The sequence below is a fragment of the Anolis carolinensis genome, chromosome 2 (genome assembly GCF_035594765.1).
Source record: "Anolis carolinensis isolate JA03-04 chromosome 2, rAnoCar3.1.pri, whole genome shotgun sequence".
NCBI lineage: Eukaryota > Metazoa > Chordata > Lepidosauria > Squamata > Dactyloidae > Anolis > Anolis carolinensis.
The window spans coordinates 133,137,511-133,192,843 of NC_085842.1; the positions used below are offsets into that span (position 1 = coordinate 133,137,511).

Sequence of the window (55,333 nt, forward strand, 5' to 3'; positions counted from 1 at the left end):
GCACCCCACCCATCTCGCCCATCTGCCAGAGGCGGGGTGGGGCCAAAGACTTCTGCCAGAGGCAGGGTGGGGCCAAGCGGCCGCATGGTGCAAGTGGCCACCCATCTCGGCACCGGCTCACCGCTTGGTTCTGCCGCCTGTATCGGGACGGGTCGCCAGAGGCCCCGGCAGGTAAGAGGCCTTCCTGCCTCCACAGCTTGGCCTGGCCTCCAACCAGGCCACCCTACTGCTGCTTTAAGGACAGGGAAGTGATCCTGGCCTGCTCCTGAGAGCTGTCTCCTCCCCGTCAAAGACACCTTCCCAAGCCTCCTTAAAGGGGCAGCATAGCAGCCTGGTTGGAGGTCAGGCCAGGCCATGGAGGCAGGAAGGCCACGCCTGGGCAGAATTTGAGGCACCTCTGCACAGGAATGGCCTTCTGGCGGCAGCGGCCTGGTTGCGGCCAGGCCACGGCCACGGCTGCGGAGGCAGGAAGGCCACGCCTGGGCAGAGTTGCCTCAATGGCGCCCCCTATAGGATGGTGCCTCAGGCAGCATCCTAGCTCACCTAATGGTTGAACCACCCAGGGCCAGAGTTAGAGTTCTGGGTGGAGGGGGAGTCTTCTGAAGGTTTGGGATGGCTACTCTATAGCAATGCTTCACAGAGAGTCCCAAAGTTTGGGTGGCTGTGAAGAACTTGACACAAAGACTTTGGGAAATTTGTTCATCATTTCAGCTAAGCAGTGAATCACACAGCAGGAAAACTAAAAAGGCATGTATTGATCACTGACAGGAAAGAAAGAGGGTGGGTGGGCGGGATCCATAGAGGAAACATACCCTTATTTAGCAGCTAAATCATTTGTCAGAGTTAAAAAAATGCAATTGAAGACCTATCTCTTCTGGTAGGCAAACAAAGTCAATTTAAATTTGTGGATTTTAACCTATATTTCTATAGTGTCATTTTGTGTTATATGTATTTTCACAGGCTTTATCACACTAGAGAGAAAAAATCTACTTAAAAAACAGTATCTGCCTCCTGCAGAATTCTGGGGTTTATAGTTTAGGGAGGAGCCTTTAACAGCCTCATTAAACTACAAACCCCAGAATTCTGCAGGAGGCAGAAATGGATTTTAAGTGGTTTTTTTCTCTAGTGTGATGAAGTTGATAGTGCTGCATTTTATCATTCTGTTTTAACCCTGTTGTACCCCTCTTTGAGCTGCAAGGAGAGCCAGGTAATACATTTATCTTGTTATTATTAGGAAAAAGTTTTTGGAAGAATGCCAGCTCGTGAAAATAAAAGAATTCATATAAGCCAATGCATCCTTTGTCTGCTAGGACTTGTAGGTCTTGCGTGGATCAGTCCCACTTCATGTCCTCCTTTGTATACAATTTTCTTATAAATCCTTGTTTTCTAACTTTCCCAACCTATGTCTGTTTTTTGGCTAGTGAAATGGCCAAAGTTGGGCAACACAAAAAGATTTAAACAATGTTGAGCTGAAACAATTTTCGTAGTTTTCCTCTCTCCCAAGGGTATGTCTTTTCCTTACAAGTTATAGGCCAGTAGTCCCAACCTTTGGGCCTCCAGGTGTCTTGGACTTCAACTCCCAGAAATGCCAGCCAATTTACCAGCTGTTAGGAACTGTGGGAGCTGAAGTCCAAAACACCTGGAGGCCCAAAGGTTGGGAATCACTGGTATAGGCCAATTCACAAAGCAAGCCATACAAAAACATTTTTTTCTGGAGTGCTGCTGCCGCCGTTGTAGTTGTGGAATGTCTTCAGTTTGTTTCTTACCCTACAGATTTATTGGCAGGATTTAGTCAGAGGAGGCTTGTCATAGCCTTCCTCTGAAGCCGAGGAACCCTATGGGTTCCCCTGGCTGAGTGAATGTTTGAATTCTGGTTTCCCAGAGTCCTAGTCTAGCACTTAACCACTCCAATGGCTGTTAGCTCGGGTATAGCTTAAATCAATACATTGTTGCTGGGCTTTTAATTCCAGTAGGAATTGCAGCCAGACAACTCAAAATTCCAAGAATGTTGGCAGGTGACCTCATAGTCCTTGCTCATCAAAAAGTCCTGTGAAATTTGGCTTCACACTACACAGTTTGGGAACTTATAGTTGGACCAAACTATATCTGTCTGCAAGCGCGGGTTCAGATAATCAAACATCGTCATGCCCAAAGAAAGCTAGAAGACTAAGCTAAAAATATTTTCTCTGTGATATCCAGGGTGTTTTCACACTAACTCCTTGTTCTGCAAAAAAAAAAAAAAAAAAAAAAAGAAAGAAAGAAAAAAAAAAGAAAAGAAAAGAAAAGAAAAAAGGGAGCTTTATACCTTCACTATGCTGTGTGTGTGTTTCTGTATATCTGTGTGCCTTCAAATCTCCTGTCAATTTATGACAACCAAAATAATTTTCTTATGCAAGGAATATTCAGAGGTGGTTTGCAATTGCCCTCCTCTGAGATATAATCTACAACACCTGTGATTCTTTGGTGGCCTCATTCCAAATGCTGACGAGGGCTGACCTGGCTACAGAGACTGTTTGAAACTGTGAGTGCTGTGATCATCTATGATATAGTTTTCTCACACTGTTGTGGATGGTTGCCTTGTAATTCTCCCACAGTTCTCCATGCTTTTCATTCTCATTTGACAGTTTCCAGGAAGCTTTTGTCACTTTTTCCCATTCTGCATTTTCCACTTTTTCACAGTTGTGAAAAATTGCACTAGTGTCACATTCTTTCAATGGACCCCAGAATACAGTATAATGAACAAGAAGAGGAACCTGCATTATATGGATAGTGTAAACTCGTATAATACAGTTTAACTATGAGTCTCTACACTGTCCATATAATGAAGTTTCAGACTGCATTATATGTCAGTGGAGATGGGGCCTGGTCAGTGACCTACAGGAACAGCAGGACAAAGTGTAGTAACTCTCCTCTTCTTATGTGTCCAGCAGGTGATATCTTGAAGCATTCTGACCTCTGGTGTTGGAGGTTTCATACTCTCTAACTATCCTGATTTGGTGAGGACAGTTCTGATTAATCCTCTGTCATCTTTTTTTCTGTTGCTTTTAAACTGCTCCAGTTTCTCTACACTCCTCTCACTTTCCCCACCTTTGTCCCCTGCTTGTTAAATTGCTGCAAAATGAGGTCAATGTGCAAAAGGTATTTTGTACCCAGTGGAAGAGGAGAAGATGGAAACCTATCCTTCCCAGTAGACTTGGGCAAAAGCAAACAATCGCATCCTCTTTTTGTTCGAATTTCTTTTTTCTTTAATAATTTTGTCATACCAGATACACTCTGATGTAGCATGATTATACATGTCACAATTATCATCTGTGAAATATTGGAACCATCCTGTCTAGTGCCAGTGAAGGACTGGACAGGAGACTTATCTCAAAATAGTGCCTTATCTGGGACTATACCTGTTAAAGCAAACAATAGATACTGGGAAGGTTCTATCAATATTCAAGTTGGGGAGCCGATTACAAATGACACATTTGTGAATTGAGAAGTCAAAAATTAATGAATTACACATTACGAATTAATGAACTGTGAATTATGAATTAAGTAAATTATTCAAAGTCAGTCACAGTTCACTGAGGTTTTCAGAGGACATGATGTGGAGTCTTCCAAGCAGCTCTCCAAGGAAATGAAGGCCCAGATCTGATGGACAGATTTGAAATGCTCTAGTAGTTTCAATGTTTTTATGGTAACTCAGGCTATCAGGGATTGGCTATTGTTTTGGTTCTCTTTGCTGAAATTGTTATTCCTTGACCACGCTTTAGAAAGCACAAGTTAACACATAATAATAATAATATAACTTATACCCCGCCCCATCTCCCCGAAGGGACTCGGGGCAGCTTACATGGGGCCTTGCCCAACACAACAATATAACAACAACAACAAGAAGACAATAGAACAAATATCCCAACAATAAAACATCAGCAACAATAAAACAATCATAAAAATCAACATACAGAATAAAATATTAAAAACAGGAGACTAATACACGGATCTGGGTCAAAGTGCAGAATATTTCAAAATGGGGAGAGGTAGATCCACAGCTAAAATAGTCAATAAAGTGCATTATAATACTGGCAAAGCATCATTGATGGAGCTATTGTTGAATGGGCAGATAAATCAAACTTACAACGATTAATCATCGAAGGCCTTTTGGAAGAGCCAGGTTTTTAGGCTCTTCCAGAAGGAGAGGAGAGTAGGGGCCTGCCTGATCTCCCTGGGGAGTGAGTTCCAAAGCCGGGGGGCCACGACAGAGAAGGCCCTCTCTCTCGTCCCCACCAACCGCGACTGCGAAGGTGGTGGAAGCGAGAGGAGGCCCTCCCCCGACGAGCGAACGTGCGGGTTCATAGGGGGAGATGCGGTCTTTAAGGTAGGTGGGTCCCAAACCATTTAGGGCTTTGTAGGTGATAACCTGCACCTTGAATTGGGCCCGGAAAATAAACGGCAGCCAATGGAGCTCCTTAAACAGAGGCGTTGAACGCGCCCTGTAATTTGCTCCAGTTAGAAGTCTGGCTGCCGAGCGTTGTACTAATTGTAATTTCCGGGCCGTCTTCAAAGGCAGCCCCACGTAGAGCGCATTGCAATAATACAGTCTAGAGGTAACTAAGGCATGGACCACCATGGCCAGATCTGACTTCTCGAGTTATGGTCGCAGTTGGCGCACAAGTTTTAATTGTGCAAAGGCCCTCCCGGCCACGGCCAACACCTAGGCCTCAAGAGTCAGCCCCGAATCCAGGAGGACCCCCATAAGAGTAATGGAATTTAGGAATTGTTTATAAAGTTGAGATAGTTATACCACCTAAGGTTACTAGCACAGGATTCCAGGTCCTGAAATTTTGTGGCCATAATCTGAGACCCAGATCTAACTGACAGAGCCAGCATGTTGTAATGGATTGAATACTGGACTAAGATTTCTGGAGACTAAGATTCAAATCCCTGCTCAGCCATGGGAACCTGTCAGATGACCTTCAGTGAGGCAATGGCAACTCCCCTCTTAATAAAACTTGCCAAGAAAACCCCAGGATAGGATTGCCATAAATTGTAGTCAACTTGAAGAGATATAATAACAAGGTATACCTGAGGGGATGGCAAGATTGCAAGGGCAGTGACTATGTTGGTTAGGGATTATGAAAGTTTCAGCCCAAAACTCCAGGAGAGGATGACATAAAGACTGAATGAAGCAGAGTGGCTAGCAGCACAATGAAAAGAAGATTTCCTCCCAAGGAATTTGTTATTTGCGTTAGAGATTTGACTTGGGTTCAGATTTCTCTGTCATACACTCATGACTCATAAGTATCCAGTTAATTTCTGTCTGATAAACTACAGGTTGCAACTACCTAAATTTCCTTAGCTAACAATACCTCAGCCTCCCACCTAGAAAATGAGAATAAAATTGCTGATTTACAAAGTTATTATAACCTAAGTAATCTTTGCGGTGCACTGTGAATAGTCAAAAGCACAATATAAATACATATCATTTTAGAGACAGGTTTGTGCAGAGCAGCAAAGGGGAAAGGGACTGAACTCTTCCCTGCCATTGTATGAACTAATGGTAGATCATTGTCTGCTACTTTCAGATTCCAAATTTTCTCTAAATCACTTAGGCTCCTTCTACACAGCTGTATAAAATCCACATTATCTGCTTTGAACTGGATTATATGGCAGTCTAGACTAATGTGAATTTTCTGCTTTGATAACCTGGATTATTTGGTTGAGCAGAAGGGGCCTCAATCTTTATCAAAACAGAATTCTGAAAATAACTAATGGTCAGATCAAGGGTCTGGAGAACAAACCCTATGAGGAGTGGCTTAAAGAGCTGGGTATGTTTAGCCTGCAGAAGAAAAGGCTGAGAGGAGACATGATAGCCATATACAAATATGTGAAGGGAAATCATAGGGAGGAGGGAGCAAGCTTGTTTTCTGCTGCCCTGGAGACTAGGACGCGGAACAATGGCTTCAAACTACAGGAAAGGAGATTCCACCTGAACATCAGGAAGAACTTTCTCACTGTGAGAGCTGTTCAGCAGTGGAACTCTGCCCCGGACTGTGGTGGAGGCTCCTTCTTTGGAGGCTTTTAAGCAGAGGCTGGATGGCCATCTGTCAGGGGTTCTTTGAATGTGGTTTTCCTGCTTCTTGCAGGGGGTTGGACTAGATGGCCCGTGAGGTCTCTTCCAACTCTACGATTCTATGATTCTATGATTCTTTGTTGTATGGCAACCTTGTTTCCTTTCCCAGAGATAAGTTTTCTGTTATCAGTTATGATGGGCTCACCCTGTACTGTATCCAAACAAGTGGGTTTATAGCCACCAGTGCTTTTTTCATACAATTTCCAGCTCTCTTAAAACACGTATTTCTGTTTCCACCTTGTGCTTTATATAAGGATGACTCAGTAGTTGCAAATGGTTGTGTGCGTACATTGCATGCCTCTAGCTTCACAGTTCAATAGCCTCCCTGCAACCCTCATTTTGTCACACAGCAACTTCCTCTTTATTTTCCTTTTTAAAGAAAATCACACACACATCACTTGAAGTCAGATACCAACAGGCACTGGCTCATGGGCAAACGACAAGTCTGAATACCAAACACATTGTCACAAAGTCACTCTAACCCTCTGATTCTCATGTGCCCAATGTTATTGCTCAGAGCTTGGACTTCATGCCAAGAGCACTAGCCAGGGGATTCTGGAAGTTAAGGTTTAAAAGAGGTCTTTACTGGGCACTTTAAGCCAGGTATCAATAGGCACTGGCTCATGGGCAAATAATTACTATGGATACTTTACAGGTTGCCACAAGGATCTGCAGCCTTCCACCAATCTTGGTTATAGCCCACTGAGTTCTCAAATATCCTCTCTAGCAGGTCAAGCTGAAGATCTTTCTGCTTGCCCTCCCTAGTATATCTAGTATACATCCCCCCCCCACTTCCAACTTTAACCCTAGATTATGATCAGATCATCTGGAAATATTCTCCCTGCAACTATCAACATCAGTCTCAGCTTTATTAGTAGCTGCTACTTCTGCTTATCCATCCACTTCCACCAGTATGATGTTTCAGGTTTGACAAAGTGGACTATGCATATATCTACTTTGTAGAATTAATGCAGTTTGATATCACTTTAATGGCCATGGGTCAATGCTACAGAATCCTAGGCATTTGAGTTTTGCAGGATCTTTTAGCCTTCTCTGCCAAAGAGGATTGGTACCTCATCAAACTACAACTCCTCGAATTCCATAGCATTGAGTCATAGCAACTAAAGTGGTGTAAAACTGCATAAATTCTACAGTGTAGATGTACCTTATCTCATTAAACACCCATCTCTTTGACTGAACCTTCCTAAATTGAATGTGCCATTTTGGTTAAGAATTGTATTTCAGACTTTGATTTAAAATATTATTTGTCTTTTTTCTTAAATGTGTTTTTATGTGTCCTTAAAAATCTTTTGAGATATAGGAAGTGATTAAATATGAACAGCAACAGTGACTACACACGTACACTCAGTCTTTGCCTTAGCTACGCAGGATCAACGCTACCATTATGCAGAATAAGTTGGTTGTCTTATGCAAAAGACGCTGGGCACGATACAGCTTTCATGTGCTATGGGTGGAAGATCTGGCCCAAATTCCTGTCCTGAAATGAGATTCAGATGCTAGTCAGGCCTACTACATTGAGAATGGAAGTGTCTGTGGGCTATTGTTTTGTCCTTTGAAATAGTATGCCTTGGGCCAGCTCTGTTATCTATGAGTAGTAGATATTTTTTCATGTCAGGGTCAACTTGAGAAAGTGCAAGTTTCTTCTGGTGTGAGAGAATTGGCTGCCTGCGAGGACGTTGACCAGAACATGCCTGCATGTTTGATGTTTTACCATCTCTGTGGGAGGCTTTTCTCATGTCCCCACATGGAGCTAGAGCTGACAGAGGGAGCTCATCCATGTTCTCCCCAAGTTGGATTCGAACCAGCAACCTTCAGGTCAGCAACCCAACCTTCAAGTCAGCAGTCTGTCGGCACAAGGGTTTAACCCATTGCGCCACTGGGGGCTCCATTGTAGCAAAGATGAAAGATTTCTTTACGTGTACGTTAACTCAAGGACAGGCAGCCCTCAAGTTATGTACAAGTTAGGTTCTGTAGGTTGGTTCTTAATTGAATTTGTAAGTAATTTGGAACAGGTCATTTTTAAAGTGTAACTCTAGCTAAATATATATCTTTTAGCTTTGAATAGAATAGGGAAGGGTTAACATCTCTGTGCCCCTGTTCAGAAGATTTCACCTCACTCTCTGTCCCTATGATCATTGGATTTTTATAAATCTGGCTTATTGTGGAAACAAGGATTGGTGATAAAGCTTCAGTGGAGACACATTTTCCCCATGATAACTCTTCTAAGAGTGAATTTCCCTTCCGAAGGGTAGGTTTCTCTCAGTTCCTGTTGCCTCACTCCCATTCTTAGCTATGATTCATTTGCAAGTCAGATGTTTGTAACTCTACAGGCTTCTGTGGACTAGGCCACTAAGTGAAAATGCTCAGAATGCTACAAGTTCAAAGATCTTTTCAGTGTGTTTACTGTTTACACTGTATTTCTATGCTGTTATAATCAGGATTACATAAAGCAACAAATCCTTAGGCATTGTAGCAATTTCACAATTTAATGGTCTGTAAGCAGTAGTGTATTCAAATGCAAAAAAAAAACCTTTTGTTTTGCTTTCAGAACTCTCTTGTCTGGATTAATAGGAACCAATTTCTTCTTCGAGCTGACCATAAAAAAACCCCTTGTTAACAAAAGGCATGGAGATGAGTGTGTGCTTATATGCACACTGCTTTCATATATCATAGAATTTCTTCATGAAGATAAAAAAGAAAAGTATTTCATGTGGGCAGTGTTCTTAAGAGGAAAGGGTTCCCCATAGTACCATTTTGGTATATAACAAAAGAGAATGATCAAAATCGTAAGAAGTCTGGAAACCATGTCATATGAAGAGCAGCTTCTAATATACAGTAGAGTCTCACTTATCCAACACTCGCTTATCCAACATTCTGGATTATCCAAAGCATTTTTGTAGTCAATGTTTTCAATACATTGTGATATTTTGGTACTAAATTTGTAAATACAGTAATTACTACATAGCATTATTGCGTATTGAACTACTTTTTCTGTCAAATTTGTTAAACATGATGTTTTGGTGCTTATTTTGTAAAATCATAATGTAATTTGATGTTTAATAGAGTTTTCCTTAATCTCTCCTTATCCAACATATTAGCTTATCCAACGTTCTGCCGGCCTCTTTATGTTGGATAAGTGAGACTCTACTGTAAATGTAAATATTCTACAAACTCTTTATCCACTAATTTTCCAGCCCATCCAGATATCTTTAGCTCCTTTGCATTTTTATATGCAGTTGTTCAAGCCAGAATCAATTAGGTGTGATTCAGCATGCCTAAGTTCTACTAGTTTGTTATGCTGTCTCTTAGTCAGATTTGATAACCCTCCTGTCCTCTGATAACTAACTATCTGGATAACCCTATTTTTGAGTGGATGAATAGAATTCTCCTCTCCAGGGGCCTTTGCCTTATCCTCTTTATTTCCAGGCACTATAGGTGGAAAGAACTGAGTGATTGAGGTCTGTTTCAAACCACAATTTCTATTTGCTGGTGTAATTCTCATCTGCGGCCCTACCTTTTCAGCCCTCCTATAAGGCCTTTGTCAAGGTCAGACGCCAGCCGATGGATGAAAATACAGTTTATTGTATAAACAACTCAAAAAAGCTCTTAAAACACAGGAGCTTGCGAAACTTAAACTTCAGTGTGAAACAGACATTTATACTGAAAAAACTCCAAAAAATCAAACTGGAAAATAATCCAGATTATCCAGAGATATAATCCGGATTAAAACAAAACTGCTTAGATTCAGCTCAAAGTTTCAGGGCAAAATGGAGAACGCAAAACAAACTACGGGCCGAATTCCCAAGGAATCAAAATAAACAGAATCCCAACTGAGTTACAAAACAGAGTTCAAAGATTCAAAACAAACAGCGTCCCAAACCGGACTGAACTTTGCCACCGGAAGCAGCACAAACAACCTGGTGCCAAAATCAAGTAACGAAGAGCAAAGAGTTACTGCAGGGTCAGAAGCCAAGCCAAGGACCCATGACAGAGCGTAACTGCAGAACCAGGAATCAAGCCGGAATTGGGAGCGGAGCGTTACTTCAGGGTCAGGAACGAAGCCAGCGGTCAGTAACGGAGAGTAGTTACAGGATTGAGAACGAAGCCAAGCCAGAATAGGGAGCGAAGAATGCCAAAATGATGTCCAGTCCAAGGTCCAAGATGAGGTCGTCACAGCAAAGTCCTTGTCAATGGGTTGACACAAGTAGCCAAAACGACGGAGGCAAACTAATGCAGACAGTAATCACAATGCAGTCTAAAGAAAACCCACACAGTTCCAACCCCCGTCGTAGAAGTAACCCAGAATAAACTTACGTCGGTTGCACAGTCTCAAGCCAGTCTTCAGGAACATGAACACGAAACCCAATGGCTGTGATGTCTCAGAGACCCTCGAGTCATGACCCCGCAGCCATTATAGATCAGACTGAAGAGGATATGGGGTTTTCTCTAACTCAGCAAGAATCTGCTCCCTTCCAGATGTTCCCTGTTGACAGCTTGGGTCCAAAGCTAATTACAAAAGCCCTTGAAACAGAGCCTGGTTCCCCGGAAAGTGTTCCTTTCGATAGGAAATTGTTTCTCAAAACACACTGCTCTGAGAAGGAGATTCGGAGACGAAGCGCGAGATTAGCGGAGAGAGAGGACGCTAATTAAACCGTTTCCCTTGGGAGTTTTCAGGGAGGGTTGCATCTGGCAAAGTTGTTGTCTTCAGTCCGTTTCCCTTGGGAAAATGTGAACTCAGGCACCTGGTTTGGGGAAGATTTGAAGTTCCATAAAAGTTCTGGGCACAGGCTAGCCATCATGGTGTCAACGTGTCAGTTGGAAGGTTAACATCGACTCTAGTTCCTACGGCGCTCTACTCTTGAGTAGACTGGGCGCTGCGTCTCCCTGCCAAGACTGGACTGCATTTCAGTTCCACCACGACCAACTTGCCTTGCCTTGCTTCCTTGCCTTGCCTTGTTTCCCTGCCTTGGACATTGAACTGGAACTCTCTTGAGAGACCTTGCTTTATTCCCCACTCAAACTGCCTAGAAGTTTGAGTGTGTTTCGGTTATTGGATTTAAAGACTTGATCTCTAATACTGGACATATTACTGGACTATATTTGACCTTTCCTAAAAGGACTATTGCTGAACTATATACTCTGCTTGTTTTTGTTTGATTCTTTTATTGCCTTAATAAAGATATTAGATTGTTTATTGGCCTCCGTGTTGGCTTCCAGTGCTCACGCAGCTTAGAGACGTCACAATGGCGCCCAACAACCACCTTGCCACACGCAAGGGCCCAATGGCCAAATGCCCACAATTTATTTACAATTCGTTTTCAGAACTTGATCTGGGCACTGCCCTTCCCACAGGTTGTTCCCATTCCTCATCTGAACTGAAACCACCCTGCCGACGCCCAGACCTATCCTCAGCTGTGGAACTATCCCCACTCCTCCAATTAGACTACCTTGGGTCCGATCCTGAAGGACCCCATGTTTCCTCAGTGTCCCCATCACCAGTGAGCCCAGTCTCCCCATCACAATCCTCTGCAGCGCGTGTCCACTCCATGCCATCCTCTTCAGCCCGTGCCACATCCCCAACATCCATTTCAGCCCGTGCCACATCGCCAACATCGATTTCAAGCCCCTCATCCCCTTCAAACCCTCAAATGAATCCTCATCTGTTGATTCCTCAAATATCTCTTTAAGCCTCTTTCTCAGTAACTCCTCAAATGAGTCTTGCTCCCGAGGAGTCTTTCTTCTCTTCCTGCTACTATCAGTAGTATCATTGACCCCAGAAGGCTCATTCACAACAGCACCATGGCTTTGCTTTGAAGGACCTTTTTTGCTTCCCCTTTTTTTTGTTACCAAAGTTCTTGAGGGTGGGATTAATGTTAAAAGTTTCTTTAATCCATGTTTACAATTCCTGGCACGTCCTGTTTGTTTGCAGATAGTTTTTTGTTTCAATTTCCCTTTAATGGTCATGGTTTTTTTTCTGGCTCTTACAGTTGACTTGGAGGTGTTTGGTTTTATCTACTTTTGTCTGTTTAGTTCTTTTATCTTTGGGGCAGGGAGAAGCTGTGTCCTGCTTGGTTGTAACTGGAATGATAACAGCCAGCATTGTTTTAGTAGAATCACAGGTGCACCGGCTTCCCAAAACAGCTTTAAGTATTTTTGCAAGTGTGCTCAGGAGCCCCGTGCTTTCTTGTTGATACTTAATTTCTTAATTATCAGCAAATAATTAGAAAAGGCATTACACTTGGCTTCCAGGTGCTAGTAGCCCTCATTCAATTCTTCTCTTTGTTGTAAATCGAGATGGGGATATTGCTGTAAGAAATTCTTGGGTGTGAAGGGATTAAAGTGTCCCTTCTCCGAAAATGAGGTTGGGAGCTTTTCTGGTGTTGGGTTCTAGCCCCAGTGTTGTTTTACCGTAACATCAGGACTTTCAAACTCGGCTTGTGCCAGCTCCTTCACCAAGCTTCTCCTTCTTCCTGAATCCACAATATGACTCTCCTTCAGTAATAGTCCTTTGGTGTTAATCGGCCAGTCCTTCAGTTCATCAGCAGGCATAATAGCATTACTCACCCTCGTGATCCCTGCAACCTCCTCATCAACATCTACCAGCAGCCCCTGGTGAGTCTTTTCCAGGGGAAAGAATCGAGTCTTCTTAGATTGTCTATGTTTCCTCCTCACTATAAGGGAGTGTAAAGGCAAGGCTTTCTCCTTATAATTATTTCTTGTGTAAAGCATACTAAAAAAGTTCAACTTATCAGACAATCCTGACACTTCTCCACAGCGTGTTCTTTTTCTCATTCTTCCGATGGCAGTCACTGTTCCCCTCGCTTAGCCTATATAATTTTGGCCTCTTTCTACTTACATGTTGTGCAGATCTGATGTAAACATACAATATGTGAGAAACTTTGTGGGATGATATAGGCTCAAAGCTATGGGGCCAAGCAGCAGTATTCAAAGATTATACTATTAAAAAGGTCTAGATCTGGCATGGGCAAACTTTGGCCCTCCAGGTGTTTTGGACTTACACTCTCACAATTCCTAATAGCTAGTAAACTGGCTGGGATTTCTGGAAGTTGAAGTCCAAAATACCTAGAGGGCCAAAGTTTGCCCATGCTTGGGTTAGACTGTCATCATAAGATAATATCCTCTGTGCCCTATCCCAACCTGGTGGCCCAGAAATATATTGCTAATCAATGGTACTGAAAATGGCCCAGCGGTCCAGTAGAACCAATAGGAGTATATTCCTTCTGTAAAGGTCCTAAAGTAAATCTGACAAAACTGATCATGGCTTTCTGTCTCCAGAAGGAATTCGGATTCAAATAATTAGTACCACCCACAAACACCTGGGATTGAGCTATCATCACTCTGGGTTTATGTTTGGTCATGCATGCAAAATAAAGGCTTAATCATAGAAATGGTTTATGACATCACTACTCACACTCAGTTCAGGGAATAAATACTCAAGCAATTCCAAATGTCTGACAACCTGGTCACCAGCTATTGGAGTAACTCTGTAGATCAAGCCCCAAACCTGCAGTGAAAGCTCTCAAAGATGGGTGGGTCAAAGATGCTCCCAGAGATGACTTCTCGTACCAAAATGCCTAGAGTATCATCATGGGGTGACATGATTGAGACACCAGAAGACAAAGGTGAGTCTCATGAGACGGCATCGAGCTGATGATTTCTTTGGTTATCATATAAGCAGGATTACCCTGTGACATATATATACAATACTTAATGAAGAAGGACAAAGTAATTTTCTAATTATATTCAGCGAAAGGCTGATGGTGTGAGAGAACTCTTTGGGATGTTTAAAAATCATACTTTATTTTTGTAACAAATGATGTGTGGAGTGTTGTAGGTCTGCAGAAGCCTAGAGATTTTGCTCCGACTTTTCTCACTCAGCCCTTCATGATGTTTCATACATTTTCATTACAGTGTATGTTGTATTTGCTTTAAATAAAGTAGTGTCTCCATAGACTTTTCTTGTAAATGACATTTTTCATTTCATTTCATATTTTTTTGCTGGCTGTTACTTTTTGTTGGATGATGGAACACTACAATCTAGAAAAGCAATCTTTGTTAGTGTAGAAAAGCGCAGCAACAAAAACGACTTGTATCACTTTAAATCTTGTGTTGCAGTGAATCTCTTAGGCTGCAATCCCATATGTATTTTTAATATGAACCTTTCTTAGCTAAACTGAAAAGCATGTGTTTAAAATGGGTTGGAAAATCATTGATTCTACAGATATTTCAGTTGACAACTCTCAGTATACATTTTCAGGGATAAGAATCTATGAGAGTTGTAGCCTCAAACGTCCAAATAATGAAATACTCTCCTTACCTTTATTTAAGAACCCAAGGAAAAGTTCTCTGGGAAAGCCATATTTATTTATTTATTTACAGTATTTATATTCTGCCCTTCTCACCCCGAAGGGGACTCAGGGCGGATCACATTATACACACATAGGGCAAACATTCAATGCCCATAAACACATCAAACAGAGACCGAGACAGACAGACGCAGAGGCAAGTTAACCTTCTCCTGGGAGGGATGTTCGATTCTGGCCACAGGGGGGAGCAGCTGCTTCATCATCCACTCTGACGGCACTTCCTCATTCCAGGTCGTAAATTAGTTAACCTTGCCTCCCCACTTTTTTTTTATAAGTGGTACCTTATTTCCTACTTGATAGATGCAACTATCTTTCAGGTTGCTAGGTCAGCAACGAGCAGGGGCTATTTTTAATTTTTAATTGACGGGAGCTCACCCCGCCACGGGCTGGCCTAGAACTCATGACCTCATGGTCAGAGTGATTTATTGCAGCTGCTCAACAGCCTGCGCCACAGCCTGGCCCCTACACAGCCTGCGCCACAGCCCGGCCCCGGATACAAGGACAATAGCACCTATCTACGCATGTAAACTTGCAACTGGAATGTTGTTCTGGTTTGACCTTACTATTGGGAATGCTATTTTACTCTACTGAATAGCACTTTTAGGTAGAATGTTGATTACTAAAAGAAGTAACCATTTTGAATAGTGGTGGATGTTTTCCTTTTTCTTTTCCTTCAGCGGCCAGGTTGACTGTCCAGTGGAAGATGCCAAAAAACTCCATTCACCAGGTACTCCTTTCTGAAGCTCACATAACTATTTCAGGATTACTCAAAGGTAGCAGGGTCCCACTATTTTATTTGGTGTTCCAGTGTCTTCCGCTTTTTGCTGTAACGAAGGGCCTGGTCACCCAATCCTGTTTATGGAGGGGCAGGTCTTCATCTGCCTTTCAACTTTCAGTGATGGAACTTGGTTCTGGTTTGGGCCTTACTATTGGGAATGCTATTTTACTCCAGCACAATATTCATGCTAGTTAAGGCTGTTGGGACATGTATTCAATCACATCTTAAAAGTGCCAGGTTAGGGGAGGCTGCCATGTTGCAGGAATTCGAGGATCTGTGGTTTTCGAGAATTCCTGTCACACAGACATCTGTTAAGTGAGGCTATGACTATTGGTAGTTGCTTCTTTTATGTAAGTGTTGGCAGAGATGTAGACTTCATAGGAGATCAAGTTAACAAACTGAGTTGATTGGAGTACTTAGTGGTGTACCCTGCATATCACCTCATATACTTCAGTTCTGATAGGATAATAATAATAATAATAATAATAATAATAATAATAATAATAATAATAAGTAGTAGTAGTAGTAGTAGTAGAAGTAGTAAGGAAAGTGTGTCCCTCTAGTCCAGTGGTTCTCAACCTTTGGGTCCCCAGATGTTTTGGCCTTCAACGCCCAGAAATCCTAACAGCTGATAAACTGAGTTGGAGGCCAAAACACCTGGGGACCCACAGGTGGAAAACCACTAGTCCCTGGACCTCTGGAAACTCTACAGAGTTCCCAGACCCCAACTGTTGTGCTGCTCCTAATAGTTGGACAAACCCTAAGAACAGAAAATTAAGCTGGTTTGTTTTCTTCTGGTCCAGATATTAGAACACAAATCAATAGATTCAACTTACAAGAAAAGTGATTCCCCTAACCATAAAGAAGACCTCCTTTACTATAAGAAATATTTGACAGTGGAGTTCCTTAGAGCATGATAAAACCTCCAGTGTAAATGGTCTTTAAACAGAATTTGAATGGGCATCTTTCAGGAGCTCTAGTTATTTATTTTGTAGTACAGACAGGTTGGGTTGATAACCCTTGTGCTCCCTTCCGGCTCTTTGTATCTGTAATTCTAACTGCACAATAAAAATATGACAGTTTGACTTCTTTCCCCCAAACTCCAGGAATTGACCATGTTTCAGGTAATCTCAGAACCTTTCGCAAAAGGAACCTTTTTCCATGTATGGCGGACCTGCAGTACAGTTCAAGAATTCCAGATAAAAGTAGTGAAACAAACAAACAATATGATTACCAAAAAGGTCAAGAAAAACCCAGAAATGTGCTTATTAGGTTTAGAAGGTGCATTAGCGCAGGAGATGAAGAAATTTGCTAATATTGTTTTGTAGCAGCAAGACTTATAATAGCTAAAACATGGAAGGGGGAAGAAGAGTTAGGTATTAAAGATTGGAGAGCTAAACTGGGGGAATCTATCAAAATGGCCAAGCTGACAAATAGTAACAGAAGAGGAAATAATGAAGATTTTTAAACAAATGGAAGCTGGCACTTGGTGTTGTGACTGCGCCTTCGGGGATTATGGTTGATGGGGATGGAATTCGAAGAGGAAGAAAAAACCCTCGTGATGAGGGTTCACTGGAGCAGTTGCACAGGAAGCGACTTAGAGAGCTATATGGGGGATCTTCTGAGGAAGATTCAGATGGGGAGATGGATGCTGAGGAACAGGTGGTGGCTGGGGAAGCCGGCACTGAATGGGCACAGCCACCGGAGATGTCTGGGGATTTGGGGTCTATGGATACTTCTGAACCTGGGGTTTCTGCAGGAGCTGATCCCAATTGGGATGCTTGGAGAAGGGAGGATGGTTCTTTAAGTGTTCATGGGGCTAAGTGTGGGCAGGATGATTGGGACTCCGACGAATTGCTAGGTACTCCAGATCCACGAGCTCTAGCTGTGTGGAGCTCAGACTCTGAGTAGATTTGGGACACCTGGTGTTTGGGTGTGAGTGTTTGGTCACCCAGGAGGAAGGGGAATAAAATGGGAATGTTTGGCCACTGCACCTTGCGTGTGGCAAGGTGTTGCTGAGGCGCCATTGGGATCTCTGTGTTTCCATGAAGACTGGACTTGGACTATGATTTGAATCTGCTGTTATCACCTAGCTTGGCTCTCGCTGTGTCTTATCGTGGACCTGTTTTGGATGACTGCACCCTCTTCAGACCTTGGATCGGAATTTGACCTTGGATCGGAATTTGACCTTGCTACTGCCTTCGCCCTGTGATTGATGACTACTATCAGCTTTTGACTACTGGCTTGCTCTTTGGACACCGCTGTTATCTCCTGACCTGACCTTGGAATCCCGGACGATGTCTTTTCACCATCCTTTTGGAGCCTTCGGCTTTATCCACATTGTGGAAGCAGTCTACTGCATTCTTAGTTTGTTTGTTTGTTTCCTGACCAATTTGGTGTTTTCTTTTGGGAACTGTTCCTTTGAAAACTACAGAGCCGGCTGGCAGGGCTTGGACTCAGAAAGTGCAGTGTGCACTAAGTTTGTTTAGCTTTGTTTTTACCTGCTTGTGTTGCTGAATTATATTTTTGTTTGAATTCTCTTGAAGCACTGATAGTGAAGTGTTTCAAGGTTTTTTCTGTGTTAATATTACTTTTTGGCTTATCTGCTGAATAAACTCTATTTTTGTTCGCTAATTGGCGTCTGACTTTTGACACTTGGGTATCTGGAAAAGAAGACAAAGGTAGATTTGATGATTGCCATAAAGGGGATTTAGCGAAAGAAGATACATAGGTAGTTAGTTGTTGGTTAGTTACATGATCCTTACTGAGGGGTATCGGAAGTCTAGGGGATTGGGCTCACGGGTGAGAGGTTAGGGGACAAGGATAAGTTAAGGTATAATGGTACTGTCACGACCCAGGCTACAGAGCACCAATAACCATACGCAGAAGCCAGAATCTATCTAATATCTTTATTAAGGAAATATATAAAGTTAGTAAAAGCAAATGTAAAAGATAGTCCAGAAGCAGACCTTTCAGGAAAGGTCAAAATTAGTCCAAGGAATTAATGTCCAATATGAAATATTAAGGTCCAAAGTTGTAATCCAATAACCGAAACACTCACTTTGCCAAGCAAAGTGAGGGGAGATGACAAAGTCCTTTAGTCCATAAAACTTGAACGTGGCTAGGAAATAACTTGATACTTGAAACAAGGCTTGAACGTGGAACAAGGTAACTAAGAACAAGAACAAGGTCCGTGGAATAACTTGGTAAAATCCGTGAAACAAGGCAAGGATTGGTCCTGGGAAACAAGGCAAGGTCCGCAGGTAAACAAGGCTGGGAAGCAAGGCGAAGGCTGGATAGCAAGGCAAGGCTTGAGCAAGAGCGAGGCTTGAATCGGAGCGCGCTGTCCAGACACAACTCGCTCCGTAGGCTGACGAATTGACTCCGCGAAGTTGCTACGCGGGCAAAACACCTATATAGAGTCCAACTTTCTCACCAAAGCGGTTCCCTGGGAATCAGAAACGAAAGCTAAACTCTGAGACCAGATGTTAAACTCCTTAAAGATTCTCACGAGAACCAGTGTTAATTGGCAACATTCTTAGCTGCTATCCTCGCACTCCTGCGCGAAGCTGAATCCAAACTTCTCTGTTGTTTACAAAACTCCCGGCGCAAGAACACGGGAGAAGTAGGCTCTGGGGTTGTTTGACATACTTCTGGGGCACAACTTTCTTGCAGGTGCAAGGTTTCCAGATCTGCCTGGGAAGGATCTGGCTGAGAGGAATCCAGTTCAGACTGGGAAGGTAAAAAACCCAAGTTTTCATCTTCATCAGGGATTACAATGTCCTGAGCAGGACTACAAGGCCCATGGTTCATCACACTATCCCCCTCCTCAGGGCCCCTCCCAAACTGGGGTCCTCTCCCCGAGGCGCGAGGTCGCGGTTTGGTGGGATAGGTCAGATGGAAGCGACGGGTTAGATCAGGAGCATGGACTGTGGAGGCGTCTTCCCAAGAGCGTTCCTCAGGGCCAAAACCCACCCAGTCAATGAGATATTGTAGGCGGCGGCGATGAAAGCGAGAATCCAAAATGTCCTCAACCTCGAACTCCTCCTCCCCATTCATCAAAACAGGAGGGGGGGCCGGTTGGTCTGTATCAGGACGCACACCATCCGCCGGAAGGAGCAGGGAACGGTGAAACACTGGGTGAATGCGCATTGAACGCGGAAGTTGGAGTTTGAAAGTCACGGGGTTTAATTGCGCCACCACTGGATAGGGGCCAATGAAGCGGGCATCTAACTTCCGGCATGGGCGGTGGGAGGGCAGAAAGCGAGTGGACAGAAAAACCCGATCTCCTACCTTGATTTCGGGGCCCGGCTGGCGGTGTTTGTCAGCGTGGCGTTTATAGTCCTCCTTGGCTTGGTCCAGTTGCTGGAGCAAAAGTTGTTGCACCGCTGTGAGTTCCTGCAGCCAATCCTCTGCTGCGGGAACTTCTGAAGTTTCAATGACAGGGGGAAAGAAACGTGGATGAAAGCCGTAGTTTGCAAAGAACGGCGTTTCTTTTGTAGAAGCTTGAACTCCATTATTGTAGGCAAACTCAGACAGTGGTAACAGAGAAGCCCAATTGTCCTGTTGGTAGTTTACATAACAGCGAAGATACTGCTCCAAAGTGGCATTGGTGCGCTCCGTTTGCCCATCTGTTTGGGGATGATGAGCTGAAGATAAGCGAGAGTCTATGCCCAGTAGTTTTTGTAGTGCCTTCCAAAAACGAGAGGTGAATTGAGATCCACGGTCTGTGACTAAACTCTTGGGCAATCCATGTAGTCTGAAAACATGCTGAAGAAATAGATCCGCAGTTTCTTTGGCCGTGGGGAGGCCTTCGCAGGGAATGAAATGGGCTAACTTGGTGAAAAGGTCCACCACCACTAAGATCGTGGTGAATCCACAGGAAGGTGGTAGGTCAGTGATGAAATCCGCGGAAATTATTTCCCATGGGCGAGATGGGGTAGGAAGGGGGTGTAAAAGCCCTGAGGGCTTTTCCCTTCGTATCTTGGAGCGCTGGCATACTGGGCAGGTGTTGACATATTTTTCTACATCCTTGCGGATCTTGGGCCACCAAAAATCCCTTAGGATCAAATGCATAGTTTTAAATAGTCCGAAGTGTCCTGCTGGTTTGCAGTCATGACACAGACGAAGCGCTTTTTCCCTGCCCGGTCCGGGTGGAATATAAACATGATTTCTATAGCAGAGCAGCCCATCCTTAAGCGAAAAGGGAAAATGCAGACCTTGGCGAAGTTGGTCCTGCGCCCAGGCATCTGCTTGCTGACTAGCCCTGATTTCTTGAGCACAGATGGGTCCTGGAGTAGGGGAAGTTGAACCAATGGGAATGGATTTGGTGTTCCCCACCGTGAGCGTGGCAAAGTTCTCGGGTTGTAGCAGTTGGGATTCAAAGGTCTCCTTGCGTCCTGCAGCGTATTCCGGTTTACGTGACAGGGCGTCTGCTTGCTTGGTTTGGGCTGGGGTCACATAATGGATCTGGAAGTTGAAACGTTCAAAGAATAAAGCCCAACGTTGCTGCCTTTGATTTAGTTTGCGGGCAGTTCTTAGGTGTTCTAGATTACGATGATCAGTGTGGACTTCAATGGGAAATTTGGCCCCTTCTAGCCAATGTCTCCAAGTTTCAAAAGCTGCCTTTATGGCCAGTAATTCTTTTTCCCAAATGGTATAATTTTTCTCTGGTGTGGTTAGTTGACGGGAGTAAAAGGCACAGGGATGAAGGTGGTCTCCCACCGGTTGTAAGAGTACAGCCCCAATTGCCACATCCGAGGCGTCCGCTTGCACAACAAAAGGGGTTCCAGGATCTGGGTGCTGTAGAATTGGCTGGGACGTGAATAATTTCTTTAGTTGCTGGAACCCTTTCTCTGCTTGATCAGTCCAGCGGAAGGGCTGTTTTCCACGGATGCAGCTAGTGATTGGGTCAGACCAGTGGGCAAAATCTGGAATGAACTTGCGGTAATAGTTCGCGAACCCCAAGAAACGCTGCACCTCTTTCTTGTTAGTTGGCGCCCGCCATTCCAATACTGCTGAAACCTTGGCTGGATCCATGGAGAGCCCTAAAGGCGAGATGCGGTAACCAAGGAAATCTACCTCTTGTAGATCAAAGGCGCATTTTTCCAGTTTGGCATAAAGTCCATGTTCCCGCAATCGTTGTAACACCATTTTGACGTGGTTCTCATGTTCTGATTGTGATCTAGAAAACACCAAAAAATCGTCCAGGTAGATTATCAAGAACCTGTCCAGATAGTCCTGAAAAATGTCATTGACAAAATGCTGGAACGTTGCGGGGGCTCCGCATAAACCGAAATTCATAACTCGGGACTCGAATAATCCGAATTTGGTCTGGAAGGCGGTCTTCCACTCGTCCCCTTCCCTGATGCGAACTAAGTTGTAAGCCCCCCGAAGATCCAGCTTGGTGTAAACCTTGGCTCCTCGAAGCCGATCCAGTAGATCCGAGATTAAGGGCAGGGGATAGCTGTTCCGCTTGGTGATATTGTTCAATGCTCTGTAGTCCACCACCAAGCGTAGTTCCCCTGACTTCTTCTTCACAAACATCACTGGAGAGGCGGCTGGGGATTGAGAGGGTCTGATGAATCCCTTGCGAAGGTTTGTCTCTAGGAATTCCCTGAGAGCTTCTTGCTCTGGTTCAGTCAGGGAGTAGAGATGCCCTCGCGGGATCGGGGCCCCCTCCACCAAGTCAATGGCACAGTCATAAGGTCTATGTGGGGGTAATTTCTCGGCTTCTTTCTCATTGAATACATCCCAATACTCGGAGTACTTCTTTGGCAAGGTGATGATGGGCTCGGTGTCTGTGGCATGGCATACCTTGGCTACGAGGCAATGGTTTTGGCAGTACGGTGAAGCAAACTGCAGTTCTCTGTTGGACCAGGAGATGTTAGGGTCGTGGAGAGTCAGCCATGGAATTCCCAAAATCACAGGGAAATGGGGAACCTCGGTAACAAAGAAGGAAATCTCTTCCATATGTTCTCTTATCCACATCCTGGTGGGTTCCGACCATTGACTTACGGGGCCCGTCTTGAGGGGGCGGCCGTCTATGGCTTGCACCACACGGGCATTCTTGAAATCATGATATTGTAATCCCAGAGAGTCGGCATACTCTCTATCAATGAAATTGTTGGTAGCTCCAGAGTCTATCATGGCGTGGATCATGACGGGTCCCCTTTTTGCTGACCATAATGTGACCACGAGAAGGAACAGGACCCCGGTTGGCGGCTCTTGAATGGATTTTTTGACCGGGTTGGCGAGCCTCTCTACACCCGGTCGTTGGCTTCCCCCGCCGGCTGTGTGCCAGTCGGCTCAGACGCCTTCGTCTCCGTGGAGGACGCCGCTGCAAGACGGGCGGCAGGCTTCCCTTTGGCTGGGCACTCTCTGGCGAAGTGGCCCCCGTTCCCGCAGTACCAACAGAGGTTTAAGCGTTGACGACGGGCCTTCTCGGCGGCATCTAGTCTGGGACGCACATTGCCCAACTGCATCGGCACCTCCTCGCCTCCTCTGGGGTATGGGGTTGGCGGTGGGGGTCTCCACACTGGACGTGGCTGAACGCTGGCGGGAGCGGGGGGTTTTGCCCCGGCTCTACCGCCCTGGCCTCGAACCCACTGTTTCCTGTTGGCAATCATGACTTCAGCCCGTAAACATTGATCAATGAGTGCCTCGAGGGTCTGGGGAGGATCCACCTTGGAGATTTCTTCCAGCATTTCAATGTTGAGACCCTCCCGGAATTGTCCTCTGAGGGCTACATCGTTCCAGCCGGTGTTGTGGGCCAGCACTCGGAACTCGGCTATATACTGAGACATAGGTCTGTCTCCTTGGAAAAGGCGACGGAGTTTGTGGCCGGCTGCCTCCAAATTGTCCTCGATTCCCCAAGTCTCCTTGAGGTGGTCCAAGAAATGTTGCGCTGATCTTAGGTGTGGAGAGGCTTGGTCGAACAGTGCCGTCGCCCAGTTGGCCGCTGGCCCGTCTAGAAGACTGTAAACCCATGCCACTTTGATGTCTTCTTGGGGAAACTCGGCATCACGGGCCTCTAGATAAGCTTGACATTGGCGACGGAAAACATGAACCTTGGAAGCTTCTCCAGTAAACTTGGTAGGCAACGCCATGGCCGGGAGGCGGATTCCGCGCTCCCGCAAGCCCTTTATTTCTCCATCCTGGGCGTTGAGTCTGTCGCGGATGCGATCCACTTCGTCCTTGCTGATGGTGTAGCTCAGTGGCTGCCCACCGGGTACGGTTCCGGTAGACATTCTGGCCGAGGTTAATTGGTGCTTAGGGCGGCGGAGTCAAACTGTCACGACCCAGGCTACAGAGCACCAATAACCATACGCAGAAGCCAGAATCTATCTAATATCTTTATTAAGGAAATATATAAAGTTAGTAAAAGCAAATGTAAAAGATAGTCCAGAAGCAGACCTTTCAGGAAAGGTCAAAATTAGTCCAAGGAATTAATGTCCAATATGAAATATTAAGGTCCAAAGTTGTAATCCAATAACCGAAACACTCACTTTGCCAAGCAAAGTGAGGGGAGATGACAAAGTCCTTTAGTCCATAAAACTTGAACGTGGCTAGGAAATAACTTGATACTTGAAACAAGGCTTGAACGTGGAACAAGGTAACTAAGAACAAGAACAAGGTCCGTGGAATAACTTGGTAAAATCCGTGAAACAAGGCAAGGATTGGTCCTGGGAAACAAGGCAAGGTCCGCAGGTAAACAAGGCTGGGAAGCAAGGCGAAGGCTGGATAGCAAGGCAAGGCTTGAGCAAGAGCGAGGCTTGAATCGGAGCGCGCTGTCCAGACACAACTCGCTCCGTAGGCTGACGAATTGACTCCGCGAAGTTGCTACGCGGGCAAAACACCTATATAGAGTCCAACTTTCTCACCAAAGCGGTTCCCTGGGAATCAGAAACGAAAGCTAAACTCTGAGACCAGATGTTAAACTCCTTAAAGATTCTCACGAGAACCAGTGTTAATTGGCAACATTCTTAGCTGCTATCCTCGCACTCCTGCGCGAAGCTGAATCCAAACTTCTCTGTTGTTTACAAAACTCCCGGCGCAAGAACACGGGAGAAGTAGGCTCTGGGGTTGTTTGACATACTTCTGGGGCACAACTTTCTTGCAGGTGCAAGGTTTCCAGATCTGCCTGGGAAGGATCTGGCTGAGAGGAATCCAGTTCAGACTGGGAAGGTAAAAAACCCAAGTTTTCATCTTCATCAGGGATTACAATGTCCTGAGCAGGACTACAAGGCCCATGGTTCATCACAGGTACAGCCATTCTGTGAATATCCATTAGTTTAACAAGCACTGGCTGTACACTACAGTGTAAACCTGTATACCTTTTTGTATTTTTTTGTGTGTCTATTTTATTTTACTTTTTTTGCTTTTATGATTGTTTGTTATATTTCATAATAATAATAATAATAATAATAATAATAATAATAATAATAATAATAATATGGTAATCTCAGAACCAAAAGGGTTATTGCATCACAGGTGTGTTGGGTTTCAGGTTGTTGATGGCGCTTCCTCATTATGTCTTCACCCCTCAGAGTAGAAAGCTTACTGTGTGCATTTTTTTAAAAAACAACCAAGAGGGCCAAAGACCAATCATTAGAGCCAAATAGAGAAATTCAGACATACACTTTGAATGGACAGGGTGCCTCTGAGCATAAACCTAAAATTGGAATTAGAGTTCTTTTTCAGGAAAAACGCTTTTTCACCCAAGCTTTTGTAATTAGATTCTCTTATTACAGTTGTTAAAAAATTGGCAGCCAGAAACCTGTAGGTCTGTTGCACAACACTCAGGGCCCTTACACACAGCCATATAACCCAGAATATTAAGGCAGAATAACTCACTGTATCTACTGAGTCGCCATATATTCCAGTTCAAAGAAGAAAACATGAGATTTTATTCAGTTGTGTGGAAGGGGCCTCAGAGATGTAACAGTAGATCCTCAACTTACTTTCTATTCAACCTCACCTAACACTGTCAATTTTTACTCAAACTGTAACCCTGATTTCAGTTTGCATGAACTTTATTCTGTCCCCTTTTCACCCTAGCATATATATATATGGCTTCCCTATGCACATACCTTCTTTGTCTTAATGATAGATATCTCACGAATTTCCTGCTAGAATATAGAAACTGCTCCAGTTTAAAACCTGCGTGTCTCTGTAGAATAGGTTGGGAATTGTGAAGCTTACAAACTACATAGCCTCTCTTAGAGGTATAGAACCTTATAGGTTTTGCACAACCTCTTCTCTAATCTTCAGACCCTCCAAATTAAAATGAATGGATTTTTTTGCCTCACAATTAATTCCTAGTCGCTCCTAGAATGCTCCAGGAGTTGTGCAACAGTGAGTAGTAATGTTCAAACACCAGCCAGTCTCTTCAAGACCCTGGAAATCTCTGGATAGAGCAGGAAGTTGCAACTAGTTCTGAAATCCATTTGCGACTTTCAGGCACAAAAATGGCTCAGTGTGACTTCTTTGGAGTTGCAGGAGCCAAAATGGTATCTTGGACCCATCATATGTACCTACTCCTAATTGACAGGAGTTCTTTGCTTCTGATGAAGTACTTGTCTTTTATCTGAATTCTGCAAGAATGCTCAGTTGGAGTTCATGAAGCTTGTGGAGGAGGATAGTACAGAAAGGCACAAGGCTGTAGCTATGTGTGAGGAGAATGTGACATTGCCCACTCAATAAGAATGAGATTTTCTTTCAATCCCCAGATATCTAGAATTACAGAATTCATCACTGAAGATACCTACATCCTGAACCCTTCTATATGCAGTGTTTTCATTCCCTTGGTATCTTTGCCACCCACTTTTCTTTGGATTGCTCAAACAATACCTCTTACGTGTTTGCCAGATTTTTAAAGTTACTGCAGTACTGGAAATTTGAGGTCTTGCATGGTGAGGGGAATTTCTATTTGAGAGACAAAAGCCACATTTTTCTCCCCTTGTTCATATTTGGATGGGGGGCCAACACAATGATAGGAAGTGCTGCAGACTGTATTTCAGAGGAGGTCATGACAAACCACCACTGAACATTGCTAGCCTCAGAAAACCCTATTAAATGTATAGGGATACCATAAATCAACACAGGACATAAAGACATAGATCCATAGCTGAACACTTATGGGATAACAACGCTTCTAGGATAGCATTTCAAGAATTTGGAGGGGAGTTCTAAATTATTATTAGTGAAAATGCCTAAGGTTTACGCTTTGGAATAAACATTCAGAGGAATATTGCCAGACAACCTGTTGGAATTGTGCTAGGTTTCTAACAATTAAATGTATTTTGCTTTGCGACTATTGCAGTGCTGATAGTTTGTTTCGTCTTCCTAGACTCCACACATTACTTACCCACGTAGCCCATCACTGTGGAGAACATATGTACCTGAGCCACGCTTTATCCAGCCTAGAATTGTTGATCAGCCAGATCCAGAAACTTTGAAGAAGCAATGTATGTACCGAAAGAAGCTGGAAAAGGAAAAAAAGAAGGCCATGAAGAAAAGGTAAGCAGTAAAATGCGATTTCTATTTCTACAGTGAGAGCTGATCACAACAAACATATTAAATGATTATTAATTATTATTAAATATGAAATCCCCTTTAAAAGGGGATGCTGATGACCCTGACCCTAATATACTCATATTACACTTCTGTAAAGTATGTAGGATCCCAGAACTGCCTATCTCCCAAAGAACAAAATAGTTCTTCTAATGGGACAAATAATAAAGATATGGAAATAAAGTGAAATGAATAATTCAAAACATGGTTACATCCTGAATAGAGTACTGCAACATGCTCTGTGTGGGGTTGCTTTTAAAGACTGTTCAGAAGCTCCAAATGGTCCAACGGGCGGCAGCCAGATTGCTCACCAGAACGGCATACAGGGAGCATACAACCTCCCTGCTACAGGCCTGTAGACGGGGGGTGGGGTGGGGGGGTGGGGGGGGGGTGGGGTGGGGGGGGGTGGGGGGGTGGGGTGGGGGTGTTAGGGGTTCAAACCACCCCCAAAATTTTTCATGTTAAAAAAACTCTGGTTTACTCATGAATTTTAACTGGTTATTTATTTATTTATTTCTCACATTTATATCCCCATGCTAAGTCTATGAGACGCATCCCTCCAGGCATTATCTCAAGCAGATATTGACAGGTCTGTAGCCTTGGGGGGGGGGTGTTCAACCCGTCCCCTGAAATTTTCAAAACTCCCTCTGAAATTTTTTCTGGCTACGGCCCTGCCCTGCTATGGCAGCTCCACTGGCTGCCAGTCTGCTACTGAGAACAATTCAAAGTGCTGGCTTTAGCCTATAAAGCCCTAAATGGTTCTGACCCAGCTCACCTATCTGAATGTATCTCCTCTATGAACCATGTCAGAGTTTAAGATAATCTGGGGAGGCCCTGCTTTCGGTCCTGCCTTCTTCACCGGCGCGATTGGTGGGGACGAGAGACGGCTTCTCAGTGGTGTCCCCTCAGCTATGGAACTCCTTCCCCAGGGAGATTAGATCAGCTCCCTCCCTCCTGATCTTCCATAAGAGAGTAAAAATGTGGCTCTATGGCCAAGCCTTTGGAGAACCTGTACAATAAACAGATATGGAATGACATGTTATGACTATAGGAACGGCCCGGTTTATGCTTGTGGATTATGTGATCAGTTTTTTAATGGTTTTTAAATGCCTCTAAATGTTTTAACTGTGTTTTATTATTCTATTTTAAATGTCCATTTTAATTTTGTATTGTTTTAATTCTGTATTGTGTTGTTAAGGCCTCGAATAGCTGCTTATAAGTAAAGCTGCCTTGAGTCCCCTTCAGAGTAGAGAAAGGCGAGATAGAAGTATCGTAAATAAATAAATAAATAAATAATCATAACAAAACAATAATACAGAAATCCCATACAGTGACTGAAGTTGAACCAAAGTAGTATCAACTATACATTTTAAGGTTTAAATCCAATTATTAGTCCTAGCTGGAACACATCCATTGAATCAACAGAAGTCTTGGTATGTGTTACTTTACCAGGTTCCCATTAAGCTCTCCTAGCCGGGAGTATTACCTGGATTTAGGCCTGGGCTTCCCTGAGAGATTTATCCTCTTTTCTTTAAAATTAAGGTTGGATTACTATCTTACATTCATTTTTGCCACTCTCTAAAACCTCTTAAACTTTGAGCACACACCCTTCCCTCTCTCTCGGGATATAAGGGTGAAACATGTACAGTACTGAATGCTGATCTTAACCAGGAGGACAGATGATCCTGTTTATACATTTGTTTCTTTATCCTCACTTTGAGGCATTTGAAGACACCCACCCATTCTTTTTCATTTATCCATGGGCCTTTTTCACACTTAAAAATCTCTATATCTATATCTATATATTTTTGTATCCTGCCACCATCTCCACGAAGGGACTGGTGGCGGCTTATAATAGGACAAAGCCCAACAAAACAGAGTCAACCAAATAAAACACATTTTAAAAAGTCAAAAAACATATAACAAGCCAATCAAGCAACCAAAAACAGTAAAATATTAAAAACATCATTAAAATCAAAACCGGTCTCCACAACCAGAACCAGGGCTATAGTGATAGCGCCATGATTCTCCTACAATTGCTATTATTCCATTCTATGGACCTCTGGAATTTACATTTGAGAGAGGGACCTTTAGGATTCCCAGTTATCAGGGCAATTAAAGTAAATTCATACTGCTACCACAAAAAAATTAAAATCTTGGTGTCTTGGTTTATAGGCCTGTTCCTGGGATTATTTAGGGTGCTGATCCAGAAAATTGCATTAGATAGACTGCATCAGCCCTAGTTTTTAACATATGGCTATCATGATTTTCTATGAGAAAGCAGGTAAAGTGTTGGTAGTGTTGACTCATATAATCCAGATCAAAGCAGATAAACTGGAATTAGATACTGGATTATATGGCAGTATAGATCCAGATGAAGGCTGGCATATCTTATATGTTTGTATCTATCTCAAAAACTAGAGATGATGGGGAAAACTGATGCCATTTTTGGAATTAGAATGTCAAATATAGCCGGAAACAAGTCTAATGTTTAAGGCACCAAAATGTGTGTTGGCCGGTGTGAACACACATTATAAAATTGAGACCCTGATATCAAAAACGTACCTTTTTGCTTTTCTCATAATATCCAGCAGGTGGTGATAGTATACCACAGATCCCACATTTTGTTTAAAGAGCAGCTTTGAATTTTTGTCTTATTTTGTGATATAATTAATCTGTATCCAAGATTACCCTCTGTACCCTCTGTATCCAAGTTTTTTGCACCCACAGATCTCACTATCCATGGCTTGAAGATTTTTTTAAATCCAAAAAGCAACCTTTGATTTGGCCATTTTATATAAAGAAAGTTATATACCATTTACCTTTTTAGTGTACATTCTCCTAGATTGAAAAGATTCTTTGAAGCTCTTCACAATCCTGTTAGTGAGGTTTTTTTTACAATGTGGGTATCCTGTCTTCTCTGCAATCAATCTCAAATCTGCAACATAGCTTAGCATTTTGGACCAGCTGTTATTTCTAAACAACTGACAAAGACAGCCTTATGTCTAGTGCATTGTAGTTATCCAAATGAGATAGAATCAAGGTACCTGTCACTATAGCCATGACATTGTTTTTCCTTTCCCTCAGGTCTGATTTCTCTCTCTCCAAGTTTGTCAAGGTAGCAAAGATTAAACAGAAAGAGATTGGTATTTGGGAGGAAGAGATGAAAGGAGAAAGGCTCAAGGTCAGATGTTACACAAAAGCTATGATTTGTAACAAGGCATCAATAATTGGGAATCTTAATTCCACTGCTGCAGATCAGAGATGGGGAATGTTGTCAGACTGCAATGCCTATTAGCAGTCACCATTGATTATTTCAGGGAAGGCTGATAGAAATCCAGAAACATTTGGAGAGCCAGATGCTGCCCATCTCTGCTGCAGATTAATGTGACAAAACATATATATTCCAATTGAGCTCAACTGTTAATGGTTCTTAGTGTGTCTCCTGTGTTTACTATCTGTTTAGATCACTTGTTTTTTCTTCATCGTGCATCCAAAACATAAGCTCTCTTCCACAATAGGCTACATGATTAGAGCCATTAGAAACGTGGAAAAAACCATTAAATAATTTATTGATTTGCTGAATAAAACATTGTTTTCAGAAATGGTGTGCAGAATATTATTGAACAAAGCAAGAGACAATTTCAATGAATTTATATTTTAGAGGCAAGTAAGATTTTACTCACTTAGTCATTGGTCATCCAAATAACAACAACTGGAAGCAAGGAAAATAGCAAAAAATGCAAATGGGAGATGACTATGTTAGCAGAAACAGAACTCCAGACTGCCAATGTAGAAGGGACAGAGCCAAACGTTTGCTGAATCAGGTTATTTCATTATACAAGGTTGGAATGGTATGGCCTTCCACATGTTGTTGAACTGCAACTCCAATAGCTAGTGGTTGAGAGTTGCTAGGAGTTGCAGACCAACAGCACCTGGAGAGTTGCATCCCTGCTTTCTATAGACGGCATATGTTTGTCTACACGAATGCAAGTAATTTTGAATGAAATGGGGCTTACTCACAGAGATGAAGATATAGGACTACAGCTTGACTTTATGAAATCTTATCAGGAATTTATTCCGGTAAGACCTAAGCAGAGAGGGAGATTAGGAGGTCACTCATTTATGAGATTACCGTAAGTCAAAATCAATTTTATAATAGTTGTCTGTATCAATAACAACCATAGTTATATCTGTGCTATTATCACTATCTTATAACCCAGGGATCGGAATCAGCATCCTTTCAGATGATGTTGGACTTCAACTCCCTACAATCTTTACCTTTGGCTAGGCTGACTATGATTTGCTGGGACCTGCAGTCCAATTTTTTGGAGGGCCACACAATTCCCATGGCAGAAGGGGACCTGTTATCTACCCAAAAGATAATAGTTATATTGTTTAAGGCCATAGTTTTATGGCTTTGCTAGACAATTGTTGCAGCTTTTCCCTGTATTCTTTTGAGATGTTACTCAACACCGTGTATAGGAAATATGTAATCCATCACATACTTTCATTCTTTCCCTTATTAATACTTCACTGTTTTCCAATTCTATGTCCCCACAGGGTCTCATAAAGTACTTGGCTTCCCCTGTGGAACTTGAACAAATCTATGCAGCTCAGGTAACATTAAGTCTGGTGGCGTAGTGGACTAAAGCCTCATGACTTGAAGGTTGGGTTGCTGACCTGAAAGCTGCCAGGTTCGAATCCCACCCAGGGAGAGCATCGATGAGCTCCCTCTATCAGCTCCAGCTCCATGCGGGGACATGAGAGAAGCCTCCCACAAGGATGGTAAAAACATCAAAACATCTGGGCATCCCCTGGGCAACGTCCTTGCAGTCGGCCAATTCTCTCACTCCAGAAGCGACTCAAGTTGCTCCTGACACGGAAAAAAAAAATGGCCTAGAGCCTTATTTATTTACCCCAGTTCAGCACTTAAACAAGAATAGTAAACAGGCTCCCAAAGTAAAAGTTGAGGTTCTTATGATCATAAAAATTAAAATTTTGGGTCAGAAATCATAGTGTAAATTAAGCCTTTTCCTGGAAACAAGGAATTATAAAATGTGTAACCTCAGAGTGTGGTGTAGTTTTTTTTCTGGAGGCTTTTAAACATAGTATCTGCATGTCTTCCTCTGTTTCTTATATGGAGGGAGGGGTAGCTTGGGGGAAGAGATTCCACCCCAATATTAGGAGAAGCTTTCTGACTGTAAGAGCCTTTTGACAGTGGAATATGCAGCCCTTGGGGGGTTTTAAAAAGAGGCTGAATTGTCATCTCCTCTGAGTGCTTTGTGTGTTTCTGCATGACAGAATGAATTGGACTCTATAAACTATAACTGTAGAGACATTGTTGTAAAGTAGATGCAGGAAACCTGTGACTTTCCAAATATGATTGGAGAAGATTAATCATAAATCATATCTGCCTTCCAGTTCATTTGCTGCTCATGCTCCTCTGCCTAATTGAAGCAGAAGGATGGAGAGAAAGATCTTCATATGTAAGAAATGAAGATATAATCAGGAAAGATCTAATTCTAAATAAATATTGGAGAGTAATTTCTGTTAAATGCAGTGGGACTTACTTGTATATGAACATGTCTTAACTGAAATCATCCTTATTTGAAGAGGGTAATCTTTGTGTTTCAGATTTCACGTACTGTGTTTACAAATGACTTATTTCCTCAGTTTTAAAAAACTGTGTTCTTTTGGCAGTGTCTTCTGTAGTTTTTCATCTGCTGTAGATTTGGATCGATCAATTTAGAGACGGTTGATGAATTGATCAATTATGCTTAATAGAGGTAAAAGAATACCTGGTAAAATCACTTCAAACCTTTATTCTCGCTTTGTTCAGTTGGGTGTTTTGTTAAGTTACAGAAGTGAGAACAACAGACTTGAACCTCTACATTTAGTATATCTGCTTTGTTTTGTTTCAGTGGGAGCAAGTGCCTGCAGTAATGGTGTCTTGTCTTGTGGAAAATTACGGGAAATGTTTGTGGCATGCTAGGAATTTTAGTTCAAAATGATAACAGGATTTGGCTTTATCCTGTGCCAAATAAATGGAAACAGCTGGCTTTCAGTATATTTTCCCATTCTTCCCTGGAGTCTATCCTCTAGAACTGGAATTGTGAGAGGAGTCCCTAGTGATAATTCTTTGTTTCTCTGGCTGATCTTTGCAGGCCCTTGGGCACCTTGGTGTTGCTGAAGAAATGGTTATATCTGCACTTTATACTACTGTAAGTACTTGCCCTCCAGGTTATCAATAAACCTACAAGGCTACAATTCTATGCCAATTTACTTTTAGAACCTTCTAATGCAGGGATGTCCAAAATTTTTAGGCCAAAAGCCAGTTCACGGTCCCTCAGCCTGTTGAGAGGCCAGTCTATAGTTTGAAAAAAAGCCATGAACACATTCCTATGCACACTACATATATCTTATTTGTAGTGCAAAAAAAAGAAAGAAAAAAAACAATACATTATATAAAACAACTATTTTAACCAATGTAAATGTGCCAGTCTTACAATGGCAAGTGTGGGCCTGCTTTTGGCTGATGAGTCAAGTTAATTAAGATTGTTGTTATGTTCCTTCAAGTCATTTCAGACAGTGGCATATACTGCCTCTGAGTCTGGTGGAGTCCCCTTCTCTGGGGGCTTTTCAGTATGGCCATCTATCGGGAGGGCTTTGATTGTGATAGAGTTATAGTTGCCACCTGGCTCTCCCATTTTCTTCCCAAGGGAGGAGCCACAGTGAAGGGCAGTCTTTTTCGAAAGTGCAGGATGAAGGCAGGGCAGAGAAGGAAGGGAGGGAGGATGAAAAGCAGGCAGGTGCCATGAAGCAGCAGGAGCAGTGACAGCCCTGACGGCCTGGGGCAAGTAGGGCACTTGAGGAGCCTTCCTTTGCAAAGGAATAAAGAAAAAGTTGTGCGGGAAGAGAAAGAACGAAACAAGGGGCCACTGGGACAGAGCCACCCAAAAAGAAGGCAACACTTAATTGGGATGAAGGGACGTAAGAGGCGGCCGCCATCTCTCTTTCTCTCCTCTCGAGGAGCCCACGGTTTCCAGGGCCCTGATCCCCAAGAAGGAATAAACAAATGAACAAAAAGAGGAAGGAAGTCAAGAATGGGAGGGAGGGAGGAAGTAAGGAAAAGAGGAAGGAAAGAAGTAAGGGAGGGAAGCTTGAGTACTTGCCCTTTTCATAAGGTACACAGCGTTCTCACTGTAAGGGGGTGATGAGCAGACAAACTACACTTTGATGTTAGATCTCATTGTTCTGGAGGGGGGCATCCTTCCACTTTGTATTAAATATAAAGGGAGATGTTCATGCATCTATCTGCTCATTATTACTATTTATATTTTTCAGTTTCAGGAAAGCAACAGTCGGACATTGCAGTATGAAGCAGCTCGGTCCCTGGCTTTGCTGGGTGAGTGAATTTCTTTATCAGATCACTCAAGATCCCTAATGCTGGCATGGGGGAAAGGTGTTAGACACATTGATGGATCACCAAGCAAACTCGTTTTCCTGTTTGTTCTTGCATTCATGTACAACTTTTGTTGTAATATTTCTTAAAGTGTGAAACTGACTTAAGCCAAGCAACCAAAATTTTAGTACCATATCTATATATAGAAAAATGTAATGTATGTTTATAGGACTGAGTAAACAACAAAACCACTGAACCGAATCACACGAAATTTGGCCACAAAAGACATTGTCATCCAATCTATGTCTTTCAAACAAAAAAACCTAGAAAAATAAAGTCCAAATTAGGGGACGAGGAAAAGCTGTTTCAACCCTGGCTGTTGGTCAGAAGGGTAGGCCCTGCCTCCTTTAGGCCCAGCCCACTTCGTCTCCTAGCAACCCCCTCAGCCACAATGGCGCTGAGGGATAGCCAGGGTTCAGTTAGGCCTCTACCACATTGCCTATAAAATACAGATTATTTTATTTGAACTTGATTATATGGCAATGTAGACTCAAGGCCATTCCACACAGCTATATAACCCAGAATGCCAAGGCACATAATCACAGTATCTGCTTTGAACTGGATTATTTTGAGTCCACACTGCCATAAAATCCAGTTCAGTGTGGATTTTATACAGCTGTGTAGAAGGGTCCTCATATAATCCAGTTTTAAGCAGATGATAAAATATTATAAATATATCTAATAAGATGATAATATATATAGTATATAATAATTACTGTGGTATAATAATTCAGAACAATATAATCTTTAAAATCAGGACAGTAAATAAAGAACAACACTCTGAAAACAGGGAAATTCCAGACAGGAAACAACCAGGACCAGCTAACACCTCCCACTAAAGGATTCTCCCAGGGAGGAAGCAGCCAGGCTTTGAATCTGCAAGGCCATTAAATGCTAATCAAGATGGCTAATTGCAACATTCATACCTGCAGCACCGAGACTATTAATTGCTATTCAACCTGGCCAACCAAGGATTCTGTAAGGTAAAAAGTGGCCAGGCTTGCAAGCAGCAAGGCTATTCAGTGCTCTTCATCCTGGCCAACCAAGATTTGCCCTAGGTGGAAAACCCCTAGGCTTTGAAGCCATGAGGCTACTCCATCCCATCCAACCTGACCAATGAAGGATGCCCCCATGTAGAAAGCAGCCAGGCTTTTAAGCAGCAATACTACTCTGTACTATTAATACTGGCCAACCAAAGATTCCCCTAGGTGGCAAGCAGGCAGGCTTTGAAGCAGCCAGGCTATTCATTGCAATTCTAGCAGCCCAAAAACCCATTCCTCTAGAATGCAAGTACCCAGGCTTCCAAACAGCAAGCCTATTCCATTGTATTCCAGCTCACCAAACAAGGATTCCCATAAGAAGAAATGGCCAGGCTTTGAGGCTGCAAGGCTATTCACTGCTATTCCACCTGGCCAACAAATGATTTCCATACACCACAGCAGTGCATAGCCAGGCACAGCTAATGTTATGATATGTGTATTTATTAAATATTAGAATTTATGATTCTGGGTTGTTAGAATGTTGTATATTTTATCCATGCAGATATCTGGTGTATGTTTAAGTGGGTCACCTGGGTAGTATTGGTCCTGGCTCATATGGGTGTAGAAAGACTCTTTAATTGTATTGTGGATGAACAGAGGGATATTGGCATGATGGTGCTTGTAATCTAAAACATCTGGAAGGTCCTAGCTTTGGTAAGGTGTTCCTCATTTTGTTGCACAGCCATTCACCCTCAGTAAAAGCTGCTAATTACTAGAGATGAAAATAAGTATTGGCTTAATTAGTCCTTGCTAATTCTTATGCTCCTGATTGTGTTAGGGGACATTCCTTCCATTTCATTCATCCTAAATAAGTCATTTATCTCTTCTTTTATCTTCTGCACATTTTCAAATTTTTAAAATAGGTATTCATTTAATTTCCAGACCATATGTTTCTTTTGGTATTTTAATATCCATAGAAAGTAGAGCATGATCTGACATTATTTTTGGATGTGTTTCTATAATTTCCACTAATCCCATTAAGATATCTGAAACCCAGATCATATTGATTTTTGAGTAAGCTTTGTGCTTATCAAAGGTTTGAAGTATTGTATAGTCTTGTGACATTTATTGGGTGAATTCAGCCCATTTATGTTCATTGAGATTAATTAACAAATGTTCTAAAACTTGATGGGCTAACAGTGGTAAATGTATTCTACCATGGCAACAAGTTTTACCCCAATAGCTGTAAAATGAAGGAGAAAGGAGCCCCTTAATTTTCCCCAATTATAGTATTTATGCATAATTACAATAATGAAAAAGTAACAAAACTTTGTTACTTCCATTATAGTAAAACCCCCCACTAACTATATCTTAGAAACACTTTAGAAACACAATCCCAGCAACCCCCTATTTTTGTAATGACTTTTGAAACTCTTTTTATTTATCACACATGCTTTGTGTGTGTGTGCCTGTGGGAAAACTGGTGCGACCCGTTTTTCCACCATATTTTGGGGGAGGAGGGGGGAAAGGCTGCTGGTGCTGGCATACACACACATAAAATGCAAGGAAGGCAGGTAGTTACTGATAGGGAGAGCTGGCATTTCAAGTTTCAAAAGCAAAAAAGTTTAAAAATAAAATCTTAGTACTGTTAGCAGAGTAAAATAAAATAAAAACACTCAAAATGCCCTTTAAACTCACAGCCCCCACCCCAAATGCGCATTCAGCCACACCTCCCTTGCAGAATTTAGAAAGGAAAAGTTAGAATAAGGAGATGAGATAAAAATGATGTTGAAAGACAAAGATTTTATTTAATTTTCAAAAATCTAGCACTAGCACTTTGCATCCTGAGTCACAGACAGCAGCACTGCACAGGAAAAGAAAAAAGATGTAAGATCTCATGGAAAAGGAACAAATCCTTCCCGAATTTAGCTGAAAGACCCGTTGGCTAGTGTTTTGTTCTGGTAAGGCTTCAGCAAGGTCCTTTCCCTGTTCATATTCTGCAGCTCAGCTGTCAAATTGCCAAAATTATCTGAAATCTGTATCGATCTCCGGAATTTTGCATACTATATATATATATATATATATATATATATATATATATATAAACAAACCCCCAAGTCCGCAACCAAAATGCACAAAACATATAATGCAATCTTGCAAAGCTCCATTGGTTTCACCATCAGATAAATGATGAGGGGAAAGTACACAGAAGGAAGAAAAAGAAGTAAAATGATGTTGGAGACACTGAGCTTCATTTTGTATCAGATGTTGTCCCTGCTGTAGTTGTGTTGGTCTAGGCTTGTGGGATCACAATGTAGGCAGATGCTATTCCCCCTTTTTGGCTGTGTGGAGACCAAGACAAAAGACAGTAAAATTTAAATTCCATCAGCAGCCGTGAAATCACTCCCCTTAGGATAAGGATGACTCCCTGCCTTTGGAAGCCCTAGGCTCCTCCCTTACTTAGAGAACAGTGAACAAGAATGGCTGTACTGTAGACCATGAGCATGATATTATTATTATTATTATTATTATTATTATTATTATTATTATTATTATTATTATTATTATTATTTACTACTACTACTACTACTACTACTACTATTTTATTTATATCCCGCCACCATCTCCCAAAAAGGACTCGGGTGGCTTAGAAAAGCACGTAGTAGTGCCGCAGAATATACAAAGTACAGTAAAAAAACATAAACATTTATAAAACAATAACAATGTCAATTAACATGATTTCTAGGCAGAAACTGGAAGTACAAGTATGTTTAGCAAGCAATATATTTGCATATCAATTAATTTTTGATATTGTGTTGCAACAGATCAGTACAACTATCCTTCTGGAGACTAAACATTTTAGTTACTTTTGTTTTGCTAGAAAGTCCTTAGCCTCCTAGTGAAACACAAGTAGATCATTTGTGGCATTTCCAGATGTCCATGAACTTCCTGAATTTTTTATTTTACCTTTGATCTATGCCACTTCTCTGTCTGGAGCAGGTTGCCTAGAGTCTTCTGTAATGAAAGTACTCATCAAACATTTGAAAGTAGTGACCCTGAATCGGAGAGAAGATATATTGGCTGCATTGAAGGTTTCTCTGCAAGCCTGGGCATTCACACCAACTTTTGAGGTAAGACATGAGGGTTTACTGTTGATGGTTATGGCAGCCCTTCTCCTTTCCCCCTTGACCTATTAAAACAACATTCAGATCAATGCTTCTTCCCCCAGCAACATTGTATAGGGTTCCACAATAGCTTAACACGAAATCTACAGCGGCTGGTGGACTTGCAGGATCCATTGGATGATATAAGCTTTGATGCAGCCCTTTGCTTGGGTTACCTGGACAAGTCCAATCTACTTGCCCAACAGACCATGTTGATGAGCTTGACCCAGAAAGACTGGAAGAAAAAAATTCAGGTGGGTGTGAAATGAAAATGCAGACAGAAAACCAAATTGCATCTTCATGTTCCAAGATTGTCTTTGAGATCCCTCTGAAGAAGAGAGGAAAAAAGAACTACTTTTTGTATTGTAATGAGGCAAGGATGGATTTGTTGTCAACACCAGTTTTTTTTACTTGGCGCATTTAAAAAATGTACATTTGTTTATTATTTCCCACAGTATAACTCACTTTGCCATAGGGTTTCCTCCTCACATATTTAATAGTGCTTCTAATAAAAGGGGACAGATGTGCCACACACAAATAATACTGGGATTATTTTTGTTTTTCAAAGTAGACAAAAATAAGCAACTTTAATTTCTTACTCTTAATTCTGCAAACTGCTAAACTGTGCCAGAAGACATACTCCCTTTGCATTTATCTCATTGCCAATGCAACAGCCAAATGGAAAATTCAGCTTCAGCCAGCATTTGGTCTGTGTGTGATGGTCCTCCTCCGGCACTGAGTGAGACCTAAACCCTTTAACTATAAATCTAATAGTGTTACAGTTATGCTGTGAAAGCATTGAATGTACCCCTCATTAAGTTAACATAATAATGCAGTTTATTTATACTTTCACTATTAGAAACGGTAGACCATGATTACTTATTGTAACAATTTACCTCTAAGATGTGTTTATGTCATTGATCTACCATTTACACCCTCCCACTTGGGGATTTTGAGCTCCCTTTATCCACATCTTCCTTTTGCAGGCCTTGGTTATGCTCATAAAGCGCATGGAAATCATGAATGCTGAAATTATCCATTGCGTTCTACACCATCTCCAACATTGTCCTGTTTACAAGGTAAGTTTTTATAGAATCTTTTCCAAGGCTCTTTTCCATGGAATCTCTTTTGCATTTTTGGCAATATTAGATGCTATCTTTGCTTGCCCACAGAACTACATTTAGAAATTAGTTTCTATTTTTTCAGTGGATGTGATGTTTAAGTTTTTTGATTAAATGCCAGAGCCTATTTGTTGTTGGTCTGTTGCCTTAGTTATTTTGCTAAGTGACTCTGTTCACATTTACTTTAAAAAAAAACAACAGTTCAGTGCAATTGACTTTTTTTTTTACTGTTTTCTAATTTAAACGGGTAACAGGATGCTGAGGAGGAGTCTTTGTTAGGATCACAATATAGGAGAGGAGGGTGTAGACTATGTTTTGAACTTTCTCTCCTTGCCCAATATGAAAACATCACATAACATAATATAATAATAATGATCATGATCATAATGATGATGATGATGATGATGATGATTTTATTTCTTACCTGCCTCTCCTTGTGACTCGAGGCGGGTTACAGAATAATTAAAATACATAAACATTGTAAAAATATGACAAATACACGTATTGCAATGTATTTCTATAAAAGCTACATATTACAATGTATTTCTATAAAATGCATATGAAAATACACAAAATGGAGATTAAACAAAGGGCACACATTTAAAATTCATCCTTAAATGTATTTATTTATTGTATTTCTATACCACCTTTCTCACCCATAGGGGGACTCAAAGCAGTGTACAACATAATAAATGGAAAAAATTCAATGCTGCACATACTATAAAAACAATCCATAACATATATAAATCAGTAACATATAAATATGAATTAAAACCATTTAAAAACTATATAAAAAGCATCAAATATGGACATAAACATATAGACATTTTAACCATTGCACTAGTTCTGTGGTTGTCACTTAGCTTCTCCAATACTATCACTCTCCGAGCGCCTGCTTGCATAGCTAGGTTTTGAGTTGTTTCCTGAACACCAGGAGGGAGGGGGCCAATCTTATCTCACTTGGGAGGGAGTTCCAGTGTCAAGGGGCCACCACCAAGAAGTCCCTGTCTATCGTCTCAACCAGTTGCACTTGCGAAGGCAACAGGACCTCTCTGGCTGATCTTAGTGCTCAAACTGGTTCGTAAAGGTAGATACATTTGGACAGGTAATCTGGATCAGAATCGTAAAGACTGGCTGGGTAGGCCAATATAACATAACAACTTTACTTAATGGAAAATCCCACATGAGGTAGAAGTTAATGAGATCATGTAGTCAGGCTCTCACTAGCATACAGGCTTTGCCGCTTATTACCTTTCTGAGTTCTGGTAAGTCGAAGATATTAAAAAAGAATCCCCCACCCAAAAAAAGGTGTGGAGTCTATACATCTACTACTAATAATAATCTACAGAAAGAATGGGCAGAATGCTGACCAGGATCTCTGAGTGATCTATATCAGATTGGTATGTATTTGGGCTTCTCCACTTAACAGTACCGAGAACATAATAACTTCGCCTCTCTCCAAAATGTGCTGTTGAAATATTCAAAGTTTGAGGAAACAGGCATGGATGTTTGTGTGAAAAAAAGATTTCAATCCAATAAATATGTTGGGTATTCTGACTGGATTATTCTAACCATTCTTATCTCCCAAAAAGTAGCATTTCCAGAACTTGAGAAGTAGACATAGCCCCTTTGACATATCCTCCAAAATTTCACACATGAAAACCAGGTCATGCAACATTAGAGTGTGGTCAAGATGGAAAACATTATAAATGAAGAAGACTACACAAGCTGGGAACACCTGGAACAGCTGTACTTTCAATTGAGCCTTCTGAGAGCAGGAAAATGTCATCATCTCTCTCTTGCTGAATTAATTAAGTAAAAACTATTTTTACACTTTGAACGCAGTTTGCTGTATTTGAAGGATAAAGAGAGAAAGTTGGAGGAGGAGAGAGAAATTAGGACACTTTAAAAGCATCTGAAAAAGTGGGATGGCAGAGGATTGCGACAGTTGGAGGATACAGAAAGTTAGACTTGGTTTAAACAGTTTTGTGTTCTCTCCCTCCTGTTTGCATCCAGCAACGTGCAGACTCTGCACAGCTGTTGACCACTATAGGACTCGAGATCATCCAGCAGGAAGGCATGGAGGAAATGGTGTTTAATGTGCTTCTGACGAAGCTATCTGAGGAACCCTTTCTGGTGAGGCTGTTTGGTTTGTTGGTCTTATTCCCTAGGACATCTTTAATTGTAAAGGGATGATATTTGTGGATTTTTCCTTCTCTCTAAAACGTCTTTGCTAGATTTTTCTGCACAAATGAAAAAGTAATGTTTTAAATAATAGAAGAATAGGTCTCTTCCTCAGTCTGAGATCTTTTCTAATTTTTGCTGGTAATACAGCTGCATGAGTGGGGCTCCATCAGTTTCTTTGAATGGCTATTGACATTGATTTTAAGAGCACTCTGAACAAGAATAACCTGTTTTAGCGGTTAAAACATAACACCACAATAATGGTAATATAACAATCATCCATTTGGGTTGCTTGCTTTAGGTATGAATTGGACTTTAATGCTAAAATATATTGATTAGTTCCCAACTAAATTAGAATCAGGCAAAATTATAAATTAGCTTAAATTCATCTCATTGATTCTTTATTCTGTGGATCTACTTCAATTGGAGCTAGCAATTGGATGAGGTCTGGGTTCCATCTTCTTGAGGTTGTTGCTCCATGTTAAATGGAGGCCAAGATCAAATGTTGAGGGGAACGAATCATGGTGAGGAAAAGGCTAAAATGGGCAAACCAATATGAATGTGTGCTTTATTGAAGACATGAAATCTTGCAAGGAAAGCTATTAGGATTACTGGCCAGGAAAGCTAATAAATATGGCTTTAATAGGAATTTCTGATATGTATTTTTCCCCAAAACATTTTTTCTACATTTTTTGCCTTCTCTTCTGTCAATGTACATAGTTTCTAGAGCCATCCAATATATTTTGACATCCTCATGTGAAGAGGTCCCTTGCTGGGTGTTGTTCCACCAACCCCTGGCCACATATATGATCATATGGAGTTTTTCTTGAGCAAAACAGGAGATTATGGAGAAGACATAAAATCAGCCATCAGAGAGAGATTAGAATGAAAATGAAAGGAAAAAGGCTCAGAGGTCTGGGAAGACCTGTTCTGGAAATGAGAAAGCCAAACCGAAGAGTACGTGTAGACAGAGAGATAAGAGATACTTTGGAAAAATGAGAGTGCAGGAAACAGGATGTGTGTGATCACAATTACTATTCTTGAAGTGCTTTTAGGATGTTTGAGGCCATCATTCAGTGCCAAATGGGAAAGTTTGAGCTAGCTGTTTTTATGCTAAAAACTTCTTGTTGAGATAGAAAAGGTTGTTTCATCTTGCAATTGCTTATCTAGACACGCTGTATCCTAACTCTATTTTCACTTATTTATTTGGCCATCTAACACCTGTTGAATCACTAATTTGGAGAAGGATGCCCACCAATCTTAGGTCGGGCTGTGGCGCAGGCTGGAGAGCAGGTGCAATCAATCACTGTAATGAATCACTCTGACCAGGAGGTCATGAGTTCGAGGCCCGCTCGGAGCCTCTGTTTGTTTGTCTTTGTTCTATGTTAAAAGGCATTGAATGTTTGCCTATATGTGTAATGTGATCCGCCCTGAGTCCCTTTAATACAAATGCTGTAAATAAATAAATAAAATAAATTAGCAAGTTTCTAATTTTCTCTGAAAGTAAAGGTAAAGGTTTCTCCTTGACATTAAGCCTAGTTGGGGAGTGGTGCTTATCTCCATTTCTAAGCTGAAAAGCCAATGTTGTCCGTAGATGCCTCCTAGGCCATGTGGCTGGCATGGAGTGCCATTACCTTCCTGCCAAATTGGTACCTATTGATCTACTCATATTTGCATGTTTTCAAATTGCTAAGTTGGCAGGAGTTCGGCTAACAACAAGAGCTCACCTGTCCTGCAGATTCAAACTGCTGACCTTCCGGTCGGCAAATTCTGCAACTTAGCAGTTTAACCTGCTACACCATTGCGGCCTCTTTTGAAAAGAAGAGTATGTGTCATGATTTTTTGATTAGCTTGATCTACCCACCTTAAGTTTTTGCTTACATTTGCTTTGTATCCAGCTATTGCAGTATATATGCATGTGTTTTGTAAACTCCGTAGGGTTCATCCATGGCCACTCAGGTGAGTTAAAACCTGAGGCAAGTGGTCTCATGCTGCCAGGCAGTTCCATCCCATCTTATGCAGTTATTATTTCTGCAGGTCCTGAACACATGGTCACTTTAAGTCAATCTAGAAGTGAAGGAAGAATGTCCCCTGGGGGCAGGGAGTGGTGGGGAAGGGGAGATATGGTATCCTACTTCATGCTCTGCTATAGATCAAAGTCCTGTCCAGACTGAATTACTGAGCACCAGATGGTTGGTATTTAACGACTGTCTGTCCCGTTTTCCATTTCTACCCAGGTGGTGAGGCAATTTGTGGCCTTGGCTATTGAAGAACTGGAAATGAAGAAACAGGTCTGGGAGATAGTAGAGAAGTAAGTGGCAGAAAAAGGCAAAGACTTTTTGTGTCTCATTCGTTCTTCTAGCATGTGTAAGAAAACTTTTCAGATGATAACATTTGATTGTAAGGTAGTTTTGAAACCCAGATAGTTTAGTATCTGACCTATTAGGAGAGAAAGTGATGACTGGATAGCAAAAAACCCCATAGGATCATAGGAAACTGTCTTATGCTGGCACAGACCACTAATTCATTTGCTTGGTCAGCTCTTTACTGCTCTAGATTAAAGAAATATATTTTGTTTTTTTGAAGAAATTCAAACAATACTTATGTTGGCCTTGACTATTTTTTAGCAGTGCCTGGACCAGTTGCAGAATTTTATTCATACACTTGAGTGGATTTCTTTTTTATTCTAAGAGAAATAGAGACAAAAAAACCCCTCTCTTGTAATTCCCCATTTTAAAGCAAATCTTATCATCATAATCTGCTAATGACATGGCATAGCTGCACTACAAAACTGTTATTTGGGGAGGGGGGGTTAAAAATTACAAGAGGAAAATGGATGAGTAAAGCAGGCATAGTTTCCCACCTCTATTTAAGGGGTTGAGAATTCTTTGCCATTTATCATCTAAACTGTTTGTCTGGAGGACATCTGTTTCACCTTCCTGACATTTGGGTCTCCAACTCATGACCAATATATGACCAATCCATACAGATAAAGTTAGCATCAACAGCCTACTTAAGCATTCTTAAGAACTGGAATCACAGGATATTTATATAAGATTAACGAGCAGTCCTCTCCAGGTCTTTTATGTTATTTATTATATGCAGTCCTTAAGGAAAGAGAAGCCAGCTAAAGATACCTAGGCAGGCAGAAGATGCTCAAAGAGACCTCCACACAGATTCTAATTAGCTAACCTCCAACCTCTACTCCACTGGTCCCCAACCTTTGGTCCTCCAGGCATTTTGAACTACAGCTCACACAATTCCTAACAGCTGGTAAACTGGCTGGGATTTCTGGGAGTTGCAGTCCAAAACAGAGGACCAAAGGTTGGGAACCACTGCTCTACTTGAATGACACCCAGGAACTCATCATGACTGCCAATTTTTGAAAATGGTACTAGCACTAGCCAGCTCAGCTGGGAGAAAAATTAGCTGTTAACATTTGTCACACATAATCTCACCACTGTATGTAAACTACATATGAATGGGGTGGCTCCCCATTCATGTGATTATAAACTATAGAAGGAAATAGAAAATTTAGGCATCCAAGTGAAATAGCTGCTGCAAGGAGCTTCTTGTTCCCATTATGGTAGGCAGCAATTAGGAAGCAGAACAAGAGCAGGACTCTGTCATTTCCCAGGAAGGCTCTGTGTCCTCCTCTATTACGTTTGTATGTTTACTAAGTGACTTGTTTTGGTTCAGGGTTAGTATGTGCTGTAGAAATTGTGATCATCAAACTGTTCCTGTAGTTCCAAAGAAATAGCTACCTGTTCATGACCTGTGGTCCTTTCACAATACACAATTATAGTAATGGAACCAAACAATTACCTATAGAGAAGGGTTTTTTTTTATGGTATCATTATTGGGATGTCTTCAAAAAGATGCTGTACATGTACCTGCAGAAGATCCTGCATTAGGCAAGGGTTTGAACCCAATGGACCAACTTTCCAACTCTGTAATTCTGTGAAGGTTTCCCTTTGGTTGAACTTTGTACAGATCAGCTGAATTCAATTCTGCTGTCCTTTTAAAAATCTCAGAGACAATCTGACCTCTTATCAAAGGTTTCAGTTAATGTTTCCATTATCTCCATAGGCAACTGAAGGATGAACAAGCTCAGATTCGAAAGCAGGCTGTGATTGCATTGGTAAGTGATTGCACTGAATAGTTTTCATGTCCAGCCAGAATTCCTCATACCTTTTGCTAGTAGTAATTCTCAAATAAGTGTTATGGGTCTCAGATGGATCCTAGGTAGATTTTGACCTATTTTTTTAAAAAACAAATATACATACATTAGTTTAAAAGAAGATTTCCTGCTTTTCTTTTTTTGGTTTCTTTATAGTTTAACATATTTTCTTCTACGTTATATCCAGCAAATTATTTTCTATTGCTTGCTTTTACATTAACAAATGAATATCTCATCCGTTTGTACCTGCAAATCTGTGCAAAACGTATTTTTTCTCTCCGTCAGATATCTAGTGATAGAAAAGTTTTCTATTTTTAGTAATCTGCTCAGTGATTTATCTTCTGAGAAAGTTGTTAACTTGTTCATTTCTTTTAGCTCCCACATCTTCATTGTCCAGTCTTCCAACATTTGTTATTTGCTCTTTTATACATTTTTGATAAGTTGGTGTGTGTGTGTGTGTGTGTGTGTGAGTGAAGTGCCACCTAAACATCATTTGAAAAAGTTCTTTAATAATGAGCTTTGTTGTACCAGAAGTACACTTGCCAGCCAAATCACAGATTATGTCCCTCTAAATTTAACCATTTTAAATCTTTCAACATTATCCTAATATTTTACCCATGTCAGACAGCAATCTGCAAAATATGTTTTCAGATCCAGCACCCATTCTGTGGGAATTTCTTCTCCCTTCTTCTCACGGGCAGCTCTTGGTGACACCTGCCCAAATCTACTCTGGAGGGTCTCTTCTGGAGCCAAATTTGGGGTGCCTGAGGAACAGCAGGGGGAGGCAGCAATGTTTCCATTCTCTCAAGGAAATAAATTCCCTGGAAACTATAATTAATTGTCCTATAATTAAATGTTGTTGTTTTTTTTTTTTAAAAAAAAGCTCCACACTTCAGGATTAAGCTATAGTCTAACAATCACACAACTCCAGGAAGCCTTTCTGTGTTTTGAGCTAGTTGTGAAGAAGACTCATGATTGCATACTTAAAAGACCCAAGGTAGATTTCTGGCTGCCATTCCTCAACACACTACAGCCTAACTGTGCCTTAAGTTGTGTTTTATTCTGTTTACCTGGTCTCAGGGTCCATGCCATTGATGACATTTTAATTCATGCATTATACCCAACAGTGTTTAATACAAAACACTATGTCAACACACTTTTTCTTTAATGGCTGCACATGAAGATTGGCTTGCTAAACCTGTTATCATGCAGCACTAAACAATCTATCTCTGGCCTTTGCAGTCTTTAATTAACGGCGAGAAAAATAATGTCTTTTGTCCTATAAATGACAGTGTCATTATAATAATTATGAAGGTGGAAGCTTCTCTTTTAAAAACGTGTTTATTTGTTTAAAAAATCATATTGTTATTCCATTCTTGTTTTACTTCTGTAAACAAATACTTTGGTTTAATCTTGCAGAAATTATTCTAAACAGCTTTGAACTCACTTCTGGGGATAAATCTGGAATATAAATGTAATAAATAAATACATTTGCCTTCCACGATTGCCAAGTCACACTCTGCCCCTTTGCCTTTTGCCAGGGTGTCCTTGGTCTTCGCAAGGCAAGTGTTTTCCTTGCTATGTTGGAGATGCTGGAGCTGGATACCAGTATGGATGTCCGTGTACAGGTTGGTGGAGCCAAAGTGTTCCAGAAAGATTAGTAGGGAATAGAAATATCCGTGCTGCCTATATTCTCCTCCCTCCTTTTGTGTCTGACACATTTCTTCCTTTCTTTATAGGTTATTAGGGCATTTTCTACTCTGGGAATGAACAATGCACACGTGCGGAAGAGCCTTAGAAGAAAGGAACAGACAGGAGGCATTCTAGCCAGGTATGGTGCTTATTGAGGAATGAATTGGATATAGTAAGGCCTAATCTGTCCCTTGGAAGACAGAAGCTTTGTGGGAAGGGTGACACAGAGCAAAAAGAAGTATTGGCTAGGGTTTATCTATATCCAGTAGGCATGTGTGATCCATGAAAAAAATGGTTCAGTACTCGCTTCTAAAGTAGGGGGCGCTGGCACTTCGTTTCTGAAACTACTTCCAAATTTTGACCCAATTTTTTTTTAAACTTAACGAATATTTGGAATATTCGTAATTAATTCGTTAATGGCGGATGCGCATACGCCAAAAACAGCACCGGGTGGGGGAACTTTACAGGACTCTCCCGCCTTAATTTTTTGAGCTATCCTCTTCAAACTTGGTACAGTGGTAGAACACATTTAACACTGCTAGCTCACCAAAACGTTCCCCTTATCCTCTGATTTTTGGCAAATTTTCATAGCTTATATAAGAAACCATTTTTTAATAATTGCAGAAATCTGTTCCTGGTTTGAAAATGTTATTTCCTGTTTCATTGGGTTGTCTTTACTTTGAAAGTCGTTGTTCTACTTCAGAAACTTTGTTTTTGTGGCTGAAACTCAGTGAAATTGGTGGGCACCCAGTAAACCATAATGTGCTATCATAGCACCATGTCCCTTGTGCAAAGACAAAGTTTTGACAGTGTAATAAAGTTTAGCCATATTTCTATGACAGAACCAATTAGGAAATGACATTTATCACCCAGGAACAGAAATCATAGTACACCATCAAATCACTCCTGACAGATGGTCATCGGCCTCTGAATAAGGAAATCTGTTCCTGGTTTGAAAGTGTTATTTCCTGTTTCATTGGGTTTTCTGGGGCTGAGAGTGTGTGACTTGCCTAAGTGGGTTTCCATGGCTGAGTGGGGAATCAAGCCACAATCGGAGTCCAATTCTCAAACTTTTCCCTCCTTCCCTCTCTCTCCCCCCCCCCCTCCCCTAAACTTCTCATACCTTCCAAGAATTCACAAATGAAAGTTTGGTCAAGATGGCCAAGTGAGGACAAAGTGGGTGGGGAATGTTAAGAGGAGAGAGGGCCTGGGACATCTGGGAATTGTAGTTTTAAGGCAGGCATAATACTATTGGGGAAACCTCTGCTTCAGCCCAATGCTTTTTGGGAAATGTAGTTTCGCCCAAGCATATGACTTCTCACTTCCCCTTAAATAATGGGGAAGATTCAGAGGCTCTGTTCTCCTTAATTTTTAAAGCTATTGGGGTGAAATTTGCCACAATTGCAGAAAATATTTACCACTCTGCCATAATGTTTTACCCATCCACTGATTTTTTTTGGGAATGTTTTTTAAAACAACATTTTTTTAAAGGCTACAAGAACGATGGCCCCACCTCTCCCTCCCTCTTCTGTTAGCCCTGCTTGGCTTAGCCCAATGCTTTTTGGGAAACTTAGTTTTTGTGGCTGCCACAAACTATGTTGAATTGGTTGAGACTATGAAATATTCATTGAAAAATTACAACAAAATGTGCTGCATGATGTCCCACAAAAATAAAGTTTTTGCAGTTTAATAAACCTTTCCATGTTTTTATGATAGAACCAATTAGGAAATGACATTTATAATCCAGGAACAAAAATTGTGTTATATAGTTATATAGTGTGAGCTATTGCACTGGGATTTTCATCCTTCATTACTCATTTCACCTGTCCGATTCTTAGAATCTAGAAGTTGGGAAAGTTATCAGTGTTTTGCTAATACTACTTCCAAAATCCCACAATAATTGGGAAAATATTTTGTCTAAGCTCTGTTAGAATCTTAGCATTGAAAGATCCATTCGAAGTCACCCAGCCCAGCCTGCTCAATGCAATGCTGGATATTAGGGTTGGGCGAATTTTTCGTATGCCCGTTAAGTTCGTATCAAATTTGGATCTAAAGCACTTTTGAAGTGAGTTCCGATGCACCTGCTCACTGCCTTCCCAATATTAAGAATTTGAATCAAAAGGCACCTTTTTTTTGTCTGTCTCGGATATCGTTGGATGTAGCTGTGACCAAGCCCTGCTGAGAGGTGAAGCCAAACATGTTGGGATGCCTCTCAGCCAATCAGGTCTGACAGAAGAGGGAGGGAGAGGCAGGGCCATTGTTCTTGTAGCCTTTTCAAAAAAAGTTGTTTTAAAAAACATTGAAACTTCCCAAAAAAATCAGAGGATGGGTGAAACCTTATGAAACTTGATAGGCTAAGAGTGGTAAATATTTTCTGCGATTGTGGCAAATTTCACCCCAATAACTAAAAATTAAGGAGAACGGAGCCTCTGAATCTTCCCCATTTATTTAAGGGGAAGCCAGAAGCTATATGCTTGGATGAAATTACATTTCTAGAGTATAATGACTACTTTCAAAGTGAGTACCACACAATTAAACAGGAAATAACATTTTCAAACCAGGAACAGATTTTTTTTTCAAATTTTGTTACATAGTGTTATCATGGACGCTAGTCTTGTGAAGTGAAGAGTGGGACAAAGGCTCCTTGTAAGCAGAAAGAATAGGGCTTCTATTTTAATAACCTACTACTCCCTGTAAGCAACAGGAATAAGGATTCTATCTTAATAACCTGATGCATCAGGGTCAGGGAGCATTGTTTCTCATGCTTGATCTATTTGTTGCAACATCTCTGTAGCAGTGATGGCTGACCTGCTTGCAGCTCCCTCCCTTGGCCTGACAGACATAAGAAAATTCATAGGTGGTGCATAGAATGAATCACTCCCTTATGTTTCCAATTCAGTAATCACTGCAGCCTTGATTCTTAGCAGGTGGAAAGAAAACAATACATAATTTTCATGTTCAAAATGCATGAAGTAGCACCTACACTGTGAGCTTCCAGAAAATCAATCACACAGATTGTAGAACTGAAATCTAAAATCTCCTTTCTGAAGAATAGTGCAGAATCAAATTTCCCAACTGTAAGATCAGCCGATTTACAGTCCAAAAGAAACACTTTGTGTGAGCAGATGATATTAGAATGGGACAGGATATTCTTAGTAAATGATCCCAAAATATGTGTTACTACATGAAGTCTTGTTCACAAACTTTTATTTTGTTTTAGATCCTCCCTGGTTCATTTTCCCCACTTTAGTTCTCCTTGTGTTTTATTTTCATTTTACAGAGAATGTACCAAAGCCTTGAAAGTCCTAGATAAAATCTCTGTGGCCAGGAAAGAGTCAATGATCAAATCCTACAGGGTCGCCTGAGACATCGGTTTTTGGATAACAGACTGCCACCAGATTAAATCTCAGGATTTTGCATTGCACAACACAAAGGAAAGAAATGGCAGTGTGCAGCATGAAGCTTCCTTCGACTATTTGCAGTAGGTGAACAAGTGATGGCCCTAGAGATTCATGTGCCTATAGGTCTGATCATCAGACTTCTGCAAATGCAGTCTATCCCCAGCAGCCTTCTATGTGGAAAGAGGTAGCAGAGAGGAGGAAGTGGTGGTGAGGGGGAGAAGAGAGGGGGGTTCAACTTCTTTTTTTTTTTCTGGCCTCACCACATCTATGCAGACTGGATACCTCTGATGGATTAGGAGCCTCTGTCTAATAAGGAGTCTCTTGTTTAGAGAATAACTTTTTTCAGCAGTTACTAGTTTCTGGGGAGTCAAATTTAAGGCAGATCACCATTTAAGGTTGGTGCAGCCTTTGTAAGTATAAATTGGCTGCTCTTGAGTTGCTGTTCAGTTGATGTAAATGTAGTTTTATTTACTGATGCTTTTAAAATTGTATTATTTTGACTTTTATGTTATATGAGTTAGACGGGTTGTTATTATAATTTTATGTGACTTGTTTATACTTACGTACTGTTTTTTACTTGCTGTCTGTTATACGTGCACCTTGAAGTGCCTTTGTAAGCCTCCCTGAGTCCCTTCGGAGAGATGGTGACAGGATATAAAGAAAGTTTATTATTAGTTTACTATTATTAATTTAAAGTCATGTTAGCTGAAGAAATTTGCTCCTGCCTTATTAAGCAAACCCAGAGACCATGCCCTATGAGGAGCGTCTTAAAGAGCTGGATATGTCTAGCCTGCAGAAGAGAAGGTTGAGAGGAGACATGATAGCCATGTATAAATATGTGAAAGAGTGTCATAAGGAAGAGGGAGCAGACTTGTTTTCTGCTGCCCTTGAAACTAAGACTAGGAGCAGTGGGTTTAAATTACAAGAAAGGAGATTCCACCTGAACATTAGGAAGAACATTCTGACCGTACGAGCTGTTCAACAGTGGAACTCTCTGCCTTGGAGTGTGGTGGAAGCTCCTTCCTTGGAAACTTTTAAACAGAGGCTGGATGGCCATCTATCAAGGATATTTTGATTATGCTTTTCCTGAATGGCCTGGGGTTGGACTAAATGGCCCTTGTGGTCTCTTCAAATTCTGTTATTCTATGGCTCTATAAAACCGTCAGCTCCACTTTCTTCTCCTGTTCCTGGTGTAAGTACGAAAGGAAATCCACAGAGTGAGAAAAGATGTGCAATGGTTTCCATCAGCCCTTCTTTTTCAATCTCTCTCTCTATATAAGGGGGGGGGCAGAGACGGGGAAAGAGATATATTTCCCTTCCTCTTCCCCTCGCTCTATAATTCTTCTGAATCATCTGCCTATGCTCTTCATGGATGGCTGCAAAGGTGAGAAGCACTAATGATAAGTACAAAGCCAGCAAAATTTCAGGAGGATAAGTGTAACAATTCACATGGAAGAAGAGTCTTCAGCAACATGAAATGGGTGAGAAGAGAGAGTGATTGACTTTCTCTTCCCTTTTCCCATTGCTTATAGAGAATTACCTAATAGGAAAATAGCACAAGTTATAGAAGTGTCCAATGTCCAGAATTCTATAACATTTCAGCTGGGAAATTATAATCCTTAAAGACCAACTGGACATAACGAAGCATGGTGGAGTTGGAAAGATGAAGATGTATGTGTGTAGATTTAAGAAAAAACCCACACAAAATGATGTAAGTAAAGGAATGGAATATGAAAAATGTATCTAGAATGAAAATTATTAATTATTCAATTAAATTGAATATGGCATATAGAAACAGGAATAAAGATATAGAAGTACTGTAAGGAGAAAAATCTAAATGCACTTTTACTTTGAAAGCATTGAAAGGTATACAGAAGGTACAACAAATATGATTTCTCTCTCAGTCCCCCTCCCTGTCTTACCTCTAAAAGAAGGAATATGAACCAATTTCAAAATACAGGCAGACCCCGACTTACAAAGATCAAACTTAGTCCTTTCTAGCCAAGAACAGGGGTGAGATAACAGAACGTGAGAGAAATCAACCCCTCAGAAGGGAAATTCACTCCTGAAAGAGTTATCATGGGGAAAATGTGTCTCCACTGAAACTTTCTCACCAATCCTTGTTTTTACAAAAGACCACAGTTTTCAAAATCCAGTTATCACAAAAATCACAGGAGGACAGAGAAGAAAACAAACACCGCAGGGGTGCTAACCCTTCCCTGTGCTATCCAAGGCTAATATATATGGCTGAAGTTACACTCTAAAAACGTACCTGTTTCAAATGACAAACAAATTCAACTTAAGAACAAATCTACAGAACCTATCTTGTTCGTAACTTGAGGACTCCCTGTAAACCCTCAATATACGTTTTATCTCCGTTGAAATTGGGGTGTGGGTGAAAGACACATGTTAAATATTTTAATGAACATGCACTAATAATACAAGAGTAATAATGAAAGAAAAAATTAAGAAGCATATTATAGATTAAGGGTATGACTAACAAGCAGAGAAACCAAATGGGATAAATAAGGGTAAGTGAAGAACTTGGAAAGAAAAGATAGCTCAAAGGAGTTAAACAACACAAAGCAATAGATAAATAGTTAAAACCTAAAATGTTCCTATATTTTCTTTCTTTGATTGCAAACATTCACTGAAGAAGTCAATTGTCAACAAAGAAGGAAGCTATAATCACCAGATTATTTGTAAGCAAAGTCAGAACTCAATTTCCAAAACAATGACCAGAGCCCCCCTTCAAAAAAAGTGTGTGGACATCCCTATTCCTGCTTTTTCAAAAAGCCTGTTTTCCACAGAACATTTGCTATCTGTACCTGAAGTTCTGGTGAAGGTTTGGCTAGGCTCTGTTCCAAGTCCTGTTTGCCCTGGGAAGCAGCTGAACCATTCCTGTTTATGTTTGGACTTCGGTCAAATTTATCACACTTCCCTTCTGTCCAGGCTTCTTGTTCACTTTTGCATACATGCCCTCCTGAGAAGGAAGATGTACAGATGCTTGGCTGGGGAAACCCACATTGTCATAGACGGTCTGTTCCTGTATATCTGAAAAAGTCAGCGTGATGTAAGGCCCCTCATTCCTGTTGTCCATAGCCTGAAATAAAATGAAAAATACAAGCTTTTATCCATAGAATAGCTCACTCAGTGTGTCAATGACAGTGTCATGTGGGCACAACTTTCTTTCTCCAGTAGGTCCACATCATGTCTCCCTCTGGGCTGGACATTTGGGGCAGTGGGTCTATGGCTAGACCAAATATACTGTCATTGACTTAAACTCAACAAAAACGTGTCAAAAAGGTGATGCATTAAATACATTGAGTAATATAATAATAATAATAATAATAATAATAATAATAATAATAATAATAATAAATTGTGCGGTTTTCTGGCATTGTGTATTTCTGCCGCTTCTGTGACTGTTCATTTGGGTTTTGATGATTCCGTAGCCCACTTCTCGATGGATGTCCAGAATCAGCAGCATCCACCGCGGTCCTTTTTATCCTGGGCGACGACCAAGCCAGTATAGACTTCGTTTGGGTTTGATTCTCCATAATACTAATGGGTTAGGTGCTCTTAGTTCTGCTCTTCAGCTGAGGCCTCTCTGGCTTGGTTGGACCTGCCGGTAGTTACACTACCGCCAGCACAGCCCTCAGTCATCATTGGAGCAGTTAAGCCCCCCCACCACGTCAAGGTGGCACCTGCGGGGGTTCTGGAACACAACACACCAGACATCACAGTTGTGGAAAAGAACAAGGTTTGGATCATTGATGTTGCCATCCCAGGTGACAGTCGCATTGATGAAAAACAACAGGAAAAGCTCAGCTGCTACCAGGACCTCAAGATTGAACTTCAAAGACTCTGGCAGAAACCAGTGCAGGTGGTCCCGGTGGTGATGGGCACACTGGGTGCCGTGCCAAAAGATCTCAGCCGGCATTTGGAAACAATAGACATTGACAAAATTACGATCTGCCAACTGCAAAAGGCCACCCTGGTGGGATCTGCGCGCATCATCCGAAATTACATCACACAGTCCTAGACACTTGGGAAGTGTTCGACTTGTGTTTTTGTGAAACAAAATCCAGCATAACTATCTTGTTTTCTGTGTCATACAACGTCGTTGTGTCAATAATAATAATAATAATAATAATAATAATAATAATAATAATGTAATTAGTACTATTAACTGCTAATATCAAATATTTAAGAATAAATATCCTAATGGTTTTTAGTTATTAGTCAATAAATGGAAATCAGGT

General features: G+C 41.4%; 1 protein-coding gene across 2 annotated transcripts; it reads left to right on the forward strand.

The window, feature by feature from the left end:
* The first annotated feature begins 13,465 nt into the window (after positions 1–13,465).
* heatr9 (HEAT repeat containing 9) lies at positions 13,466–52,900 on the forward strand. 2 transcript variants are annotated; one of them, XR_010002859.1, is made up of 17 exons: positions 13,466–13,785; positions 15,207–15,256; positions 26,658–26,827; positions 29,969–30,065; positions 31,445–31,501; positions 33,049–33,105; positions 34,229–34,289; positions 38,327–38,457; positions 38,556–38,744; positions 39,477–39,569; positions 41,628–41,747; positions 44,033–44,106; positions 45,885–45,936; positions 47,517–47,603; positions 47,715–47,806; positions 50,948–51,148; positions 52,601–52,900. XR_010002859.1 is itself a non-coding variant. In XM_062970580.1 (16 exons), the coding sequence occupies exons 1-16, from the start codon at positions 13,689–13,691 to the stop codon at positions 51,030–51,032; spliced, it is 1,512 nt and encodes a 503-aa protein (XP_062826650.1). In that variant the 5' UTR covers positions 13,466–13,688; the 3' UTR covers positions 51,033–51,280. The 2 variants fall into 2 exon arrangements, 1 of the variants encoding a protein (XP_062826650.1); XM_062970580.1 differs by lacking the exon at positions 52,601–52,900 and having other exon boundaries at positions 50,948–51,280.
* Positions 52,901–55,333: the final 2,433 nt, after the last annotated feature.

Bases quoted from the DNA above. Each gene is read 5' to 3' on its own strand.
- heatr9 (XM_062970580.1), top strand. From the start codon at position 13,689: ATGGGTGGGTCAAAGATGCTCCCAGAGATGACTTCTCGTACCAAAATG. The intron at 33,106-34,228 runs GTAAGTACTTGC...TATATTTTTCAG, and splicing joins TATCTGCACTTTATACTACT to TTTCAGGAAAGCAACAGTCG. The intron at 34,290-38,326 runs GTGAGTGAATTT...TGTCTGGAGCAG, and splicing joins TCGGTCCCTGGCTTTGCTGG to GTTGCCTAGAGTCTTCTGTA.